General features: G+C 42.3%; 2 protein-coding genes across 6 annotated transcripts; both read right to left on the bottom strand.

The window, feature by feature from the left end:
- Window positions 1-30,293: 30,293 nt before the first annotated feature.
- On the bottom strand, window positions 30,294-36,408 carry LOC148025166 (pentatricopeptide repeat-containing protein At4g33990-like). Of its 2 annotated transcripts, none has more exons than XM_087694931.1 (2): window positions 35,830-36,408; window positions 30,294-35,463 (listed from the first exon to the last, which is right to left on the bottom strand). In XM_087694931.1, exons 1-2 carry the CDS (start codon window positions 35,997-35,999, stop codon window positions 33,933-33,935), a joined length of 1,701 nt encoding a protein of 566 aa, XP_087551057.1. In that variant the 5' UTR covers window positions 36,000-36,408; the 3' UTR covers window positions 30,294-33,932. The 2 variants fall into 2 exon arrangements, with proteins under 2 accessions (XP_087551057.1, XP_087551056.1); XM_087694930.1 differs by having other exon boundaries at window positions 30,295-35,687; window positions 35,830-36,404.
- A 2,701-nt stretch (window positions 36,409-39,109) lies between these two features.
- LOC148025165 (putative serine/threonine-protein kinase PBL23) lies at window positions 39,110-45,115 on the bottom strand. Of its 4 annotated transcripts, none has more exons than XM_087694924.1 (10): window positions 45,014-45,115; window positions 44,544-44,901; window positions 42,963-44,122; window positions 42,620-42,858; window positions 42,109-42,241; window positions 41,427-41,685; window positions 41,165-41,297; window positions 40,689-40,778; window positions 40,413-40,605; window positions 39,110-40,321 (listed from the first exon to the last, which is right to left on the bottom strand). In XM_087694924.1, exons 3-10 carry the CDS (start codon window positions 43,192-43,194, stop codon window positions 40,302-40,304), a joined length of 1,299 nt encoding a protein of 432 aa, XP_087551050.1. In that variant the 5' UTR covers window positions 43,195-44,122; window positions 44,544-44,901; window positions 45,014-45,115; the 3' UTR covers window positions 39,110-40,301. The 4 variants fall into 4 exon arrangements, with proteins under 4 accessions (XP_087551050.1, XP_087551052.1, XP_087551054.1 ...); XM_087694926.1 differs by having other exon boundaries at window positions 42,963-43,869; window positions 43,938-44,122; window positions 44,544-45,062; XM_087694928.1 differs by lacking the exon at window positions 42,963-44,122 and having other exon boundaries at window positions 44,544-45,061.
- Between the last annotated feature and the right edge of the window lie 26,974 nt (window positions 45,116-72,089).

The raw sequence follows: 72,089 nt of genomic DNA, 5'->3' as shown, positions 1-72,089 counted from the left end.
AGCACTGTTGGATCTTCATCTGGTAATCCCATATGCCATAGGATCCTCCTTAACCGTACCACTTCACATGCAATAAAATAAGCTACCTTATACTCTACTTTGGTAGAAGATAGAGCCATAGTTGGTTGCTTCTTACTAATCCAAAAGAAAACAAAACAAGTTGCCTTATACTCTACTTCGGTAGAAAATAGTGCTACAATTGGTTGCTTCTTCCTAATCCAAAAGAAAACAAAACAAGTTGCCTTATACTCTAGTTCGAAAGAAGATAGTGCCACAGTTGGTTGCTTCTTATTACTGATCCAAAAGAAAATATTTAAACCCAAAGAGAAACAATATCTAGAAACTAAGTTTTTGGAACCAATATTACCTACCCAATCATAGTCACAATTTCCCACAAGAGCACTTCCAGATTTGTATGGGATACCATAGTCAAGATTTCCCTTCAAGTATCTGTGTGCACATGTATCCTAGCTTTCCAATGATTTTCTTGTGATTTGTTTGAGAATATCCTCCAAACACTAATAATAAAACTTGTAGAGGCGAGCTCAAACGGCCAAGACCCATTGACCGCTTATTGTTTCAAGCGTTCCAAGCCGAGCACTAATGGCTACCTCTCACATAGCCGACGCACTATCCATCTCTACGAGTGTAGTGAGCTTACCTTCATGCTCGATCAAGTTGCCTCCTCTCTCGAGTACTCCAATAGCTCCACGATCCAAGTGCAAGCTTCAAGCAAGCTCCATCCTCAAGCTCCACACTCCAAGCTCCATTGCCGTAAGCAAGAGAAGAGAAGAGAAGAGAAGAGAAGAGAAGAGAAGAAGAGAGGAGAAAATGGAAAGCTTCTCCACCACGGTCCCTCACCCTCACACACTCACTCCCTCACACTCTCACACTCCCTCTCTCAAGCACAAGCTCAAGCAAGCAAGCAAGAAGAAGAAGAAGAAGAAGAAGAAGAAGAAGAAGAAGAAGAAGAAGAAGAAGAAGAAGAGAGCTACTTTTGGCCACACACAAGAATGAGCTTCTTATTCTCTTTTCAACTTTATATACAAAACCCTAAATCCCTTTTGGGCGGTCATCCCCGTATCCCCTTTTTTACATGATCGGTCGTGGTTGGTGGGGCCCTTTTCCCATTGTCCTCCTATCTTCCTAGCTTCCTTCCTACCACCCATCTACCTTTACAAATTGCATGGGTGAGAGCCCAATGCTCTTAAAATAAATCATAGTGCACCTTGCGCTCTTTTACAAAAGTGTTGACATGCGTTTTTTCTTGTGCACCTTTCTCCTTGATTAATGACTTATCTGCACTTCTTGTGTTTCTAGACTCTAATTGGCCCTTCGTCTTTCGTTTCACTTTTGCCTTGGCCTTTTCTGCTTTATATTTTTCAGATTTTCCACCTTGTTTGTCTGAGGGTTAACATTACCCTCCTCCTAGAGAAGTACCAGTCCCATGGCACTTGCAGGTGGTGAGGGGGATGGTGGTGCTAGGTGGCTAGGGGCACCTTGAGGTTGTGGACATACCGTGTTGAGGGTGTGTTGGAGGGATTTTTGGAACTAGAAGGCTCTTGATGTTGGAATAAGCCCTATTATTGAGGATTTATGGACTTGTTGAAGGGATTTATGAAATTGAAAGGCCCTGGCGTTGGGTATGATCCTTGGTGTTGGATGGATGTTGAGGGGTGGGTCCATCTTTGAAATTCAAAATGGTGCTAGATGGATCCGCGCTTGGAGGATGGCATATGGACAGATCCTTGTCTGAAATTTAAGATGGTGTTAGATAGATCCATTATTTAAGTTTCCATGGGCCTGAGTTCACCTACGCTATTCCAAATGAGCTTTTTCATTCACTTTCGGATCGGGGCTATTGCATCCGCCCCTTGCTCGGATGCACTTTGTGAAATGGCATGGGGCATGGGTTGGGTAGTGCGCTGCATGGACAATGGGGTCTCTGAAGCTGGTGGTGGAGCCTTTGCTTGTACCTGGAAAGAAAAGAAGGTGTACCACCTGGGGTGTGTCTGCCTGACCGTGGAGTGCGTGGTGCACTGATGCTTGTGGAATTGGGAGATGGGTCTACCTTGGGCAAGCCCTTGGTGGTGTCCACACTTGAGGACCCAGTTGGTGTAGACAAAGGGTGCAGTGCGTGTAGCTTAGGGTGACATGTCTAACCATAGGCGAGTGGTACCTCCCTAGGTGTGTCCTGCCCTTGTTGTGCCCTAAGCATGTGTCGTGGGGGATGGGGCTAGGTATGAAAATGCTAGGTGCAATGATTTGTGGCATGCCAAGTGTTTTTTTTAATACAGGGTACTCTCAGACTCTATCCTGATCTTCCTTAGACAACTTGCGAGGTGGTCTTAGGAATTTAGTCAAGAAGGCACGACTTTGCAGGTATTCCTTAATGTTACCCTTGCCTTGAGAGGTGTGGTTGACAGAAAAGGGTGGTTGCACCTCATAAAGTGGCTATCATTCATGTCTTCAAGTGTAAAACGAGGGAAGCATAGTTGCCCTCATCATGAGCCTAGCCATAGCACAACTATCTATTCCTAGGTTAATGTAAAAAAAGAGTGGGGGGAGATGGGCTTTCTCAGCTATTGGCTTTTTTTAAAGCAAAAACCTAATGATCCTAAGGTAATTACAAGTGGTTATGAAGGTTGGATCTAGGTAAGAAGAGAAACCCTCAAGGAAGCGGTTAATAGAAGGGTGCAAGTCCCCTATTCTAAAGGTCATGCATTCCTCGGGAGTTGCTGCATTGACATTGTAGATCTCTAGAAAGTCATACATGCCATGCACCCCCTATCATAATCCACTTTGTGTCTACAAGGGTAGGGCATGTAGGTGGGAGCACTCCATTCTTCCTGTAGCGTGCTGCAGAAGACTATCCATGCATCAAAATTGGTGTCCAAAATCCTCCTCCACCACTTTGGCTACGCCTTGTAGCCTTGGACGGTTTTGGGAACCTGATAGACCTTGTCCTGCCAGTAGTTTGTGTGCTCCCGTCTCCATTGTGTGATGATGATACTCCACTCCTCAACCCATCGGTTTTCTAGAATATTTCCCAATCAAATAATTCCATCCACTACTTCGAGGGGGTAAATCTCAGTTTAAGGTCTGTGGGTAGAGGAAGGAGAACTCAAAGGGTCGGGATTGGAGCTCTTGTTGTTGCCAGATAGTCAACTCCTGCGGCTAGTTAACGGGGTGGTGATCCTTGAGTGGGGGCATGGGCTCATCAGGAAGTTGTTGTGGCTGTGCCTGCGCTCTCTGATGGGCTTGCTCCACAAGTTCCCGTCTTCTTCTTCTTGCAGCAATAATGTGCTCGGGAACCTGGATACCCTATGGCTCTTCTGGGGGTAGATTAGGTAAGGGTGGAATGCCCTCCCTGATTTGTGTTTCTTCTTTGAATGCTTGCTTGAGGTCAGGCCCTTCCTCAATGTCTTATTCCATAGAGAGTTGGATTGGGGGTGGGTGGGGTTGCTCTTGTTCCTCGAATCCAAGTTCCCTAAGCTCATTGCTGGAGAGGCTAGCTTGTTGCAAGTAGCTACATTGCTGCTCCTTGGTTATGCCCGTACTGATTGGAAGTGTGCACTCTTGCAGGCCATATCTTAAAGCTCTGGTTGTCAATTCCAGCTTCCTCCTCATTCTCTCCATTGAGTCCTCGCCTTCAACTTGTGTGACATGAAGCACAATGCTAAAAAAGGCTTGCCTCTACATGTTGGAGCATGCTTCATCAGCCTCATCTCTAGACTCTATAAGCACCCTCTCACATTCTGATACTACTAGGCGCTCTATCAGTCCTTGTACTCTTTCAAGGTTGCGTTCCTTCCACTGCTATGCCTTTTCTTCCATGTTTTTCTTACCCCTGTCCATCTTCTGAGACAACATCATTATTACCTATTATTTGATGCAGGCTCCAGATTTCCATCATCTGGGTCTTCTCTTTATCACGGCAGTTCAACTGCTCCTCGACTATCCTCCTACCTTGCTCAGCCACAAAGTACTGTTGTAGGCTTCTACGATCTGTTTTGATAGATCTTCAGTGGTTTGCGCACAACTTTTAAGCTCTACCTGGTGTAGCTTCCTTTTGGTCATGGTCATGGCCATGGCCATTAGTGCCTCCACCTCCTTCTGGGCGTTCTTCAGGTTGTCTTGTAGGCTTCATATGGCTTTGTTGATGGCCTCGTCCCTCATTTCTGGCATGGCTTCTATTTCTCTCTCCAGTCTTCATTGCTCTTCCATTGCCATCCACAACTGGAATACCAGGGCATCCTCCTATTCTTGGCATCATTTTTTTGGTGACTGATCTCCTTCTTGCGGGCTTTCCTGTAGTTCTGCATGCATAGCTTTCACCCATGCCATTCGTTGCTAGAGCTCAACATGTTGCTAGATGAACCACTTGTGGTCCCATTGCTCCGCCACCAAGTCTTGGGCTTCATCCTCTAGTCTTTGCCTTAGGCGATCTTCATTTTCTTGAGCCTTCTTTTCTTGGGCACTGAGTTGCTCTTTCAAGCTTTGAATTCCTTTCTGATGCTTAGAGGCTTGAGTCATCTCTAGTCGTAGGGCCATGACAACCTCTCTTTCGGCTTCTAGCTCCACAGTAGTGGTCTTTTCCTCTTCCTTGGCCCTCTCTAGTTGGGCTAGGATTTCAACCACATAGGCATCATAGTCTGCCATAGTCGGCAGTGATGTGGTGGATGCTTCCAGCTTTTGCCACTTGGGTCCTACCTGGACTCGGTGTCCGCTGCAGTCAACCTTTGGGCTCGTGCCCTTGGTGCCATTTCTCATACTTTTGTGACCAAGAACAGCATCATGGACATGAACTGAGTGGCTTCAATGGAAGACACTAGCTCTTGTGTGGTGGAGGTGGTGGTGGTGGTTTGAGGTGTGAGGGTCGAAGGGGAGGGGGTACAACAGGGCCTTGCCCTTTCCCACGATGACTGGGGCGAGTTCAGCACTGCCGCTTGGTTTGCCTTCGTGCCGTGGGCTCAAGGTGGCCATTCCTCTGGAACCATAGGCCTCCTCTACAGACCTGTGCATGGCCTCTGTCATCTTCCTTTCTTTTTATCTCTTCTGCCTCTCTCTCGGCTCTTCTCTCATCTTTGGCCCTCTTGGACTCTTTTTGGGCCTTCCTCCACTCAGCCCATTCCTCCCTTGTCATCATTTCTTTTGTCTCCTTCTGCAGCTTTGATGGGGTTCCCTTCATCTGTGCCTTCGGCTTTCCTTGGCCAGACTACTTCTCCTGCTCTTCCTTATCACTTATAGTTCTTTCGCTTGACAACACCTATTCAGTGAGGTAGTCGGTCAGGGGTTTCCGCTACTCCCTCTCCACCTTCCTCTGTGTCCTTCAAGGCCTCCTAGATGATGGCTGTTAGGATCCCACGGAACCTGATGGTGGATGCTTTGAAGGAGGACTTCTTTCGAGCTGATCTTGTTGTGGAGGTTGGGGATTCTCCTCCTGCTACCATTCTACCAATGGTCAAAGCTTTCACTGAGCTTTCAATAGTTTTGTGCAGGAAGGTGTTCCAATCTATTTCATCTGGGGATCCTGCTACAATGCTCTCCAACAACGGTACCCCGATTCTATTCATAAGGGCATTGTACCTTTGTTTGGAGAAGAGAGTATGGACCATCTTTGCCTACAACTTGATCTCAGGATTTGGAATATCCGCTAAACTTATCCCATCCATTGTGCATACATCAACCTTGTTCATCCCTAGCATGCTATACACGTCCCTCTTTGGGCTTGCTCGGTTCTGCTAGTTAAGCCTAAGGTCTTCTCCACCATCTCAGGGCTCAATTCCACCTCTACTTGGTGGGCTTCTTCCCCTTTCCTTATTGTCACCATGCCACAATTCCTTTCGCCATGGAAGCTCCTCAGAAACTTTGCACATTTTTCGTAGTTGACTGCCTACCCCAAAATTTTATACGTACTTCTATAGGCTGCACTAGTCCACGAGTCATTTTATGGGGTGGTTCTTCCATGACGATGTCCTCTAGGTTCACAGCATGCTTGAATGTGAACTGGTTGTAGCCCCTCGTTTCTACCCTCAAGCCATACTTAGCTTGCTCTTCCTCCGTGAACGGAAGCTTGCTCCCTTTATCTTGCCCTGTCATTTTAAGTTCCTGTCATATATCATGGTTCACCGTTAGTATTCCTAAGACATTTTCTTGCTGGAAAATAAACAGGAATTGATCATGCTTTTATGGCAAAAAGAACATGATTTAAGCAACAAATTTTTTTTCCCCTTGAGTAGTTCTATTCATTTCCAAGATCTTATGACACTTTTTCCTGATTTCACATTTCTTCACACCTTTACCCCCCCCCCCCCCCCCCCCCCCCCCTTCCCCCTTGGGAATGAGAAGAATCATTCCTAGGATTGGATAGGGGAGAGGCAAGACAATTGAGCATTGTAGGGTGCTATTTACTTGGGCATCAGTCAAGTATAGAAATTAGGGTTGTATTCCAATTGGGCATGGCGATCGAGATTACAAGGGCTAATGCATACTTGCGTAATGTAAGTCAAGGCATTAGTTAGAATGCTATGTAAGTTGGGTTATACTCGGGTTTTTTTGATGGCGCATCACTGCTCAGCATTAGTCATTCTTTGGCAACTCTGTTTCTCCCATTGGAGACATAGGTTACCCCATTTTTGTAGGAACGAGGAGTGAGAGTCAGCGAGGTGAGTAAGTTCCTCAATCTCCATGGTTGACACATGCCTTTGGGGCTTGCGATAAGATGTTATTAATCGCCTGATGAACATGTGCTCTTTTGAGATTTCACCATTATCGATCAACTCCTTTTAGACTTTGGGGGATATTACAGTTATAAACTCGTATTCTTCCCAAGTGCAGGATAAGGAAAAAACCTCGGCTAGGGGTTCATCAAGCAAGCCGAGGTGAAGTCTTTCGTAGTTCCTAGCGCATGTGGTGAAGGTGGTATCCAAGAGCTTGATGCAAGTTACCAAGTCATCTCACGTATTTTTAGCAAGGTCCTTGGCGATTGATAGAAATGAATGTTGCTCGTAGGAAGGCCTAAAGCATGCTGGTGGTTGAGGTGGAAGGGAGCTAGACACTAATGGTTCGAGGGGGGAATGACGTGATAGTGGTGTGTCTACAGGTAGTTCTTTAGCTGGTCAGTGGGACCATTGCAGCTTTGGGGTACTGAGGGTGGCATTAGGGGCATAGATGGTGCTTTGTCCACTTCATGTGCAGCCACCACTGGTGTGTCAAGCTCTCCAACCTTAGATGATTCCGGGGTGTCACGCATCTGTGTGGTTTGATAGGTTGGTTGGGGTTTTTTTACTGTAGCCGTTGCAAGCTCTATCTTGGCCGCTCGGGTTTTCTGGGTGTTCAATGCATCAACAGGAGCATGGCTTCCTAGAGATGGGGAGGCACGTGATGGCCATGGTTGGACCGTGCTTCTAGTATGTTTCTTCTTGGGCACCCATATCCAGGTGTTGCCTTCATAGTATCCTTGAGCTTGCAACAGATCCTAGGGGATCCACTGCGGCTTGACTCTGTGCCTATGTCGATAGCATCAAGTCGGTTGTTTAGGGTTTGAATGATGGTTGTGAGTTGTGCGGGGCTGTGTTTGTTGGCTATAGGAAGGTCGTTTTTTATGCTCCGGCACCCATTTAATAGGGGACTTTGGGACTTTGGGGATGGCCTTAGTTGGCGGAGATTTTGTAGTCTGGGTGGGTTGTGGTGGCTCACAACCCTCCTCCCTAGGCTTGATCCTAGGTAGTTCTATCGACGACATGGTGGGCTTGGGTATAGCCTTGCTACCCTTGCTGAAAGCCGTCACGATTCGAATGTTGCCAATGGCCAGGTGAATACACTGCAGATCATAATCTACGATGCACTACGCCTATTTCTTAAAGGTGCATCCTAATAACGATTCTTAACCTTCACCCTTTGTGTTTGGCAATACGTAGAAGATGATAGATAGGCTCTCAGACTCGATATAGACTGCGATCTTGCATTTCCCTAAGAGTGCATATGACCTGCCCCTGAATGGGCTAAGTTTAGAGTTGGTAGGTTGTAACTATGGTTGACCAATGAGGGTCCAATGCACATGAGTCAGGACGTTACAGTCAACTCCCTCGTCAATCAAGACATCAAAAGGATGCGTGCGCTGAGCAATGGCCGTGATGCGTAGTTATGGTGGTGCTACTACCTCTTCATCCTCATCCTCTAGTTTGGTGATGGTGGCTACACTGACATTGACAAGGGCTTCTAGCATGGGGGGCTCGTGCAGTTCTAGCTTGTTGCTAGGAACATGGGGAGGGATAGTTATAGGTCGGCTACTTGAGCTCCTCGCCATCATACAAAGTGGCACTATGGGCTCCCTCCTTGAGACACTTGCGGTTTTTGCAGCTTGTTTGTACGTCTTCTCCTCATCTGAGAATGGAAGGTCGATGGTTGCTAGTACGTGCATCCAATATCTCTCTTCATCAGGACAAGGGATGTATTTGGTTAGGGGTTTGTGAAACTTCCTTATTGGTGTGTCACCCCTGAGCATGGTAGGGACAGCATCCAGGTTGATAGGGGTTACCTTCCAAGTGTCCATATCAACCTTTACTACTTCCATTTGGTTCCCTAAGAACATTAGACCATTGCCCCAGTCTTCTATGACTCGAGCATTCCTAATCCAGGGTCATCCTAGCAGAAGGTCATAGTCCACTCCCTTCATGAAAATGAAGTTCACATAAAATTGGACACCCACGACCTTCACTGGCTAATTCCATTAGCTAGAGTGACGCTGAACCTAGCAATTTCGACGGGTGGGTTTCCCCAAGCCTGGAGCACAATATGGCTCAACACACTCACTCATGCCCCGATTTCTACGATTCCTTTCTGTGTGATGTCTCCCAGGGCTAGGATAGGCAAAACTGCATGCATTTCAGTGCCTTCCCAAAAGGCATTAATGTGTAGTGACTTCAACACTGAGTGTAGTGTCAAGCTGGGCATTTGCGTGACTACATCATGATCCTGCAAGTCAATGGCAGCATGCTCCGCCAATTCTTCCACCCAATGTTTCAATTCCTACCATAGCATGGGTGCTGTCTAAGGAGGTCTCCTAAACTCAGGGTCACTGTGATGGTCACTAATGTCACGAGGAGGTTGTTGGTTGCTTGCCTCTCTCCTAGGCTTGTGCTCCTTGGCCACGAGTCTTGACTGACCAGCCAGCCCATGGAGTCTAAACTTGGCTGAGGTAGCGCCGCTTATGGCATGGGTGCGTCTCTCAACCTTGGTCATCCAGGTGAGACTGACGTGCTTACACTAAAGAGGTCCTCAATCTCATCCTCTAAGACAGGTTTAGCATCCTTAAGGTGCTCCTAGGCTTCTTTTACCCACTCCTTGACTTTGGCTATTGCCTTGAGTTGGTGTCTAGGATTGGGATACTCCCCTACCTTGGCACTCTCTTTGTCTACCATCTTTGGAGCGGTAGTTTTTGTCTTTGCATCTGTGACCTTCTTACCAGTCACTAGCATTGTCACACCCTCAGTATTAAGAGGGACCTTTGCCTCTATCTTTTTTCTCCTTCTTTGTCAGCTCTTTTTCCCTATTGAGGTTGCATCTACATTGCTAGGTCCTGGCAGTGATATGCCTGCTTGTTTCGTATGTGTTCTGGTCATGACATGCAACGGGATGGGTGTGTCCTCGCTGCCGAATGTCTCGATTCCGAACAGCCCCAAGGGGACTGAGGGCATGTTTGCCGGGTTAGGGGATGGCTTCCGTTTAGGGCAATTAGCAAAGAGGTGAGTGATGCCGCACTTGACACATTTGAGGTCGGCTTTTTCCTTATTCAATTGTTCTCTCTCTGGATAGCTGCGGTGATCGCAAGTCCAACACGAGATTGGATCTTGGGTCAGCCCTATGAATCCCCTTCCCCTACCTCTACCTAATGCCATCACTGCTACCGGTCGATAGTCCATCAGAACTAGGTTTCCCTCTTCGTCGTACGAGATGTAAGGGCTCATGTAGGCTTTGTCTTTGTTAGGCTCCTCCACATAATGGACTGGAGCATCATCAGTGGATGGGTCACATAGGGTCCTGTGCTTGTCGAGTTGGTCTCTACCTTAGGGATGACAAGCTTTGCATCATTTGGTGCTCCAAGTGCCAGCTAGGCTCCTCTTCTAAGGAAATTTGTCAGTCTGTTTCTCAGGTACGGTGAGTTGTACTGCTAGACATACGGGAATCTCCTAGGCAACCTACATTGCATGGCATTGTGGCCAAATCTACCACAATTTGCACAAGGCCTGGACCTAGGATCCTGGCACTCAGTCGAGAGGTGGTTGCTACCACAACGCACGCATTGGACATGTGTTCGTGTTGGTTTCTTCACCAATTCCTGCAATCGTGTTAACTCCATCCTTACCTTAGCTAGCTCCTGGTCTGCACTCTTTCCCTTCTCTTGCGTGCTAGGAGTTGATTTCTTGCTAGAGGAGGTGGTCCCCTCTGAGGTCCTCTTATTGGAGTTATCGCGGTTTGAATTTCGAGAGCTCCTCTCTCTCAACTGGTCATCCACCCTAATTTCTTCATCAAAGACCCTTGCCATCACGTCTCGCTGCAGGCTAGAGTTACCTGCCAATGCCTTGTACAACTCCTCACTGCGAATTCCATTCATGAACATTGTGGAGACTGCTCTTTCATTTGGTGGCTCATTCGTGGGATTCTCTTGAAGAGGCCACACACATGAGTGATGTAGTCTCTTATGTCCTCCTTGTCCTTTTGATTGACATTCATCAGTCTGGACTATGAGATTATCAAAGTATCCCGCTTCCAAGAATCTATTAATTTTTTCCCGCTCTGCCATGTCTAAGTTGGTGTACCATGTCCTACCCTTATCGCCTAAGTAAAGTTTGAAAGCTTGGGAGCGTTGTGTAAGGACCGTTGGCCTCGCAAACCTATTCGAACTGCTCAACAAAACTGTACGGGTCACTACTAGGCTGGTACTTGTCCAATTGTTTAGCTACCGCAGGGATCTTTGATTGGCTCTTCGCCCCCTTAGTAATTCCTAGGCTTGAGAGTAGCGAGGTTGCTAGTGCTGCCACACTTTGTTCAACAAGCCGAGTTGTCCATGAGACGCTTGGTCATAAGCTCGCTCAACGTGAGGTCTGCCTCTAGCACACACACACACACTCTCTCTCCGCATTTGGTCATGCCTTGCTTTTGCCGGCTAGGGCCAGCACGCGTCGAGCTTCATGTACCTCTATGTCCTACTACAACTTCTTAGTTTTCTGCTCTCTATTGTAGGCAGCTATGCCGCCCTGCAACACTTTCATAACTGTTTTTTTCTCTTCCTCGAGGCTTGCCACTACCTCCTCTATTGGCCTACCATGGATTACTGTCCTGGTTAGCATGTCGTACTCCTTGACCATGTCTTGGACTGCAGTTGGAAATTCACCAGGTCCTCTCCCTGGTCTATGTTTGCTCCTGACATCTATTGAGATGGCAAGCTCAACATGTGCGGACATTGATGATGGACCACCTGGCTAGATGGGTCTGCACATCTACACTTAGCACGTTGGTGGTCATTATGATACTCACATGGCCATTGACTTATCACTTGTTATATTTAGTTTGTTACAGCTACCTACAGCTGGCAAAGACATAGTGCCAATCGATTAGTGTAGTCGGTTATGCGCTATTTGACTTAGTAGGCCACTTTTCTCTATGTTGTATCTTATCTATACTTTTTGTACATTGTATAGTGTGTGGAAGAAGAAGAAGAAACCAGTAAGAAAATGTTTTGGCCTCCATCTCTCTTCTTGTGTTCTTGAGTGAGCTTCCTCTTGTGTATACAGTGTGTGTTTGGCGCAACAGCTCAAGCAAGTCCCCCCACCACGCGATTCTTGACATGGTATCAGAGCCGCGCCACTGAGAGAGAGTGATTTCGAAGGCTGAAGTGAAGGAGAAGAAGAAAGGTTCGAGCAAGAAAGCCATGAGTAATAAGCTCTCCCATTCTTCCACTCTCTCTCTTGGATAGTGCGTGTGGAGGCACCGAAAGCAGGGTCGAGCAAAAATCTCAGATTGCTGTGAGATTTGGTGTGCGAGCAAATCACTGTATATTCTGTAGATTTTCCCTTTAGGGCTTTCCCGTAGTTATTTTGGGCATCTGAGGCCGTTTTAGGCCCCATTTTAGAGCCGTAAGGTTGTGGACAACAGTTTTAGGGTACACTGTGATTTCGGCTGTATTGACCGAAAGTGGGTGCACAGGTTACAGATTGTGAATCTGTAATTTTTGAGGTATTAGCAAGAAGCAAACATAAGGTTTATCTACAAACAGGTTGCAAATTCCATGTACTGTTGAGCAATCAGTGAAAAAGGTTGCTTGGTGTATTACTATGCACGTGTTGTGGAAGATTGCAGAAGACTAGCTTGCTGTGTTATATCCTTGTTTGTGATAATGGTAGAGAACAGTGGAAATCCCATTATTGAGAAGTGCGACAAGAACAACTACCATACAAGTTCTGTGTGACGAACTTCCTCATTGGAAAGGGCCTTTATGAGTTTGTCTCAAGTGAAGAAAAAGAACCAAAGCTGGGTATCCCTCCAACTGCAGATGAGTTAAAAGCATGGAAAGAGTGGAATGCAAAAGACAAAAAGGTGATGTACAGGCTATCTGCAGTAATTGATAATACTATGCTAGGACATATCAGGAATGCAGAAACTTCACATGCAGCTTGGATAATTTTTGAGAGTATGTTTTCAGTAAATACGAAGGCACGAAAGTTTCAACTCAAGCAAGAGTTGAATACCTTGAAGAAAGGGAAAATGTCTATCAATGAGTACATGTTCAAGGTGAGGAGCATTGCAGATGCTTTAGCAGCGATTGATGCAATGCCGGATGATGATGATTTGGTTTCATCCACTCTGAGTGGCCTTAACAATGAGAAGGCATGGAAATCATTTGTTACTTCAGTATATGTACGGAAGCCATTTCCAGATTTTGATGAGCTGATCTCTCTCATGATTACTGAAGAGATCAATATGCAGGGTGATTCGTATGAAAGAAATGGTGAACAGGTCCAAGCATTTTACTCGAGTTTAGGAAGGTGACGTGGTAGATCCTCTTCGAGAGGTCGTGGTATGGAACGTGCTGGCGAACCAGCAAAACAGGTTCAATCAACTGAAATGCAGGTTTCTAGAGGCAAAGGAAACTTTAGAGGCAGGGGGAGCTCTAGAGGAAGAGGTGAATGGTAGAATAGAGGTTCTAGAAGTTCTGCTATTGTTTGCCATTATTGTGGCAAAACAGGCCATATTGCAGCCCATTGCTATGCAAAGAAGGATGATATTTGTAGTGGTAAATTGTAGCAAGGAAACTATGCATCGTCTTCGCGATAGAATGAAGACAAAAATGAGCGTGTGTTTATTATGCAGCATATGATGAATGCAGTTACAGGAAAGGGGACACATGATGATTTATGGTATGTCAATTCAGGTGCATCTAATCATATGACCAGTCATATTGAATGGTTTGGAGAGATGCAAGACTTATAAAATCCAGGTTATGTGCAGACGGGTGATGATTCATGCCACCCAATTTCACACATTGGAAAGGTTCCCTTGTCCTTGTATGATGGCCAGACAAAGAGTCTAACAGATATATTACATGTGCCATCAATTACAAAGAATCTAGTATCTATTGGCCAAAAGGTAGAGCAGGGATTGCAGGTCCGATTCAATGCAAAAGGTTGTTTTGTAGAAGACTTTAATGATAAGTGCAGGTTGGTCGCAAAAGGAAGTAGAGTTGGTCGAATGTTCACCTTAGATGTTGGAATTCCTGCAATGGATGCTGCTATATATGCTAAAGAAAAAGGAGTAGTTGTAGATATTGAAATATGGCATAAACGTATTGGATATGCAAATGTGCAAAGGCTGAAATTAATGCACTCTAGAGGATTGGTTACATGGTTTCCTACTTTTAGAGTTGCAGAATTGCATAAAGTCTGTGAAGCATGCCAATTTGGTGAGCAGGCAAGATAACCCTTCTCGCATGATAGAGAAGTGAGTAGAAAAATACTTGATGTAGTGCATACAGATATTTGGAGGCCTACACAGAATGTATCTCTTGGTGGCAGCAAATACTTTGTCACATTTATTGATGACCGTTCAAGGAAGTTATGGATATACTTCATGAAGGAAAAAAGTGATGTGTTTAAGCACTTCAAATATTTTAAGGCAGCTGTTGAAACAGAAACATTCTTAAAAGGAAAGTGCTTGAGATCAGATGGAGGGGGAGAGTACCTCTCTAATGAGTTCAGTGGCTTCTTGAGGACTCATGGGATAAAGAGGCAATTTACTTGCAGGTATACCCCACAACAAAATGGTGTTGCAAAAAGAAAAAACAGGCATATTGCAGAAGTTGCACGAGCATTAATGGCTGAAAAGAATATGCCCACATTTTTTTGGTCTGAGGCTATCCATACTACTATTTACATTATGAACAGAACTCCTGTAGTTGCAGTTCATGGGATGACTCCTGAAGAATGCTTTACTGGCAAGAAGCCTGATGTATCGCACTTGAAGGTATTTGGCTGTGTTGCATACGTTCATGTGCCAGATGAGCTACAGAAGAAGCTTGATCCAAAGGCAGAAAAATGTGTTTTTAGTGGATACTCTTTAGAGCAGAAAGGGTATCGCTGTTATAACCCTGTCACAGGTGAGTTCAGAGTGAGCAGGGATGTTATCTTTGATGAGATGGGAAGTTGGTATACACCTGTTGGTGATGTTTTGGATGATGATAATGATCAGGATAGCTATGTGTAGAAAGATAAACAAGAATCACGGAGTCTTAGTGGACCAGAAATATCATCTGGTACTACACCTACAGTGAGCCCTTGGTCTAGGAGACTAAGAAGTAGCCCCACATCTTCAGGTGGATCTATAAGTGCTGCAGGGAATGACAAAGGAAAGAAGAAAGTGCTGGATGGTAATGATGCATCTACTAGTCATTTGGGATTTGACGGAGATTCCAGTGGTTCAGAGAGTTTGGATGATGAGCTTGGTATTCCTTCAGTCAGGACACCAGGTGTACAAAGAGCTCATAGTAATGTAAAGGCCCCATTGAGTGATCTGGTGGTACGCAGATCTAGCAGGGTTAGATACCCTGTTAAAAGATTTGGTTTTGAAGGTTATGCAGCTCACCATTATGCTTATATGGTGAAACTAGTTGAGGATGTTGAGCCCACTTGTTTTGAGGATGTTGTTGGTCATGCTCATTGGGATGCAGCAATGGATGAGGAGATGGCTACATTAGAAGCCAATAAGACTTTGGATTTGGTACCCTTGCCTAAGGGTAAGAAAGCTATTGGCTGTAAGTGGGTTTACAAAGTCAAGCATAATACAGATGGTTCAGTTAGTAGGTATAAGGCTAGGCTGGTTGCAAAAGGCTGTGCTCAAACATATGGCATAGATTATGACGAGACATTCAGTCCAGTTGCTAGGATGGCAACTGTTAGGTGTGTGATTGCCTTGGCAGCAGAGCCAAAGGTTGAAGTTTGCAGCAAATGGATGTTAAGAATGCCTTCTTGCATGGTGAATTGCAAGAAGAAGTGAATATGGAGCAGCCAGCAGGTTACGAGGATTTAGATCATCCCACATATGTGTGCAGGTTAAAGAAGGCGCTCTATGGGCTGAAGCAAGCACCTAGAGCATGGTCTGACAAGATTGGAGAGTATCTTGTCAATATTGGATTTTGTATTTCTGATGCTGATCACTCACTTTATGTGAGAAAGGGAGATACAGGGTTGGTCATCAGTATGGTATGACAGCATGTAAGCCTCTTTCAGTACCATTGGAGCAAAATGTAAAGTTGAGTGCTGATGTTGGAGATGAGATAGAAGACCCTAATATGTTCAGGAGGATAGTAGGAGTTTGATTTACATGACTATCACAAGGCCAGACTTGAGCTATGTTGTTGGCCTTGTTAGTCAGTTTATGCAGATGCCTAGAAAGCCTCATTTGGATGCAGTTAGACGTATATTGAGGTATTTGAAGTCCACTTTACATTATGGACTTTTTCATGAGGCAGGTAAGGATGTACAGGTCTTTGGATACAAAGATGGAGATTGGGCTGGTAGCATGTCAAACAGAAGATCTACAAGTGGATTCATGTTTTCCCTTGGTAGTGCAGCAATTACATGGAGCAGCAAAAAGCAACCTACAGTTGCATTATCGAGTATAGAGGCTGAGTATAGAGGTGTTGCTATGGCAGCATGTGAGGTGGTATGGCTGCAAAAGTTATTAGGTGATTTGAATGTGTAGGGAGATGGTCCAGTTGTCATTCATTGTGACAATATGAGCAGCATACAGCTAGCTAGAAATCCAGTGTTCCATGCTAGGACAAAACACATTGAGGTGCACTACCACTTTTTGAGAGAGAAGGTACTTGTAGGAGAGATTGACTTGGTATATGTCAGCACACAGGATCAGATAGCTGACATTTTCACAAAGGCATTGGGTACAGAGAAGCTTCGAAAGTTCCGAAGCTTACTTGGAGTTGCAAAGATAGAGTTGAGCTTGAGGGGGAGTGTTGAGATGGCAAGCTCAACACGTGCGGACATTGATGATGGACCGCCTGGCTAGATGGGTCCACATGTCTACACTTAGCACGTTGGTGGTCATTATGATACTCACATGGCCACTAACTTATCACTTATTATATTTAGTTTGTTACACCTACCTACAACTAACAAAGACATAGCGCCAGTCGATTAGTGTAGTCGATTATGCACTGTTTGACTTAGTAGGCCACTTTCCTCTATGTTGTATCTTATCTATACTTTGTGTACATTGTATAGTGTGTGGAAGAAGAAGAAGAAACCAGCAAGAAAACGTTTTGGCCTCCATCTCTCTTCTTGTGTTCTTGAGTGAGCTTCCTCTTGTGTATACAGTGTGTGTTTGGTGCAACAGCTCAAGCAAGTCCCCCCACCACGCGATTCTTGACAACATCATTCTAGCTTCTTACTCCATGAGGTTGTCAATCAGTCCTAGTAGCTTTGGTAGCAATTTTCCCCCAATCTTGCTACCCTTTTGGTCCCATTGCCGTTTTCGAAGGTCCTATTGATGGGGCTTCAAAGCATTCGACTATGTTATGGAGTCTCCTCCTATTGGTGTGTTCCTTGAGTTATTAAGTTTGACTACATTCCTTGTTATTGAAAATAGTCCTCAACTTATGTACACTCAGTGCTGGGTGTTCTATTGTGCACAGTACAAAATCAAGCTCTCTGTCCTTTTCCAGTGCACTTTTGTGGAAGAAATTACTATGTGGGGTGCATCGATGAAATGATCATGCAATTCTAGCTATCCCCCCTTCGTATCTACGACCTAGTACAGCTCTGCGCGCAATCTCTGGTTGCTCCTGAGGGTAGTATGGGAACTATGCTGCTCCATCTACACTCTATCAAGGTTGGGTCATTGTCAAGAGATCAATCCCTGGGCTACAAACCTAGTCGACCATGCTCCTAAGGTCTACCTCTAAGTGGCATAATCACAGTTTCCTCTAGTTCTTGGCTTTGGCGAGTGAGGATGGGTTTCCTGAGGTGCTCGGGAATGTGTCCCAATAGGTCCTGCGCCCTGGGGGGTTGGTCCTACTCCTAGTTTTTCTGTCTTCTGCCCAACTGATTTAATTCCCAGAATCGGACATAGGCGGTTTGACTCTTAGAGTCGGACGGTCCAACTGGTCTGGTCCGACCTTGAAAGATGGTCTAACTGTTTGTGTGGTCCGATTGTAATTTTTGGTCCGATTAGGTTACATGGTCCGGTTGATAGGCGGTCCGGTTGGGGAAGGTCGTACGATTGGACGGTTGGTCTAATTAGACCAAAGGGCTTGGTACGACTGCCAAAGAGTGTCCAACTGGATGGGTGGTCCAATCAGACTCGGGGTGGTGGTCCGACTCGTGGAGTGGGATGGTTCAATGCTCCCAGTTGGCAAATAGTCCCGATTGTCCAACTCTAGGAGTTGGACCAAGACACGGTGGTCCGATTGTGAACTTGATGATGCGTTGTGATGATTTTTGACCAATTTCTCCTAGCTCTCGTCACGGCCCCCTGTCATACCTTCCAAATCACATTAATGGCACATAAAGAAGATCCTTATGTACCTGAATTGGTCAAAAATACGAGGATCAAAGTGCATGATCTCCTCTATGATCAACATGTGTCTCTCTCTCTCTCTCTCACGAGCTCTCTCTTTCACTCTCAATGTGCAGAGTTGAGCTCCTTCCCCCTATCCTTGGGGTTTTAGGGTCCTGCCTTACTCGATTCTTACCTCCCAACTCTCCCTCCTTAGTCATTAGGCTTGGAAGCCTATCTTTTTCCATGTTTCAGCCTATTATGCAACACTAGAAACCCTATTGTGTGCTCCCCCTGTTTTGCTTCTATCTTACCTAAATGCAAACAAAAATTATAAGGCAATATTCCTACTTCTTTACCTACTCATCTACATATCAGAAACCCAAAATACTTACTTTCATTGATGATTAAAATGCCTAAATCTCCTATCTACCTCAAGCTCCGGTTTGGGATGAAACCCTTACTTCGATGCTCTATTTGAAGTGCGCAAGCACTCAAGCTTGAATCCATTGGTTGTCCTGGCAATAGATCCAAAATGTAGAGGCGAGCTCAAGCTCAACCGCCAAGACCCACGAACTGCTTATTATTTTAAGTATTCCAAGCCGAGCACTAATGGCTACCTCTCACATAGCTAATGTACTATCCATCTCTATGAGTGTAGTGAGCTTACCTCCATGCCCGATCGAGTTGTCTCCTCTCCCGAGTACTCCGATAGCTCCACGATCCAAGTGTAAGATTCAAGCAAGCTCCATCCTCAAGCTCCACGCTCCAAGTTCCATTGCCGCAAGCAAGACAAGAGAAGAGAAGAGAAGAGAAGAAGAGAGGAGAAGATGGAGAGCTTCTCCACCACAGTCCCTCACCCTCACATACTCACTCCCTCACATTCTCACACTCCCTCTCTCAAGCACAAGCTCAAGCAAGCAAGGAAGAAGAAGAAGAAGAAGAAGAAGAAGAAGAAGAAGAAGAAGAAGAAGAAGAAGAAGAAGAAGAAGAGAGCTACGTTTGGCCACACACAAGAATGAGCTTCTCATTCTCTTTTCAACTTTATATACAAAACCCTAAATCCTTTTGGGTGGTCATCCCCTTATTCCCTTTTTTACATGACTGGCCTAGGCCCTTTTTCCCATTGTCCTCCTATTTTCCTAGCTTCCTTCCTACCACCCATCTACCTTTACAAATTGCACGGGTGAGAGCCCGCCGGCGCTCTTAAAATAAATCATGGTGCACCTTGCGCTCTTTTACAAAAGTGTTGACATGTGATTTTTCTTGTGCACCTTTCTCCTTGATTTAGGATTTTTTTGCACTTCTTGTGTTTCTAGATTCTTCTTGGCGTGCTTTCGTCTTCCATTTCACTTTTGCTTTGGACTTGTCTTTTGCTTTAGATTTTTTGGATTTTCCACCTTGTTTGTTTGAGGGTCAACAAAACTAATATCCAATGTGGTATTACACAAGTAGATGAGGCTATCGACTAACCACTTGTAACTTCACATTGACCTCCATAGATCTATCTCCTTACACTTGGTCATGCCAAATGCTTTTAAGATCTCCCATGCATACTTCTTTTGAGAGATGAAGATTTTGCTAGACTCTTATCAGACTTCAATCCCTAAACAATAGTATAATAAGCCCAAGTGTGTCATTTCAGACTCAAAGCTCAAAGCCTTTCAAATATGATGGATTATATTTTCATAGTCACTTGTAATAAGAAAACACAGGGGATTCACTAGTAGCAATAAGGAGACGTCACCTGCATACAAGAAATATATAAAAATACCCCTTATCTACCTACTATTTATGGGACCTTACCTTATAAAATGTACCTTCCTTCCCTTAAATAACCCCCCTCCCTTACACTCATGTGGTATCATACAGTAAACCCTAGTGGACCCCCTGGTAAGAAGGTCATCCATTTATAAGACAATCAATATAGACTTTTCACCATCCCTATAAACATGCAAGTTAACATTTGAGGCAAATCTTTTGAAATTCAAGTCTAAAAAGAATTTATCTATCCAATGACACCATGCTCTAGGGGCATGTTTTGGTCTATACAATGCCTTCTTTAGCTTAGAAACTTTGTTCTTAAAATAGGGGGATTCAAACCTTGGTGGCTGAGCCATGTATATCTCCTCCTTGAGGTCACCATTCAAGAATGGTGACTTAATAACATCCACTTGGTAAACTAGCAACTTCCTATGAGTAACCATTGGAAGTACTATGTGAATAGCGATCAATCTAGCAGTTGGAGAAAATGATTTGTGAAAAATAATACCTTCAACTTATGACAATTTCTATGTAACTAATCTAGCTTTGTACTTTTCTAAGCTTACATTAGTGCTTTATCTTTTAGACCCACTTGGTGCCAATAATCTTCCTCTTTTCTAGCCAATCCACTAGCATGCAAGTCTCATTCTTCATTATATTTTCATACTTAGCTTGTATAGCTACTCTCCATGCGGATTGGCAAGTGCTTCTTCCAAATTTGTCATCTTTTTTACTTCTTTCATAATCCCAGTCATCAAGGCTATATTAACTATGTGAGCAAAAACCTTTCTTTGCTCCTCTAATCTTAGAGGACTCCTTGGTCTATCTGTCTTCTCCTCAAATGGTAGGCATAGAATGGTGTGATCATAGAGCTAATTCACCCATCATAGCAATGGATTTTTCGATGGCATGATTACAGGTTGGTAAACTTCCTCATCATTCGAAGGTGATGCTTTCTCCTCCTTGAGGGTAGGGACATGTCTTGGGATAGGTTCATAGTGGACTACTTCTTCACCGTGGATAATGAAGTGGAATAACTTATATTCTCCTCTTCCATTATATGTGGTTGCTCCTTTAATACCACATCACAGCTTGTCATGATCTTCTTTGCCTCTTGGTGATACAATTTGTAAGCCTTTTTCTCATCATTACAATCCAAGAAGATACATTTGGTGCTTTTTCATTTTAACTTATTTATCTTATCCTTTGAAACATGTGCATAATATTCACAACTAAAAGTTGTGAAGTGTAAGACAAATGGTTTCTTACTAAAATAGGCCTCATGGGGAGTTTTGCTCTTAAGAGCCTTTGTGTAACTTCACTTGAGAATGTAGACTATAGTATTAACAACTTCTATCTAAAACTAGTTAGGCAATCCCTTTCCCTTAAGTATGCACCTTGCTATTTCCACAATGGTATGATTTTAGCATTCAACAATGCCATTCTACTAAGGTGTATGAGAAGACATCTATTGACACTTAATCCCTTTGCTTTTGTAAAAGTCTTTAAACTCCTTTGCATAGATGTGTCCAAATAGCTTTAAATAAGCTATTCTACATTTGAGAAGTAAAGAGAAAATCTCAATCATTAAAAATGATATTTTTTAGTAACCCATGAAGCTTAAAGATTTCTTTGATAAAAACCCTTATGATGTCTGAAGCCTTGTAGTTTATCTTCATGGGAATGAGGTGAGTAACCTTTATTAGCATATCCACAATCACTGTGATAGACTTGTCCTCCCTTGATTGAAGGCAACCCCACCATAAAATCCATGCCAATTAATTTCCATTTTATCTAAGGAATATCAAGGGTTTGAAGTTTGCTTAGCATTTTAACATGCTCTACTTTCACCCTTTGTAGCTTAGGTACTAAGTAACATACTTAATTACATCACCTCTAAGCTTTTCCCAATGAAAGCTTTTCTTAACTACATTGAGTGTCTTGGCATAGCAAGGATTTGATGTCCTAAAACTTGATACACGTGCGCTTCTTAGAGTATCTTCTTTCTCAATTCATGGCTAAATGGAATGTCTAATCTTTTCTTGAAGTACACAAGCTTATCCTGAATGGATAAGTCTTAGTACTTAAGTTCAAACTTAGGATCTTGATCCTTAAGTGAAATACCTTCTTAACTATTGATATTTAAGGTCCTTTGCAACTTCTTTCTTTGTCATTTGGATAATGGGGTTGCTTTGGCATTGATACTATGGCAACTAGTGATTCTACCCTTGAGGGTTCTTTTACAATGAGAGCACTGTGGAAGACCTTAAAAAGCATCCACAACTACATTCTTGCCAAATAAGTATTGTCTCCACAACTTGATAGCATGGATCATATGCAATAGTTCTAAGTCATGGGTAGTATAGTTTCTTCCATGAGTCTTCAACTTCCTTGAGGAATAAGAAGCTAGATGTCCCTCTTGCATAAGTACACAATCCAATGTGAGAGAGCTTGCATTTATCATAACCTAAAATCCTTAGTTTAGGTTAGGAAGCTTTAGAATGGGGGTTTTTACTAAACTTTACTTAGAGTCTATCAAAGTTGGATTGTTTAAATAGGGTCCATACAATGTAAGTTTATTTATTTAGCAAGTTAGTGAGCAGCACAACAATCAAGGCATAATCCTTGATAAAGACTCAGTACCATCTTATCAATCCTAAGAAACTATGTACTTCTTTGACTGTCATTGGAAAAACCATTCTTATACATCCTTGACCTTGGTAGAATCTATGATAATTCTTTATTCAAAAAATATAAATCAAAGGCACTCAATCTTTCTTTGAAGAATGCTCACTTCTTCTTTGAGCATACAACTTGTGCATTCTCATGATTTCATGAATAATGCAGAGTTGTGGCTCATGTTTCTCGTCTTTCTTAGAATAGGTCAAAATGTCATCAAAGAATATGAGAATAATGCCATTAAGATAAGGTTAGAAGACATCTTGCATTAGTTTGTTGAAGGTTGTAGGAGCATTAATTAGTCCAAAAGACATAACAATGAGATCATAGTGGCCAAACTTTATATTAAAGGGAATTGTTGGGATATCTTCTTATTTTATCCTTATATCCAAACCTCAAGTCGATCTTTGAAAATATATTTGATCCTTGAAGTCTATCAAAGTAACTCCTCAATCCTAGGGCTTTGGATACTTGTTCATGATTGTGACTTTATTTAGCCCACAATAATCAATGCGAAGTTGAAGGGTTTTGTCTTTCTTTTTCTAAAATAGGATAGGGGCTCCCCATGGCAAGTTGCTTGGTCAGGTATATCCCTAATCCAATAATTACTTGAGTTGTTCTTACAATTCAATAGACTCACGGATGGACATTCGGTATTGTCTTTTCACCACTAGAGTAGCTCATGGTACTAGCTTGATTTCATGGTCAACTTCTCTTTGAGGTGGAAGTTTGGTTAACTCGCTTAGGAAAATGTCTGCATACTCCTTCATCCAAGAAGATTCCTCTTTTGATTCCTTGTCTTGACTAATTTTATTGAGTTTAACTAAGTATATAAGCAATCCTTTTCTTAGGCCTTGCATTATTTATGAAGCTTTGGCTAATTGGATTTTTGGGTTACCAACTTTACCTTGAGTAGTCACTTTGATTTTCTTCTAGGCTTCAAAATGAGACTTGGCCTCTTCCACAATGGATGTGAACATCATTCAGGATTATTCAATCTATTCCTAAAGCAAATACTTATAGGTGCCCAAGTTCATAATGCAAAATCTTATGCTACTAGGCTCATTACTTAGATCAAATTCCACATGCCTACTTTGCTATAAAGATATAATTTCCTTTCTATTTGCTAACTCTATCAAAAACTTGGATGCTGGTAAAATCTTTATGCCTAGTTTCTATGCACACTTTGAAGAAATAAAGGAATGAGTGCTTTCACAATCTATCAAAATATGGAAGGGTTTATTTTCCTCAACAGTTTATCAGTGCTTGAATCATTTAGAAGCAAAGATTTAGTCCCTTCTTATTGAGAGGCATAAACCATCCCTTTTTCCATTTCAGATTTCATTTGGGCTCTTCTTCTCCTCCTCCTATGAGGGTCACTACATCAACTCTTCATGTTCCTCTATTGCACCTCTAATTTGGCCATGAAATTTTCCCTTATTGAGAAAGTTGGTTTAGCTTGGGGCATTGTCTTTTATAATGGCTCTGTTCATTGTAGTGGAAATACCTTTGAGTGTCATTGCTTCAATTTGATGGGACAAACATATTGATTGTACTAACCTTAGGCTATCAAATTAGTCTTTCCCTTGTGCTCTTTTTATGAAAGCACAAGATCCTTTAATGGATGATCCTTGACTCCAATATCTTTAGTTCCTACCCCAATATCTTTTGTTTCTTGATTTCTCTTGGAGGCTCAATAGTTTAGCTCTTATCAAACCGAAAGATTTGTTGGAGGCATAGCTTCTCCAATTGAGTGTCCAAGGGAGTATTTAAGCCTTGAATAAACTTGGCCACTTGTTGAGTAATATTCATGGGCAGGGTGTACTTCTAGAGGTCACAAATTGGGAGTACTATACTTTTAGGCTCAACCCTAATCAATGACATTCAAAGAACTAATTTATCTTCAAGGCACAATAGGATAGCACAAGATACCTTCCATACATAGCTTTCTTTATTAGCCTTCGAGACTCTAGTATCTCGACACTGCTACTTCCACCAGAGATATACCTCCCCTGTTAGTTTCAACTTAAGTAACATGGCTTCGTTAGGAGGACTTACCCCTATGGCTAAAAAATAATCCTCCATGGATTCAATCTAGGCTTCATCATCCTTCTCTACATCCTCACCCTTCCCATCAAGCTTGGGGGTTTTGTTTATTTGAGAATGGATTTATTCTCTTGTAACTCAATAGGATAAATGCCAACTAGAATGTCCTGGTTTTGCAATGTGCAAAGAATTAGTTCAATATACATTATTAATATTTTTAAGGTTATTACAAGAGAAATCAACATCTTTTTTTAAAGTTTTTTCCAATAGCAAAAAGGCATCACATCATGATAAGGATCCTATTATAAACATTCGTCCATGGAAATTTGATACATCAATAGTGTGGTAGAATGGAGGTTTTTCAAAACTTCTAGGAGTTTGTATTTAGAAGGAAGATTTGAATAACCTTTTTACAATAATTTTGGTGACGAGAGGCCTAGAATAACAACTATATCAACTGAAATCATTGTAGTTAATTTGTCATGAATATAAAAATATACATTAATATTCTATATTTTCAAATGAAAAAAAGGAGGAATTCTAGATTGCTAAAAAATAAATTGTTAACAACTTTTAGATTTTCCATCGATTTTATCCACTTAAGGCTAATTTTAATATAGGGAAGACAATCAAGCATTAATGACGCAATACATGCAAATTTGGATCCAATGTCTTTCGCAATACAATGGGGAAGGATCATAAAGTTGATATAAGGTATACATAAACTGATCCCTCCATCCAAAATCTAAAGAGTGCATGGCCTAAGTAAACATATCTTGGAATCCAAGGAAATGCTTCCAAGCTTCATCATTTTGATGCATTAGGTCAAATTAAATCATAAAGAATTTTTTCTCAATTGACCCTTATCTAATTTTAACAATATGCAAACATTATTTAGATTCGCATCTAAATTTCTCTCTTGCTTAGATACCAGGTGTAATGTGCATATCTAATGAATCTTGATGGCATGCATTTTTAGTAGTCCATCAAGAGGTAATCTAGTTAACTTTCATTTGAAACTCCCTTGGAATAATTGAACTCCGTAACCTAGAACTGCTTGAGCCTATCTTGCAAGAAAATTTGTGCCTCGACTCCACCCACAAGAATCAACTTGAAGTAGGGCCTAAATTATTTCTATGGTCTCCTATTAGTATTATCTAACATTAGCTTGAGGTGACTGATTTGCTATCGTCCCTTAGGGGCTAAAGTAAACCATTGTTGCACTTGGTTTAAAGAGAGTGAGAAATTAAGGGAAGTGATACATGTCGACCCCTCTATCCATAAGGTATAGTATTGACTCAAACCCCCTACAATGGCATTGGTCAAGATCTAGGACAACATAGTATGACAATCAATGTTTGGCCCTTCCTAATTTGTCATAATCTAGTGCTTTGATTTTTCTATGAAAGTCTCTTGGCTAATCAAGACCATTGCGTCATAGGAAAGATCTATCGACTATCTAACCATCCGCTTTCCTCAAGGAGTAGATTTACTTTTTTATTTATCCTAACATATTCTAGTTTGGCATACAAAGCTAGCTTCATTAATTAACCCATTAAACAATATTCCTTCATGTAAGTTTAAACAATGAATATGAATACAAGGAAAAACTGTCCTTTTACAAAATAAACATTTGTTTATATTCCTTGTTTTTTTTCTTATTACAATAATTATTCTAATCCATATCAGGACCTCCTAGCAGAGGCCAAGAAAAAGCCACCAAGTCTATTCTCATCCAGTATCGAGGCCTTCCGAGAGAGATCCATCGGGGGTTTGTAGGAATTAGGCTAGTCCTAGTATGCCCAAGGATTTACAAATAGAGATCCCCTAGCTCCTTGGTGCCTCCTAGATAAATGGCAAGTCTCTACAAAGAGATCTCTCACATCTAGTGCTAGTCCTAGCATTCTAAGTGGTAATCTAACTCCTTGGCAAAGAGCTAGAGCAAGTAACCATGGAGCAGGTCTGATTTGCATATCCAAGAATTAACATGAGTTGGATAAATTGTTCCTTAGAATCCACAAAAAATTCAAACATTTCTTTCAATGAGAAGGTAGTATGATAAGTAGACTCATGCACAAGTGTTCTTCTAAGCCCTAAGCCTTCAAGCATAGATTTGCTTGTCTTAATTCATGGTTTTGATCTTGTGTCTTAAGGGTTGCCAATGAGATGCCTTTCATTGGCCTATTTTATTCCCAATTTAAATAACAAGAATAAGATGATGCTTCTATTTCAAGCATTGAAGGGCTTTCTCCTTCAAAAGATTTAAGTATAACTAAGTTTTCTTTTTGTTTCAATTTTATGATCTCTAATTAAGATTTACTTTTCTATCTGATAATGAAGTGGAGGGAAATTCCAATAGGAGTAAACCTCTCCCATGACGATACCTAGTCCATGCTTCAAAATTTCTAAAGAATTGGATGTTTTTATTACAATGATGAAATGATTGATTAAGAAAATATGTTGTAAATCAAAGTTAACTTCCATCTTTTGAAAAAAATATTTATGCGATAAAGAAACTCAATGAAGTTAAGATAACTAGGGATGATGATTAAGTATTATTTGGATTATCTCATAAGATTAACTATAGGGAGAGATTGACCTATATGTACTTTGCCAAACAATTTTGTAGCATGACCCGTCAATCTCTCCGTATAGTTTATGAGATAATCCAAATAATACTTAATCATCATCCCTTGTTTTCTTAACTTCCTTGAGTTTTCTTATTGCATAAATATTTTTCTTAACTTCCTTGAGTTTTCTTATCACATAAATATTTTTTTTCAAAAGATGGAAGTTAACTTTGATTCACAACATATTTTCTTAACTTCCCTAGTTAATCATCGTCCCTAGTTTTCTTAACTTCCTTGAGTTTTCTTATCGCATAAATTTGTTTTTTCAAAAGATGGAAGTTAACTTTGATTCACAGCATATTTTCTTAATCAATCATTTTATCATTGCAATAAAAACATCCAATTCTTTAGAAAGTTTGAAGCATGGACTAGGTATCATCATGGGAGGGGGTTACTCCTATTGGAATTTTCCTCCTAAATGCCTATGTTTTTATTAATCTACTTGACTCTCAAGGTGTCCAAAAGGATATTGGGACTCAAGTAGTTGTGTCCTAATTCGTTTTCATTTTCTAACCAATATGTCTATGATTGTTGTATCAAAAATACTTTTCCATTATATAAGGGAGAAACCTGGACTTTAGTTGTTGGTGTGACGGGATCATTGTTTGTCTGTACTACTTCTTAGCTTTGACACTCCTTTATTTTGGGGCCATCTTTTGCACTTAAGTTATCTTAGCATGTCTCTTCTCACTCTTCTCCTTTGGGTCTTTGTAGGTCCTTCTCAGTCTCGTGTATCCTCAAGTCAAGGCTTAGTAAGGGAGAAAGAAGGATAAGCTAAAAGGAAGTATAGAATTTGGTTGGAGCAAGAAGAAAGTCTTGGCTTGTGAGAAGTGAGCTCAGTAGTATGATAAAGAGGAGATATGATGCTTCTAGATGCTGAATTGAATATTTTTTAAATGTATTCTTGGGTAGATTTAGAAATGGAGAGTAGGAGATGTGACAAGGGTAAAGGTGGTAATTATATGAAATAAGAATAGGGAATGTAGAGGGTAGTGTTGCTAGTTGGGATCGATTTGGGGTAATAGAAAACAATATGGTCTACTTAAACCTCTTCCAATGTCTAATCGACTTTGGGAGTAAAGTTTAAAGGATTTTATTATTAATTTTCAAATCATTCCAAAGCAACAATATGATCTAGACTATTGTAGACTATTAATTTAGTCAAAAAGCTCATTTCCTTTCTTGTAAGATAACTTCAACTGCTTCTTAAGTTGCTTATCTCTTTCTTACAACCATTTTCATATACCATGGTTTACTTGAAGTTATTCTAATGGTTATTCTAGTTTTAGTAATAACTTTTGGGTTACCTTGTTTTGCTAATTTACAGAAAAAAATTGACTTAAGTTTTGATTTTGAAACTAATGGTCACATTAAAGTTACTAATAGTACAATTCTTGATTTCTTTTGGGTACATATAATCATTTCACATATTGGAAATCTTTAGTTTTTCTTTTTAGTCTTCATTCTTGGTACTCCACCAACTTCACCACTTTGTCAAGGTTCATGGATCCTTTAGCTCCACTTTCACATGCCACTCTTCTCTCAATCTCTCCACAAAGTAAATCATTTTCAACATGTTTGGAAATGATTGGCTCTCACCCAGAAGTCAAGTTACATTTCTCCCAAGACCTCTTGAACTCCCTAGCAAAACTATCAACATTATGTTCCTCTCCTTGCTTACAAGTCTCAATCCTTGGCCAAATATGACGTTGCTTCTCTTTCTTTTTGAACCTAGATGATAATGTAGAACTTGTGGCCTCATTATCCAACTCTTGTGGGATTCTCTACAAGCTTAAGTATCGCTCAAACAATAATCCAATCATGGAAAAAGAAAAAGCATGAGCAAATACTAGGAATCATTATAACCAATATTGTAGATGAACTTGTCCATCACATGGATGAAGCTAAGAGTGCATTTGAAGCTTAGCATACACTGGAGACTACATTTGGAACCAAAGGTAAAAATGTTGAGCCAAGGAGTCCTCGAGCTCTAACGTGAGAGAATACTTGATGTAAAGGAGAAAATCCTTAGAAATATAACTTTAAGGGAATACCTCATCCAATGGAAGGATTATCCTAAAGAGTATGCCACTCAGATTGATGAGGAAACCCTATGCAAATAATATCCCCAGTTTGTCTCGAGATGAGGACATCCATCATTTATATATTCACCATCGTCAAAAAAAAGCTTTGTCATCTCTCTTCGATATGAGGAAAAGGTCAATGATCAGTATCACAGTAAGTTTGACTCGGAAAGCAAAGGCACATCATCCTTAAAGCATAGTGACAAGGAAGGAGAGAAGTTACGATGGAAGGCTATATAAAGCCTTACCACTAAGGCTTGTTACTACTTTTTTTTTAAATCGATCACACCACGCACACACTGTGTGTGTGTGAAGTGAGAGTGCGCGTGTGTCCATAGAGAGAGAGTGTGAGGGAGAGAGAAAGCCAAAGAGAGAACATAAGAAAATAGAGAGAGGGGTAAGATAGAGAGGGTGAGATGAAGAGTAAAAAAGGAGAGAGAGAGAGAGAGAGAAAGATCGAAGGAGAAGAGGGTCGTATCTTGAGACTCGAAGTATCAAGCCACTTCATCTCATCCTCCTTGTAAATTACCTTGCCCCTACAAATCACCGCCTATACCTTTGTTGCATCTCCTGCTCCCCATCTTTACGCCCAAAAATACATCAGAACCCTCCAATCCGTCATATCTTCTCTTTTATCTCGCTACTGAGCTCACTCATCACAATTCAAGACTTTCCTCTTGCTCAACCAAACTCTATACTCCTTTGAGCTTATCCTTTTGCTTTGTCAAGCCTTGACTTGACGATACACAAGCCTTAGAAGGGTTGATAAAGATCTACAGGAGAAGTGAGATGAGGAATATACTAGGAGAATCGATGTACGCAAGATTGCCCCAAAATGAAGGAATGTCATAGTTGGATAGAAAGTAGCATGTGCAAACAATGTTCCCGTTATGCCAACTCAAGTCCATGCTTCTCCTTGTCTTTTGAATGGTAACTTTGATACAAATATAATAGAAATATTAGTTAAATAATGTTAACATAGATCACAACTACTTGAGTGCCAAAAACCTTATGGACACCTTGAGAGTCCCTTAGATGGATAAAGCATAGGTGCTTAGAAGGGCAATTTCCATAAGAGTAACCCTCTCGCGTGATGGTAACTTTCAGCCCTCTGTGATGCTTATATCCCCCAGTAGCAAGCTCTATTTCTATTTTGAGATGCCATGCAAGGCTCCACCAAAACCTATCCCAAGGAGTGCAAAACCAAAGAAAGAAGCTGCCAAAGATGCTAAGGGAAGTTCACCACTTCCACCCAAATGGAACAAGCTTGCCTAAGAACAACTTAAAATTCCTCCATGGGCCTCAACAGAACAACATGAACTTGTTGTCCATCCAAAAACAAAGGAAGGGTTGCATGATCTGAGCACAAGCATCCAAAGTGGAAAAGAGGATATCGAAGAACCCTATAGGCCCATCATAAACCTTTTCAACAAGAGGAGCCTACATCTGTCCATTATCAACATCCTTATGCAAATCATGACACAAAAATAGGATATGGCAACCCTCTCATGAAAGCCTGCAATTTGCTGCATCACAATATTTGTCCCCAAAACTACCACTGCATATGTTCTCCTTCTAGTAAGCTAGCTGCTTCCCCCTTCATTTGCATGAACATATTTTTTCATCACATTTTCTCATCACACTACTAGCTTGAGCAAGCATATATTGAAACGTATCATTCTTCTCCTATTGAGGAGGAAAAGAGCCCTATTGAGGGACCTCGAGAATGCCCAAGCCCAAAGGATCGATCACTAGCTTGCAGCACTTGCCTACTTCTCCATCATAAAAATCTTCAGCCCGGGATTCCACATCCAAATTCACAATGTGTTTTTCCATACCATCACCAATATGTTGGTTAAGGGACTCCATATCAACACCACCAGAAGTATACATTATAAGTAGACTACAAGACCCAACTTGCAGCCCTCTGTGAAGCAGAAAATCAACTATACATGTTGCCAGTTTCAGCAAACAAGTGGGGCCCCAAAACCACTCAAAAGAGACTGCCCTGCATCACATCTTAAATCATAACTCAGACCACAATTTTAACACTGCCAGCACCCCTGAAAGGGAGTAAAACCTGTGGCTGCTGAGCCCTCTTCTGCACCCAGATCTCACTGAGTTGAAAAGATATCTATTGTCCCTATCCAGTCATGTGTGCATGTTGCACAATCACATTCAGTTGCACACATGATGATCTGTAGAAGCGAGCAGCTACGATGATGATGACCCCCCCCTCTCTCTCTCTCTCTCATATTGCACTTGAAATGTAACCACTCCTCTTCTTCAAAGATGACCTTTACCTTAAAGATGCTTACAATGATGGGGTGATGGTTAATAAAGTGGAGAGGTGAGAACAAAAGTAAAATTTTTGAACTTAAATCAGGGCTTGCCCTTTGAAACCATTGTCATTGTTGTCACAAGGTCGGCTATACACACAATATGCCATTGCTTTGAAAGTATATTATCACATGAGAATGGCTTGAGGATACTCTAAACACAGATTGAAGTAAAATGGTATAGGCTGAGTTGTTGCACATATACGTAAGGAACAGAACATAATTGGAATTAGACACATCCACTTGGCTAACCAGATGCCTGGAATCACTGATTTCAGATGCATATGGAAAAGTGAAAATGTACTATGAACTTTCTAGGATTAAAAGACCGTCCTAAACTCTAAAAATACCACAAAATGAGGCTGTATCCCTGTTACTGCAGTTTGCTGTTCTGAATAGCAGCAAACACTAAATGTGTACAATAAATATTTTCTTGTTTTTCCCCTAACAAAGTCAGGGTCACATGGGGCTGAATCATACTTCTGTAGTGGTCTATGTATGCCACATGGAAAAGTTTGCTATGTTAATCAAACCAAAAGGCATAACTAAAAACTACGATGTAGTATTTTGAATTTGAATCAAAACATATAGGTGCACTTCCTTTTGGGAAATGAAATACATTTTCAAAAGAGAGTGCAGGGTGCGATAGTAAAGGGTGTGTTATATTGAGATGGGGCTACGCTAGACTCAGGAAAGGGAAGGGACTTGAACAAGTGGATAACATGGATTAATCTTCCTCATCAGGCCTCTTGCCTTGGAGATGCTGTTAACAGGTGGCGCAAAAAGAACCTTTCACAACCTGCTGACAAAGTCTCCTGACTGAGTTAGCAGCAGCATTTGTCAAAAGGCCAAACCTGTGCATGGAAGGCCTCGTCCTTTTACATGATTTCAACTCGAATACACTTGGCCACCATTATTTTCTTGCCAGTGCTAAGTGTGCATTGGAGGATCTGGTGTTCCTTGACTTGCTTTTTGAAATCTTTGATATGAGCCAGATGAGCTTGTTGAGCCTGCCTTGTAGCTTGCTCTTGTTGGCAACAAGGAATATTGTGTGAAGACAAAATTCCGGGGTGATTACTTGTACCTACTGCGAGTCCTAGTGGGGAGCGAAGTCTTTTACCTACTACTATTTTCCTCAAGCTGCCACATTCAGGCCTCTTGATGCTTGGGCTCTTTCCTCATTGAGCTCCATTTGTTGGTTTTGAAGGTTTTGTCTATGGGCATCCTTTTCTGCTAATCATTGCACTTTTAACTCTTGTTGCAGCCTGCCATTGAAATTCGAGTGCTCTTGTTGCAAAGAGGTGGCTAAAAGCTTGTAGCTCTGAACAAACCCTAGCATGGCTTTAACAACAATCTATGACAGGTCTTTGCAACCTGCTATGAAGCCAGAACATATCTTTTCAAGTCTTTCCAAACAAAGCACTTGACAAAAGGAACATAAGTACATAATAAACTTCAAGAATCCTCAATCAGCCAACCATTGTACAAGGATATACAATAATCCTTCCACTTTGCTTTCCCCTTAAAAACCACATACCCGAGGACAGTCTAAGGAGAAAGAACGGCGGTCTAAGACCCAGCAGGTCAACCTGTAGCATTGGCGACAGTTAAACAAGAGCGATCTGACCAGCAAGGTGCCATGAGGCTATAATCCAACCAGTTGGCACAGCACACTGACCCAAGCTGTAGTCTGCCCCAGTCAGTTTTTCAGTTGACTACTGTCTGACCCAGCCTCAGCCAGAATTCAGATACTCATTTTGCAGTGATTTTTCCTTCCTGGCATAAGCCTATTCAGTATGACCATAGCCTTCCTCAAGAGCAATAGTTTGCATGCACATTAGCTCTTAGCTTTGTAGCAGCAATGAATTATACTCCCTCTTCCTGCATTTTCAGATTTGTTACAACAGCTGTGCTAAGATAAGAGATCAGCTTAGCACAGCTTGTGTCTGCTTTCACACACCATAAGCAACAACAGAAATACTTGCATACTGTGAATGCTTTGATACCATGGCATTATCGCATTTAAATGCATCCAGAATAATTTAAAAACCATGTTTTGACCAGTCTCTGCATGCTAACTCAGTGGTTAAAACCAGTGAGCAGCTTATATCTAGCACACATCAGGAAAAAGCTCACTGTTCTCCTATTTTAAATTAAAAAGGGATAAAACAGTACGTCGAAAGATGAATTTTCACTGTGAAGTCATAAATCAGTGTACCCCAAGGTGCCTGTGTAGCATAGCTTTGCAGCATCCAAGATAAACTTTGACTTCCCTGCTGAATTTAAGGTGATTGCCCCTGACCTTGCATGTGCATTTTTGTTTAATAGCTGTGCATAATTGGCATCATCTCACTGATATTCTCTGGCTCTTTACATGCTTGTCTCTTTAGTTGCAAAGCCTCAATCTCACCTGCATCATCATACTTGCCAGCATCTGAGTAGGTATTATACATACATACATATAGAGCTGGATTGTTCCCATCCAAACAAGCTGCATGTTCAAAAGCCTGTCTTCCGAGATCCACATTGCCCCACTTTCTGCAAGCACTCAATAAAGTTTGCCACACCACAGGATCGACAGGGATTGACATCTTTTTGATAATTGCCATTGCCTTATCTAATTGGCCAGCACGGCCAAGAAGATCAATCATGCAAGTGTGGTGCTCAATTGTTGGTATGATGTCAAAGTCACTCATACTCTCGAAGTACATCTTGCCCTTATCCACCAAACCTGTGTGATTGCATGCATTGAGCACAAAGTTGAATGTGATCAAATCCGGCTTAACACCTTCTTGTAACATTTTCTCAAACAGACAGAAAACATTCTCAGCCTCTCCGAACTGGGCATATCCTGTGATAAGTGCATTCCACAAGATCACATCATGTACTGGAAGTTCATCAAAAACTTCTTGTGCTTGCATAAGCCAGCCACATTTGGAATACATTTCAACCAATGCAGTTCCAATGACGAGATCACTCTTCAGAAGTCCTCTTCTGGCAATCTCGGCATGTAACTCTTCACCCTTGTCTGCAGCTCCTATGTTCCCACAAGCTTTCAAGCTGCAAGCAAAGGTAGCAGCATTTGGACAAATGCCTTCAATTTTCATCCTATCAAAACAATACAATGCTTTCTCATTCTGCCCATGTTGGACATAACGTGTAATCAATGCAGTCCACAAGACTACATCTTGGACAGGAAGCTTGTCAAACACTTCTTGTGCTTTTCCAAGGAAGCCGCACTTGGCATACATATCAACCAATGCTGTGCCCACAAGTAGATCTGTTTCCAACGAGCCTTTTCTGGCAATTTGAGCATGTATTTTCTGGCCTTTGTCTGTGTCTCCTATGCTACCACAAGCTTTCAGACTGCAAGTGAAGGTAGCTGCGTTTGGAGATATGCCTTCCACTTGCATCTGTTCAAAACACCTTAGTGCTTCTTTGCCCTGCTCATGTTGGGCATACCCTGAAATCAGTGCATTCCATGAGACTATATCTCGAATTTGAAGCCTGTCAAACACTTCTTGTGCTTTTGTAAGCCAGCCACATTTTGAATACATATCCACCAATGCTGTACCAACAAAAATGTCATGTTCCAAAGATCCCTTTCTCACAATTTCAGCATGTATTTCTTGCCCCATGGCAATAGCACCTATACTGGTGCAGGCTTTCAAGCAGCAAACATAGGTGACAACGTTTGGACAGATACCATCACGTTTCATCAGTTCAAAACGGCTCAAAGCTTCCTTGCCATGCCCATATTGGGCATATCCAGAAATCAATGCAGTCCATGAAACTACGTCCCGAGCTTGCAGCTTATCAAAAACTTCTTGTGCACTTCCAAGCGAACCACATCTGGAATACATATGGACCAAGCTGCTGCCGATGAAAACATTATTTTCAAGCAATCTTTTTCTTTCAACGTAAGCATGCAAATTCCGGCCCCTTTTTAAATCTTTTAGCTCAGCACAAGCTTTGATTAAGGCCACAACGGTGGAGCCCATGCCTTCAGGGCTCGGATTGTTAAATAACTGCAACTCCTTCTCAAGCTTAGGGTCCGAACTATGCGATCTGGATGTCTATGCAAGGGGTTTATGACAGGCAATTGTGAGCATATAGAGACAAACCCCCTGTCCTCTTCTTGCAAAAGCTAAAAAACAGTAAAACCCGTTTTGATTATTACATTATCGGAGCAGCTTTCTTGGTGCAAACACAACTTACTTGAATACTTGGATCGGCAGACAGATTCGGCTTCCATGCCTGAGTCTGACGTGCTGGTCTGTGTGTTGTGGACGGTTCTGATGAAGACAGCGCCACTGATTGCGAATGGTCCACTTGTTGTACGCGCATAGCATCGCGCTCCAACGGAAATTTGTCACTGATGCCCCCATTGACTTCCAGCATTGATCCGACGCCTGCGGCAGCCATTGTTTCTACTCCTCTCAGGCAAGGCAACGGCAAGTTTGGATTCCATCCAAAGGCTTTGAACTCGTCCAGTGGAGGTGGTGGGCCAAATAAGAAGGTTGGCAAGAGTTATTCTTGCCCATCCTCTCGAGGCCGTGCAACGAACTGTCGATGGAATCGCCAAAAAGATCAGAGGTGCCACTCCAAACACGAGTTGTCAACGTTAATGCTTCCACGTTAACATTTGGAGCTAGTGGGCTGATAAGTTTCACAACTTATGGCTCGCAATTCATGCTCTCCCCACTTTGGACAAAGGCCCAAATCCAAATCTTAAATGAGCAACAATGCAAAGGGGGCCGCATATGTTTCATAGCAAGGATGAGGAATTGGTTTAAGGGAAAGGATATATTCTTCACGGGGTGAGGTTCTTGTAACCATGAAGTGTGGGAACTCTCTTTTCCATGGACTTTAAAGATATCGAAAGCTTTGTTGGTTTTGCCTCTCTCATCAAGTGCATGTGAAAGAGGCCTCTCAAAAGCAAACAAGATTAAGTTTTGGAATCAACTTTCACTTGATTGCTTGATTGCGAATGCTTTGAGGCTTGGAAACGTATGAAGGAAAGGAGAATTAAATCACTAAGGACAACTTAAAACTCATATCCATTTTCTTGGGTGCTGCACTCTTGTAATGCTCATGCAAGCATGGTTGATGTTATTGGTCTTACTTTTTGCCTTACAGTTATAGAACAATTCGCCCACTGACTTTTGTTGGATGATATCATGCTTTAATGTAGGTATGATTTGATCCGTTGATGATTTTGTTAGTTTGAGCATATGTAAAGTTTGAAACTTTGACTAAAAATTTTGGGGATGGCAAAAATACTTGGGAAACTCAAGTGAAGTGAAAATCTAAGGCCCACTTGAAATCCTTACATGTTGCTCCTATTCTCTAACAGCACAAAAAGCAAGGGTGACTTCATAGAGAATTGAGTAGACTAGTGTTCTTTGCACATGCTAGGAATACTATGTTATTTTGCGGTAGTTTCATGGTATAAGCATTCCTTTTGGTGAACTAGTTTCCAACCAATTTGCATTGCAAGATATAACTATTATATAACATCTATATCATTGAAGGGGCATAATGAGGGAAGCAAATTTGATCTACCAAGAAATTAAAGGCATGAAGCAACCACTTGGTACAAATATGATGGATGTCCAACTAACACCAACGATGCCCCATCAATACTCATACATCATATAATACCAAGAATTCCCACCACTATGGGCATTTAGGGGATCACAAAATTTTTTAGACAAATAGTAGTGGAATAGGCCACAAGGACAATGAGATATCATACAAGGAGCATGTCACTACTGTGGAGGTTAAGTTCATTTTACAAGACCAATTACAAGTTATGAGTGAGGCATGAGGCTAAAAGAGGGATGCAAATAGCATAGAACTGTGAAGAAGAACAAGTAGAAACACCTCGCCAATAGTAACCACCAACTTCAATTACAAATGTTCTCATGGAGATCAGAGCAACAAGTGCATGCATAAAGGTCCACCCTAAAGTATCACTTATGTAGGTAGAAGATTCTATAGTGAAGCAGCCCTTTGGAGCATTCATGTCAAATGTGACTATTTTAATTGCACAGCATTGGAGGTTTTTCCTTATGAAGTGTCAACTTTAGTTGTCATTATAGCTATAGCAAAGGACAAGATGGATTTGGAAATTTAGGAGAAAGTGAAAAACTTAGCTCTAAAACCATTCAAGAAATTGCAAAATGATATATATGGAAACCAACTTGAAGAAGCTTCAATGCATGATATTATACTTGAACATCAAGATTTCTAATGTAAGGCTAAATTCAATGAAGGGAAACAAGAGCAATGTAGTTCCAGGGAGTTATTACAAGCCTTAGCCAAGTCTTCTTTATCATCATTTGAATCAAAGATCAAACCTAATTCTGTATTTCAAGCAAAATCTCATCCTAAACTCAAGAATAGTAGCAAAAAAGTGTTGGGTACTAGAGCCAATCCATGTAAACCAAAATTGGTTTCAAGCTACGTCTCAAACATAAATAGGGGATTATGAAGTCCCCGTAATTCAACCGAATATACTAGTAAAATATTTGATGTTGTATTATTAGATGGATGCTCAACAATAAGTATATTATTTCTGCGTGTACTACTAATAAATCAACTAAGTTGCTTCTATCACCTTTATAGGTGAGGATGTTAAATCAGTCGAGGCCTCAAGCATTTGACATCCCAAATAATCAGCAAATTGAGGTTGCAAGTGTACAACTTAAAGCAAGCTGTGTAATATTAAGGATGGATGAGTCACATGCTACTTGATAGACCTTGGTTCAAGTTAGTAAATTTGAAGCAAGATTTGTGTGCAAACATTGTGACCATTTCTCATGGGCTTAAGGAGATAAAGTTGTACACAACAAAAAGTTACTATTGAAATGAGTGTCAATTAGTGTTAGCTCAAACAATTAATATCATACAAGAAGTTGATAATAATAAGAAAGAATTGTTTCTACTAGCACATTCTACAATGATTCCAATCTTTAAAATTGATGTGAAAAGTGTCATCAAAAGCTATGGTGTGACTGGATGTCCTAATGTAGATAATTTACTTGAAGGTATTCAACAATAGGAGGGTCTTCAATTTCTAGAAGGAATACATGGACATGAAGGTACTTAAGCACTCAAACGAATGGAGCAGCAAGATGCCACATAAATTTAGGTACAAGCATAAGAAAACGCTCAAGAATATCCTGTTGAAATAAAACTTCGAGAACAACCTATCACTGTTTAGTGCAAAAATAACATGTGAGTATAAAAGTTTAGGAACAATCAACCAATAGAGAAGTTTTTAGAGTCGAAGGATCAACAAAAAGAGGTAGCTCAAAGGCCATTATTGATGTAGAATGACAATTTAAGTATATTATAAAAGCATTGAGTCCATGTGTCTAAAGATAATGTTCAAGAGGTAAATTTAGGAGTTGAGGGAAATCCTCAACCCATCAGAATCAATATTAATGCGAGTGATCAATTCAAAGTACGATTACTTAGGTTATGTAGGAAACTTAAACATATTTTTGCATGCGACTACATGGACATGAGAGGGTTTGATTTTATGGTCTCTCCAACATAGGGTTAGTTTGCAAAAGCATGCCAAGAAGCTTGTTATTCAAAGATGTTACATGATGAGCTTGAATCACTCAAAGCAAGTGAAAGAGGATATAGACAAAGTGCTTAGAGTGAGATTCATTACATCAATAGATCAAGTAACATGGTTATCCCCTCTTGTCATAGTATGTATGGGAAGATCCAAGTCTAGAAATCTCAATGCAACCACAATTGCAAATCCCTTTTGTATGCTTTTCACAATTTCATCGTTGGAAAATGTTGCTAGCAAAAGTTTAGCTTGTAGACGGTTTTTCAAGTTATAACCAAATCATCATGAGATCTGATGGAGGTAGAATGGGCAGCTTTTGTTAGTACTCTAGTGAACATTGGCCTCAAGAGTCAAGAGTGGACCTTCAAAGTTTCAAGGAGTAGCCCAAAATACATTTGATCCTTATCTAACTACGTTCATGAGAGTTTTCTCCTTGTCGAACTACATTCACGAGAGTTTCCCTACATTTTTTAGTATCTTTGGGTTGAAGGTTGTGTTTTGGGTTGAGTGCTTTTGACTCTGCGATGAGAAAGGCAAAGTGGTAGATATCTTCATGAATGGAACTTATATAGCGCGGCTTTTGCATAAGGAGATGAGACATCCTCTCTTATTCAGATTTCCCCGAGTCTTTGAATCGGTACTCAATACTCAGGCGTGAAGTAATCGGATGATATGTACACGCTGTTGACTCGAGCTCTATTAATGCCTTTGAGATAATTCTTTACGATTGCTGCCCTTATACAATCATGGATGTGATTCTTCCATCAAGCTGCGTGTTCACAATTCGACCTTCAGAATTTCTTGCCTCTCCCTCTTTCTCGAAGAGAGAGAATCTGGAAATCTGTTCCAACTTGGAGGAGACATCAAGAGAGCGATTTCTTGCCTTCGTTGAAAGGCACACATAAGATCTGGGATCTTTTGTCTGCCTTATCAACCCTCATCAAAGGATGAGGCTCCGTACAGCATAATTCTCTTAGAAGCTCTATCTGATAGTAAGACTGTTGATTCGCTGTACAAATTGTTCAAGTGCAATGAGGGGAAAGCTGATGAAGTTACATAAGACCCTCTTCATGCTATGTGGATATTACTGTTGCACTCTTTACATTACCCTCAGACTACCTGCAACCACCATTTCACGTTCTTGAATTGGATTGTACTGGCAGAAGGAAAAAAAAACAAAAGTGTAAACGCTAGGCCCAAATGTTCATACCACTTCTAGACTTGGCAGCATCCTTGGAAGAAGATTTGGGTGTCACTATTGTATGATGGTAGGAGCTTGGGGTCCTAGTTACAGGCAAAGCAGTGCGTTGCTTTACAAGGGGGACCAAGGATTGAACGACATCGGTCATAAAGGGGCGGTAGTCTGCTTCTGGCTGTACACACATTGCAGCTATTGCAGCTACCTGTGGGCAGTCATTCCTGTTAGCAGACTTCTATAAAAATACACACCATATAAGCCTTAAAAATACCTGCTCAGCAATTGTACCTGGATCAGCTCTTTCATGGAGTATTGCCCTGCCAGCATAGGGTCTACCATCTCATGAACCCTGTCTCTGTCAGTCAAGTTTGGCAATGCCTGACATTAAGACAAAAGCCTCGTTGACATCTTTTCAGAGTGTTCGATCCTCACATCGAGGCATGTGACATCCTTTGCTATCTATTGGGTGACACTTTACTTCTCAATCAAAGACATCTACAATCGGCAATCTCAAGACAACAAACTCATGTCCCCTCAAGTCCAAGCCATAAATTATGTACTCTCTCACTTCAATTTTCAGCCCATGTGGTTGGATGACAGGAGCCAATGCTAATTTCATAACACTTGATAGTGTCATATAACATACATACATACATTTGTGTGTGTGTGCACACACACACACACACAGATATATATATATATATATATATATATATATATATAGAGAGAGAGAGAGAGAGAGAGAGAGAGAGAGAGAGAGTTACCCAGGATACAAGCACAGCTTGCCCAGGTGGCTTTTTCATATCAACTGGAACACATCCTGTCAACATCTCGAGCAGGACTACACCAAAGCTGTAAACATCTGACTTTGTTGTCAACTGGCCAGTCAAAGCATACCTGTGGGATGGACAGATCAGATAACTTCTGTAAGGAGCAAAAGCAGTCAGATGAATATAGTAAAAGAAACAGAGAATGCTCCAATTTGAAATTAATGCCTCCCAGAAACAGCCAGGACAGGAAACTTACTCTGGAGCGACATACCCTTGTGTACCAAGGACACGAGTGGAAACATGGCCATTGATCTGGTCAGACCCAAGCTTTGCCAAGCCAAAATCTGAGACCTTGGCATTGAATTCTTGGTCCAGAAGTATGCTACTGGTCTTGAAGTCACGGTGTATTACGGGAGGATGAACAAGTTCATGAAGGTATTCAAGACCCCGGGCAGCATCCAATGCAATCCGCAACCTTGTTCGCCAGTTTAATATTGGGGGGTTACCATTTTGACCTGCAAAGAGGCCTTGAATCATCATGTAGAAACCTTGAAGATGATTATAAAAAAATGACAATGATTAATGCCCATGGGGAAGTTGCACAGCAATGCTTCATTCTTGATGTCTTAACCTTTCTGTAGTTGCATAATAAGATATGCCTTATACAATATCTTGCTGTGCAGCTTAACATTAATCATGCCAACCTAATCTCTCATCACCCAGTAAGCTTAAGATGACAGGACCGTATGCATGTAATTTTATGTACGACTTAATCCAGAATCATGATAACTCTGATAGCTATCCAGAATGTTATTTGCTTCAAGCTAGCTGCTGCCCACCCATTCATCATCAGTTCTAGTGGTTATTTCCTTTCCAAGCTCAAAAATGAAAAACAAGACTTACTGCAAGTGCCATTAAAGAGCAAGCAAGAAGCTCACCATCAGAATACAGATGATCTTGCAGAGTGCCATTTGGCATATACTCATAAACAAGCAATCTGTGGTCTCGATCTGCACAATAGCCTATTAAATCAAGCAAATAGGGTGAATGCAAGCGACTGAGCAAGTCTACCTGCAAAAAATAGAAATTGAAGTCAGAGACAGAACCAAAAATGCAAAAAAAGTCTGATGAAACCAGATAAAACTGCCAACAGCAGGCCCAGTTACTCATGCAGACAAGAAGCATTTTGACAGTACCACTTCAGTTGGCTAATGAAGAATTGGCACCTCACTCTTCAGCTACACACATGGGAGAGTGGGATACAGGTCCCAGATTAGAGATATTTTTACACCACCTCGATTTACTAGGCACCCTCACTGTTCAGACTTGACTGTCAAGGATAAACACACACAAAGTATAGAACACAAGAAAGCAAAAGACTTATACTTCATGTATGTCCAATCACGTACAAAAGTCTCCTAGAGAAACAAAATGTCAGGGCAGACAAACCTCAACTCGAAATCCATGATCTACTTGCTCGCGGCTTTTGTCAAGCTCTTTGACAGCAGCAAGTCTACCATCGGGAAGGATTCCTCTATACACAGAACCATATGCAACCTCTGTTATTAAATTCACAGGACTGAAGCTGTTCGTGGCAAATTGCAATTGCTTGTAAGTAAACACTTGAGCTTCATTAGACGACACATGCATAGCAGGGAGCATGTACTGGGTGGCACTCTTCTGAAAATCTGCATTAGACACGATAAAACTTTTATGTGAGATCTCTAGAATCTGGATAAGGAGATTCTAATCACCCAAATTTCAATATACAACACCAGTGAGCTCACATTACCTTGGCTAATACCACTCTCCCGGGTGAATCCCTTCCCTTTAACTTTTCGTGTGACATGAAGATAGTATAGGGCAACCACCAGGACAGAAGACATTGCAACAGCAGCAATCAAGGCAACTGCCACAACAGCAGCATTGCTCCCATGGCTTGCTTCAGTTGGTTGTAGGGGAAGTTCATAAGATAGGGGAGCAAAAGCTAAAGGGGCAAAGGCAGGACTGTAGCCTCGCACCATTTTCAAGCAGATAATGCAGCTAAATATGAGAATGTGTTCAATCACACCGAGAACTGCAGAGTACACACATTTGCTGCATCGAAAGCATCATGGAGGTAGACAAGCTTTGGCTAGAGAATAATGCAGTGGACGTGGGAGTTTTCTGACAGTAGTCACCATAAAGAAGAACAAAACTCATGCTAGCCTTGGTTTGCTGGGTAAACATGGATGAAGCCCTCGGAAAACTAAGCAATACGATTTTGGGGTACATATAGCTGTTGGTGAAACTAGAAAACAAGAAGGATGGGTACAGGATGTGCCAAAGGAAGTATAATTTGCTAATATGGATGATGGATTCCAGAACAATTTCACCATCTGTGCTGTGTTCATGCTATTTTTTGATACACGTTCTTGCACCCATGCGGACAGCTGCATTATATAACTTTGTACCGGGGGCACTTGCACGTTGCAGTTGGCTACTTGGTTTGCCCATCACTACTGTAGGTATCATGACAATGGAATCACACGCAAGATTGCCCTCCCTACTTGCCAGCCAGACACCAGATAAATTTTAGCACTGCCCCTCAAATTGCTGCAATGGTGGATAGGCAGGGCAACCTGGCACCCATATTGATTGAGGTCATGGACATAACTTAAACAGCCTCAAGGTCCCATTATAGTGAAATCATGCCGACCCTGCAGAATTTAAAAACTTAGCCGGGAAAAAGGAGAATGATTAATGGCAATTGAAGCTGAGAGCCCACCAATAGAGAGCAGCTGGCAATGCAAAAGCTGAGCGGAGGCATGTAGCCAGATGAAAGGCTCCTCATGTAAAGACATGTCAATTGATTAATTGGAGTGATGTTGTCTCATTCCTCTTTTGCTACACGGAGTGTGCCCACTGCTGCCTTCACATGGACTACCCATACATACTTATTCCAGGTCCAAGCTGCGACCAAAATTCAGGACATTTACACCTTTAGCGTGTCTCTAGCAAAAAATGCTTAGAAGACAAAGACAAGACGCAAATCATCGAGTTGCATTTGCTGCATGATTGACAGCCCTGGTTTCAGGTACATGGTTTTGGATGTGAGGAGCATGTGAGCACAATATTGTCCCTATAGCCTGGTAAATTTGACAATTAGCTCAAGCACACGGTGCGATCAACAATGAACGATAGCCCACTGCGCTGCGGTCTCTATCCATGGTCGAATATATATAAAATGTGCACGCGCGCGTGTGTGTGTGAGAATTCAGGCACCTAAGCACCCTCAGACACAAGCACGCACGCTCTCTCTCTCTCTCTCTCTCTCCAGTTACTAAGAGGCTGCCAACAAATGTCTTTGATGAAAAGTGGGCGTGCAACGTACCGGATAACTTTTAGGTTTGCTGTGATAAATAGCGATAAAACGGACGAACTGCTGCCTTTTCTGCGTCGTACATCCTCGCACCCCTCGGGCCCCTAGGCTTTCTCGCTCTCTCTCTCTCTCCCACCGCTTGTCCTGTCCGTCTCTCTCTTTTTTGGCTCGGATAACACCTTTGTTGTTTGTGGTGTAGGTATGGCATGAATGACTTCATGCGTTCTCGTTGCACTGGGGGGGCATGCAGACTGCATACGTGGGCCGACATCTTGCACAAATGCCAAGCGCTGGGCTAGGCTGGGTTTTGTCGCCCAGTCAAAGCTAATAAGAAGAAGGCAGTAACCCGGTGTTTCCTCCTTCATGTTGTCTGCATATCAATGCAATCACCAATGTTAACGAGCCGCAGAGCCTACACGAGAACACATGGAAAGCCAAAACGCAGTATAAGAGGTGGGCAGGAAGAGACAAAAACTCATCACCAGACTTGATAGTGCGGATGCCTGCAAAGGCCTAAAACTGACTAACATAAAGCCACGGCAAGACCCAGAGGAAAAGGGCCAGTATTGGACGGGCGACAGCTGGTGATGAGAGAGATCGATGCTGACAGCAATGATGTGGGGGTGTTGACGAAGGCGACGATGAGTGTGGCAACACTGATGTGGTAAGATTCAAGGATATCCTACTGTAAACTTTTTCAGTTACCGAAATTTTAGAAAATTATTTCAATTGAAATGATTCTTTTTCGTATATTTTGAGAGAAGTTCGGGCCAATTTCAAGGTCCAATTAATGATTATATCTATTTTGCGACGATGAGTGTGGCAACACTGATGTGGTAAGATTCAAGCCTATTAACTGTTTCAGTAAACGAAGTTTTAGAAAATTATTTCAATTGAAATTAATTATTTTTCGTATATTTTGACAGAAATTCGGGCCAATGTCAAGGGCCAATTAATTATTATATCTGTTTATTATAGGGCTATTTTCAGACACGTATACTGTATTTAGAATTAATAAATAACCATGTTACAAAGGATGACTAAACAACGAAAATATACGGGAATTTTCTTAGCACCATTGGTCCCTCCAAACATCTACCCAACCTTTGCTATTCGGGTTAACAGCAAATTTGGCATCGTGAGCACTATGGTGAACTGAAATTGTGAAATAAGTTCATCTTAAGATGAATATGGTCATGCTATTATATTTTATACTTTGTAGTTGTTAACCAATCAAAGTGTACATATATTTAAGGCTTGGGCATCCACTCCTTCATGCATTGGAGAGGAGCCGACTTGTGTGTGTACCTACTAATGTGTAAACAACTTGTTCACTTTTGGATTAGGAGTCTAACTTGCCCACTTTGCAATTGATAAACAAGGGTGCACTTTTTACATGTGCAACCAATTTTAAAATCCTATATTTATTATTTTTGACTTTTTACAAAGTGTGTACTTTTGGTGTGTAAATGTGTTGCGCCCATGTCCACACCCACTTTCAAAACGTGCGTACCTACACTTTGGAAAAGGGTTGGGTGTCCCTTAGTAACCCCCCCTCTCTCTCTCTCTCTCTCTCTCTCTCTCTCTCTCTCTCTCTCTCTCTCTCTCTCTCGTCATGTCTCTCTTTGTGCTTTGCAAATGCTCATGGTGCCTTTCTCTCTCTTCACTTGGTAGGTATGTCGATTTCAAAAGTTTCATGCCCAATATCAAACATTTACAACAATATTGACAACAATATAGTCATGAGTCATGACGGCAACACACTTATGAAAGCCCTAATGGCAATAGATCGAACACAATAGTGCATTGAATGATGGATTGTTTGATAGCAATATTTTGACTACTTAGGAGGTGCGCATGCAAGCTACCATTGTTGGCCTTGAGGGCAGGCACTTGGAGTTTTCTTTCTGCACCTCATCAGCTTTCTGGGCGCGGAAAGGGGACATGATGTGTAGGAAGTTCTTCCAGGTGCATTAGCCTTGCATCTCACGAGAGCAAATATGCAGTCTTCGAGATCAATATGGGAGGACTCGTTCTAGCCCCAGACGAGGTGATGGAGATTGCCACCAACTACTACAGGCGCCTGTTCCAGTAGGAGACAGCCTCGGCCAGAGGACAACTTTGTAGACAACAAGTTTGGGATCATATCTTGTTCCTCGTCACAGAGGAGATGGGACGCTCCCTCCTAGCCCCTTTCACATAGAAGGAACTTGAGGAGGCCTTCTATACACAGGACGGGCAGAAATGCTCGGGAGAGGATGGCCTCTCTAAGGCTTTCTTCACTACTTATCAGGAGGTGGTGAAGGATGCCCTACTTAGGGCATTCCAAGAGATTTTCACTTCAAGACAGATTCCAAGGAGTCTCTCGGCAGGCCTTATTAGTCTTCTCCCCAAAGGGGCAGACATGTTGGAGCTTTCCCAGTGGGAGACCAATTACCTTATTGTCAGTGGCCTATAAGGCACTGGCAAAGATGATTGGTAGGCGACTATGCCCCATGCTTCCAAACATTATCCATGACACATAGACAGGCTTTGTCCAGGATGGGAGCATCCTTGACAATGTATTCACCTTCTTTGAGGCGACAGAGTGGGCTTAGCACAGTGGGCAGAGACTAGCCGTACTACTCTTGGATTTCAAGAAAGCTTATTACAAGGTGGACTAGGATTTCCTAGAGGGCACCATGGTGAGGTTGGGTTTTCCCCAGGCTTGGATTCGCCGGGTCTCCACACTTTATAGATCAGCCACCACTAGCAGGGTTCTCATAAGTGGTAGGCGAGGGGAGGAGTTTTGATTGGAAAGATCCATCCAACAGGGCTGCCCCCTGGCCCCATACCTATTCCTACTCTTTGTTGCAGAGGCAATGTCCCATTTCCTCAGGTCTCAGGTGAGCAAGTTATGTGACCTCCAACTTCCCATGAGGGGGGAGACTGAGTTGCTGGACTCACAATATGCAGATGATACATCACTCTACATTGAGGATGATGAGTTGATGCTGGAGAGAGTGAGGCTAGCTCTTGAGGTGTTTTGTTCTACAGCGGGAGAAAAAATGAACTGGCGGAAGTTGGTTGGTTCCCTCACTGACCTGAACTCTAGCACATGGAGTGGGGCATCCACCTGGGATTTAGATGGGTAAGCAGAGGGTAGAGACCGTCCGTTATCTAGGGTTCCAGGTGGGACTCGACATTACTTCCTGCCAACAGTTTCTTCCAATCCTCCTCGACTCTATTCGGAGGAAGCTGACCTACTAGAGCACAGCTCACCTCTCACTAGCTGGTTGAGCCCTGGTGGTTAACCAGGCCCTCCTAGCAATGGCCTGGTACATCGCCTCGTGTTGGTGCTTCTGCTCATCCTGTGTAGTGCAACTTCGCCGCCTAAGTGCGAAACTTCCTGTGGTTTGGGTCAGACGGCTCCAAGGATTCCATGGCCAAGGTGGCATGGGAAACCATCATATGGCATCGATCAGAAGGAGGGCTCACGATCATAGACCCAAAGTATCAAACTATGGCCCTCTTGGGTAAGCTAGTCGTCCACGGCCTCACACCAGGAGGGCAAACTTGGAAGGTCTTATTGTAGGAGGGTCTTCAAGAGTGTAGACCGAGGCTCGATGGTAAGTGGAGGCCGTCCCCGAGATGGATCTTCACGGTAGCCCAGATCACCCCCCAGATCACATTTCCTATGAAGCTTGCTCCACGTGTGGTAGGGCCTCCACAAGGCCCTAATCCAGACCCCCCCCAGGCTGCCAGGAGAAGATAGACCGTCAGCTGGTGATCTAGAACCTCCAGGTCAAAGATCGGGATGGGGCACAGATTGGTGAGCACCCCCATATCCAGTGGGCTGGGTGGGACGCCCCGGCCTAGTTCATACCATCAAGACATGGTGGGAGGTGTACAAGTTGGCAAATGAGGAGGTGTTGCAGCAAGTATTAGGCTATCAGAGAGAAGTGGAGCTGAGGAGAAGGGAGATAAATGTAGCAATACCTCAGAAGTGACTTGTTCCCTCGATACGAGAGCTGATAGAGCCCGGGGAGGTATGGTCCACTAGGTTTTCACCAACATGCATCCCCCTCCAGGTGGCCGATAGAGTGGGTGGCGCTCCACCTTGGACTTTCTTCACCATGCAGGAGGGGGGGCTTTGCCTCTTGATAGGGGGCAACAGGACGAGGGGATTGATGTCCTTTCATGGAGGAGGATCCGAGTGATTGGCCTTCAAGGGAAGACATGGTAGCTAGACCCTTTTTTCTTTTGGGAGGAGTTCAGGGAGTGGCGCCTTTGGATCTGGGAGAGCATGCCACTTAATGAGTTGGAATGTGATCTAAGGGAGTGGCTATGGCACTGCCAGGATTGGCAGACGTGTAGTGATGCAGGAGGATATGGATTGGGAGCCGTCGCATAGTAGGGCCTCACAAAGCCGTTCTGACACGGACCTTTTGGCTCTGCCTATGGGATAGCTCGAGACCGAGGAGGGTATCACATTTCTTATGGCTGGTGGTGGCACATGGAGGCTTGGAAGTGGGAAGTTTTCTTGCCGAGATGTAGAAGGAGGGAGTTTGTAAGCGCTGCACACAACAGCTTCTAGAAACCCCAAAACATTGCCTTTGGTCGTGCGAGGTGGCGTAGCTAGTGTGGAGAGGAGCATGCCACATCCTTCGCCGCATGGCTCCCAGCCTTGGATGCATCTCTTGGGGAGCTTTCTGCTAGAAGGAAGTCATCTAGGGCCATCACCTTCTGTATGAGACCGGGATGCAAGACACGATATTCATTATTGAGGCAAGGTCATGCACAATGGTCGGTTTGGAGGCTCTACCCATCTGCTAGGTATTGGAGCCCACAGTAGACCGCTCTGAAGTATGGGAGATCATAGGGAGTCTTACTGGATGGCATATCTAGAAGGTGCGGTGTTAGGAGGTTTTTGGTGGAGAGAGACTTTCAGTACATGCGACCTTAGAAGAGCTTTGGACCTCCATCATCCACTCCCTCTGTGGACTATGGGATCCGGTGCAGGGCGAGTGTCGAGGGCTCATCAGGAGCTCCATTGTCATTTCATGTACACTTGGGGCGGCTAGGATTTGTTTTTTGAGATGCAAGCACGCAGTCCCAAATGTCATTACACCCCCCTCCATGACTTGGGGGTAATAGGGCGATAACTTCTTACGAGTAATGAGAAAAAACATAGTGAGCTGCTTAATGACCTTGTTGATGAAATGACTGCTAGGTCACTCACCAATTCCATTGGGCATCCATACCAAGTGAGGATATCTTTAAATAGACAAGTAACACAACTGAGTTGGTCGAACTATCCCTTGATGGTGGCAAGGTTTCAACCCACTTGGTACAGTAATCAGTAAGCAATCTCAAGATGTACCTATTCTTGCTCTTGGAAGCTACTGGCTTAATTGGCCCCATAAAGTCGAGGACTCACTTTTGGAAAGGCTCCAATGGTAGAATCAGATGTAAGGGGAGCTGATCTCAAGCTAGGGTTTGTCCCAAGTAATGGCAAGAATCACATTGCCTCTACATGTTGGTGGTTGGTCTTCCAAGTTCTAGTTTGCATGTTACTTGGTTTGGTAAATAGCCCATTTTTTGGCCCATAAAACTAGATTGCCAATCACAATTGGGGAGGCTATTCTTTCTCAACATTCATGAATTGATATTTTCCATTTGTGGTAGCTCATTTTCTTGATCGTGTGGTGGAGGAAAATCACCAAAGTAGCATTAATTTTTAAGTTGGAAGCTATAGACTTTGTCTTTAAGAAGTTCACCCATTTTTGCACATCACCATGCATTGTCAACCACCACAAGCTCGTGTGTGCTAAATCTTTTGAATGGTGACGTCGAGAGAGAAGTGTCGAATTGACACCCCTTGGTGGGATTCTTCCATGGTCATAGCTTGTTGCATAGGGAGAATAACTCGTTGTAAGACACTTGCTAGAGTCCAATGATATAGTTGACCCAAAATGCACTCAAAGTGCATGTTTCACAGTGCCAAATGCTTGCATTGATCCATAGGGAAATGAACTAGTGTAGGGTCACTTTGGCTACATGCCAAATCTAGACAGAAAGATGCATATTAGTCATGCACTCCCTCAAGAAAAGTCTAGATGGAAAGAGCATATTAGTCAAGTGCTCCCTCAAGCCAAGTCTACTCACTGTCTCTCATCCCATGATGTTTCCTACCGTCTCATCTCACTCACTCAATTTGTCACAAATGAAAATTTGGACTTGTTAAGAAAGAAGAAAATCAAAGAAAAATAGTCAATCCAAGGGAACTCACCACATGTAGTCTAGATGTCCATTGAGAACTCCCAAGCTTTGACGACTCCATGATGTATGCTACCACAAGCTCCACACTTCTCGCTGCATCATCCTTGGTATGCAAAGAGTCAGTCTCGATCACTTGTTTCTCCAAGCCGATGCAAGTCTGTCTCTTCTCTCTCTCCCTCTCTCTCCCTCCAAAGCCCTTTTAGCTCCATGCCTTTGCAACAAAATCACTACTCTTTCACCTCTCAATTCGGGAAGATCCCAAGAAGGTGAGGGGAAGCAATTGAGTTTTTCTATAGTAACCAAGAGCAAGCTCACAAACTCTCACAAGACTTCCCTTGTCTCTCTGAGATCTTCTATGCAAGAGATGGCTAGACATAGAAGAAAACAAAACTGTGAAGAAGAAAAGAGATGAGCCTGCTTTACATTAGTCGATGGAATAGTTACAATAAGGTTTTTCTCACCATATATATGTGACCTTTGATTTAAGATTTAGGTTGGGCCTAGGTTTCAAGGGTGCCCACTGTCTGTGGTCTCTTCATGCCTGCATGTAGAGTCCTGCGATCTATCTAGACATCCTAAATCAGTGCACTTATGCACCCTTAAATGCTCATTAATTTACGATTTGTACGAGAGTGAGCCCAATGTGCTCGAGAATGATTTTATAGAAAATATTTGAACCTTCTCGGTACTGATTTTAATTCCTAATTTTTCTAGAGTGCCTGACGCCTTCATGTTATTTGAACATTCTTGGTATTGATTTTAATTCATGATTTTTCTAGAGCGCTCGAAGCATTCATGTTATTTGAACATTCTTGGTATTGATTTTAATTCTTGATTTTTCTAGAGTGCCCGATGCCTCCATGTTATTTTTGTCTTTTTCCTCTCTTGACGAGCACTTTTTACTCTAGGCCTTGAGTTCTGCTAGTTGGATGCGGTCAGTGTATCTTCAGGCCATCACTTTTGGGTTGTCCTTGATCCTTGCACATATCTTACTTTTCACTTCTTTTGATACGTATTTCTTCTTTTTATATATGCTCATTGCTTGTTGCTTCTTGCTTTTGTAGCTCTTTTGCAAAAAAGGTTAACATTACCTCGCTCCTAGTAGATAAGTTCTAGTCCCTTGGCACTGATGAAGGTGCTTGGGACTTGCATGGAATGGTCTTAGAGCAATGAAGGTAAGAGGTCACGTGCTAATGAAGGAGGGGGTGGTTGTTGGTGGTTTCTCTCACTCTTCAAAGTACCTATAGGGAAAAGTTGTGTGCAGTGAGTGGGGTGTAAGTGGGTGGATGTGTGATTGGGAGATGGGTCTGTGCGAGGTGAATGGAGATTCCCTAGGCTTGTCCCACACTTGAGGACCCAATTGGTGAGAAGTTTGGGTGTAGTGAGGTGGTGTTCAGGGTAATAGGTATGCCAATTTCTTGGATTGTCCTACCCTTGAGGACCCTAAATGACAATGAGGGAAGTGGGGGTTGAAATAAGAGGGAAGGGGGTTTTGGAGGTTAGAAAGGGGCCAATGGATTGTGACCATTGGCCATTTCCCATGTGGGAATCCCTAAGAGTATTTTCTTTTCTCTTTTGTTTTTTGGCAACTATTCCCTACCTTATGGATTTCTCAAGGAAGGCATTGCTCATCATGCATGTCTTAATCGACAAGTGGATATTTACCATTGTCGAGGGAAAGAAGGGATGATTAGCTAGGGAACCAACTTTCATTTGTGTCATTCAAAAGGTTTAGGCAATAGGTAGGTAGCATGGTAGCTCAGAGTATTAGCCTCGCCATGGCATACTTGTCTATTCTCACATTTATATCAAAAAACAAGGGATGGAGTCCCCCTTCCTTAGTTGCTCTCTTTTGACTTAACAACATCATTAAGAGCTTCAGATAGTTACAAGTTGTCATAAAGGTTGGATCTGGGCAATTCTAAAATGTGTCTACAAACTTGAATGAAGGTGCCAGGTCCTGATCTTGAAACTTGAGGCAACTGGCTTTCACATTGAATATCAGGGGAAAGTGATACCTTCCATGTGTGCCGGGGTTGCGGTCAACACCATGCCTTCGTGGGGTAGGGTAAATGCATGGGATCTCCTCTTTCCTCAAGTAGTACTCGACAAAAGGCCATCCATGCCTCATCGCTCTCCTCCAAGATAGTCTCTCTCTAAGGTGGCTATGACTTGAAGCCAAGGCTTTTCAAACACCTTGTTTGCTCTCCTCCAAGATAGTCTCTCTCTAAGGTGGCTATGACTTGAAGCCAAGGCTTTTCAAACACCTTGTTCTGCTAATACCTTCCCTCCTCTCCTCGACATGATTCAAGATCTTGCAGCTTTTGATCTAGCCATCTCCTACTTAACACTGCCCTAATCTCAATCACCTGCTTCATGACATTCATTGGGACTATATGCTTGAGCTTTGCCATTTTGTTGAAAACAAAGGTCATTGGTGCGTCCCATGATTCCTTCTTTCAAGGGAATATTGGGGGTAAAGGTGCCTCCGCCTAGCCGTCTGTGTATTACTATACTGATAGTACCTGTGCCTGCACACTGCAGGTAGCGAGCGCCCATCAATGTCACTTTATTCTTTATTCTTTTAGTGAGAAATGAATAAAGGGAAGGCTAGTCACACATTGTCACTATTGGAGTTTCCACATTGTGAGTCTCTCTCTTTCTTGCTCTTGCTCTCTCGCCATAGCTCTCCTGTGCAAGCTTTGATCCTTCTCACCTTTCAATTGGTATCAGAGCATGGTTGCTTGAGCATTCGAGCTTGGTCCGTGACTCCTTCAGCATTCATTCAAATCCCTACACCATTGGTTCTCACTCTTGGCAGCCATATCTGACTCCTTCAAGCTTTGATCACTCCTCGGCTTCCCAAGCACCCACTTGGCCCATTTGGGCACCCTCAAGGCATTGCTTCAGAGGTATTGAAGCATTCCTTCAGGATTCATTCAAATCCCTACACCATTGGTTCTCATTCTTGGTAGTCATATCCAACTCCTCTTTGAGACTTCGATCACTCCGCAGCTTCCCAAGCACCTACCTTGCCCATTTGGGCACCCTCATGGCATTCCTTCAGACGTATTGAAGCATTCTTTTGAGTGTTTATTTTAGTTTGCAAGGTATAGTGGGAAGGGGCAACCATGGCTCCAACCATTGGAGCTCCCCCATTTCATATCTTGGCTCCTACCTGATTAGGCTGACAAGGCTTTGTGTAGGCCTTCTTTAGGCCCTACTTGAGCCCCCCTTCCACCCCATTAATGCGACGTGGATCAACAACATATCTAGCAACATCAACCCTAGGCCAACTTGAAGACTTGCAAAAAAGAATTTTAACTTCAACCCTCCCTTAGTACTCATTGGTAGCTTGAAAACATTTCAGTTGGCACTTCTGAACACCCCCTTGATGCTTGGCATTGGTGGTTTATCATTGGCATTAATTTGTGGACTGATTTGCCTCAATCCAAGACTATTTTCCACAGTCCATAGGCAACCACAAATAGTGTTACATCAACACTTTATATTTATGATTGGATAGCATTGATATTTGATGCCCGATTGGTCCCGAATGGTCCCCAAATGTTAGGGGAATGTATGTCTATTGATTGGACATCATTTGGAGCTGATTTAGTGGCCTTAAATACTCAATTTTACATAGTAAATCATTGTTATACACTCCAACGCTGAAGCTTATTTAGTCACTTTATGGTTTGCCTATTGGTCACGGGTGCTTCTCGAGTGTTTCATATGATTGTTGGGATGCAAATGAAGGTTGGCAAATGCTTTGTATGGTTTCAGAATGTATTTTGAGCCTTGTTTGAGCTCCGTATTGGTTGGCATTTACTTGACATTGGTCTACATTGGCGTGCTTTGTGAGAGAGGTTATACCTATGGTCTATGTATGATTCGTTGGTACATGCTTGATGCTTATGTTACCTACACATGCTAGTTACATTGTTTGGACTTGAATGCTACTGGAGCTTTGTTTGGGCTTGACTTTGGATATTTTGGAGCTTATTTGGTCTTGCTTTGGCTCGTCAAAGATTGATTTGGATTGTCTTCATGACATTGGATGCTGTCATTGGATACTTGACCGCTCATATGCTCTGCATGTCTTACTGATGTATGATCTTGGATACTCCAACACTGGTGCTCTTACCTGCTTTGTTTGAGCTTATTTGCTTGACACTTACAGCTTTTGTGCCAGTGGGAGCGTCTTTATATGCTTATCAGACATTGAGTAGTGTGGGTTATGCATATTGAGCTTTTGGATCTTTGAGATCAGGATCTCCTCGTGGATGATGTATGGTTGATATACCTTGGTCCGTGTAGATGTACTTGGGTTGATTCAGCTTTGTATTCACTGAGCAGACACCGACTTGTGTCAGGTCTTGGAAGTGGTATGTACATTTTTCCCTATTGATTGGGGGGTGTATTGACTTTATTGACGGACTTTTTTTGGCATGCTTGGGTTTTGGCTCATGTCAGTTTACCTGTTACATGCTTGTTGATGCCCGCTTGATGCTGGTTTTGCATTGACAGTCATTGGTTGACTTGGAATATTATTTTTACCCTAGTATTAGCTCTCATTGTACACTGCTGCGAATTATTATAGCAAGCATATATCTCTAGATTGTGATGTATTTTTCATGCTGAATCATCCAGTTTTGATGTACTTTTGATGGTACTTGGTGGTAGCATCATTAAATACTCATTTCTTGCCACTTTTCCTTGGTTTTGGTGGGTTTTTTGTCATTTTATGCAGTTTATAACAAGTAGTTTTGAATTGTCTGCACTATTTCAACTTGCAGTATGGCATGTTCTTCCACTAACAGTGCTATCTTCAATATCACTAAGCTTGATGGTACGAATTATGCCTATTGGAAGAGCCAAGTTTGGCAAGTATTGGTGCATAAATCATAGACAAAGCCACCAAGATTGAGTGGAAAGCAGCCTGAAACTATGACTAATGATTGGTGAATGGATGGAGCTTGATGAGTTACGCAAGTCCACCCTCATCTTGTCTCTCATTGAACATGTGCATTACAATGTGGTTGAGGAAGCACAAAGTGCTTGGCAGCTTTGGGATAAGATCAAGAACCTCTATGATATGCAAAGTCCTGCAAGTCAAGTTTATTGGCTGAAACAACTTATGGATCTCCGCATGAAAGAGAATGTGACCATGTTAGCTCATCTGAGCCAATCTCATGTTATTCTTAAGAACCTGGTTTCACATGAGGGCATTGATTTCAAAGAGGATATCACTTCGTCGTTTCTTCTTGGAACTCTTAATGAGTCTTGGGATGTATTCCACATTGCCTTATGTGCTTCTTCCACTACTCTGAAGCTATCTAATGTTGAGAGCTCTCTTTTATAACAAGAAGAGATAAACCATAAGAATTTGGATGCCTCTCCTGTGTCTCATGCTTTGACAGTTAGAGGGCGACATGATGGAAAAGCAAAGAATGACCGTGGTAATGACCATGGATGGGATTCGCAGAAATCTTGGTCCAAGTTGCGTAGTAAGTCTCGTGGGAGAAATGCAAATCTAACTTGTCATCATTATGGGAAGAAAGGCCACATAAGACCACAGTGTCATGAATTACACAATGAAAGGTGCAAAGACAATGGGAAATAAAAAGTGCAGGAAAAGTCTTATTGTAGCATAGTAACTGCTAAGTCAAGTGTTAAAATTGAAGAGATCAATGTTATGCAGCCCGAGGATAGTGATGGGGATTATATCCTTGCAGCAGCTTCATCTAGTGCTTCGTAGATGACAAAGCTTTACCCCCCGGTTTCCTTTTAAACCCTTCCCACCCAAGTCCTTTAAAGCCATTTTATCCCTTTCCGTGAAGGCCATTTTATATCCAGAATTTAAAGGCTTTTTTCATTTCATCCATCACAAGGCCAATATCTTTGCGGCATTTAAGGGTGTTCTCATTGAACCCCCCCAAAAGATAACTTCTCTTTTCTCCGAGCTTCGAGGAGGAAGCCTATAAGGCCTTCCAAAGCCCGATTCCATAAGACGGTGCATCGGTCAAGGAAGCCAAATCTCAAAGCGAATTGCACGTGCGAGGGAGATGGGCCAAGATCATAGGACTACGGCCAAGGCAAGAAGGTCGAATTCACGATGGCCCCTAAAAAGGCACAAGGTGCAACCGCAGGAGGATCATCTCCTAACATTCATGTGGACATTTCACCGAATCCACAAGTCTAGGTTTTCTTCATATTTCTTGATTTATGTCGAGGTATTACAAACATGCATGGTTAATTCATGGAATTAGGTTGCACTTATGCTTGTCAAATCCACCTAGTTTGATAAGATGCACTCTTGCGATTGAATTACATTGACTATTTTTAAAGGTAATAACTCGAATGAAGATTGGTCAATAGTATTTTTGTTAAATGAAACGAACGAAAGAAGGACATAAGACATCTATGCATTCTTAGCAAGTTGTTTTTATGCATTGCAAAGTAATGAATTTAGATCAACTAATGATCATCTTTACAAAGTCAAAAATATTGTTGTACACTTCGATTATGCATGGAAAGATAAAATCGCTTGTTGCATTAATAGACATCTCTTTCTTTGCAATGATTCATTAAAGAAGATTGCTAACAACCGTAGGAATTTGCAAGGCATGGAAATGATTCTAGGGCTGCATAAAGTAGGTTAAACTCTAGTCAATTGGCCTAAATATCATTTAATTGCGGTGTAGTTGAGGAAAGGCTGCATGGTTCGTAGTAACCAAAAACCCTAAAAGCTTAGTGGCATGAATTGTAAAGGCATGTCTTAGTAGGATCAATAGAAGTTAGGTGAATTTTAACATGTGCTTGGTCCTGACAAGAAAAGTAAGGGATTGCAAATCTAGAGGAAATGAATTGCATGCTTACATGAATTATGACGTAACACAACTAGTTTTTCCCTTCTTCGATTAAGACAAAATCTTTAGGAATAATTCATCCTTGTCGAAAGACGAGTAATCTGGATTACCCAAAATACCTAAACTACAAAGGATTCGCTCAGGAATGGTTAAATCGATGCAACATATCCCAAATGCTAATTAGGGTTTAGCACGTTGAGGACGTGACCTAGTCGCACTTATTGCCAAGTTGAAACTCTCATACCCGAAAGACCTGCCCACATTCACGGAATGTAGGGACAATAGGACATACTTGCAAGAAACGATCTAGGGTTTCTACCCTACGGATCGCTCATTAAAAATATGAAACTCGGATTGAGTTGGAACCCTAGGACCGACGATGTCGACCTAGTGCTATCAGGAACGGATTGGTTATGAAGACACCCTAAACCCTGTTTCCTATCTAATCATGATTCTGTGATTAGAAGACACCATTCGATGGGTGAAATAGTCCCATAAATTAGATGCGACACTTGTGCAACAAGGTGCAGAGTCGCATGATCTTGTGGTTTGATCATATGAGAATGGCCAATTCCTCGGAATGAGATTGGCAAATTCTTGCGCAAGTTTATCTTGCAAGAGGATGAGAACCCTGTTTCCTATCTAATCATGATTCTGTGATTAGAAGACACCATTCGATGGGTGAAATAGTCCCATAAATTAGATGCGACACTTGTGCAACAAGGTGCAGAGTCGCATGATCTTGTGGTTTGATCATATGAGAATGGCCAATTCCTCGGAATGAGATTGGCAAATTCTTGCGCAAGTTTATCTTGCAAGAGGATGAGTAGTCATCTTGATATAGTACCTTTCTTGGGAAAAGTGACCAAGATAAGGGGATTAGATATTTGCTTGGAAGTAAAGGACCAATCAATAATTTGGAGCAACATATTTTCTGTTAATAAAACTTAAGGTATTGATTAAATTGGGTTAATAGGGTACGGCCCTAACCCAAGGACATAAGGGTTAACAAAAAAACCCTTGGGGATCTTGCCAAGTTGCAATTGATCTCGGATCGAATGCTAGATGCATTCGGAGAGAAGGATTCACTCCTTAGCAGTTGGCCAAATTAATGACCACTGGAAATGATTGCGCTTGTAACAGTTTAGAGAACATTGTTTGCTTTGTTTGCTCAAGGAATTAAAAGATGAAAATATATCTAATGCTTCAGGTTGAAGTCCTGAAGGGAGAGACAGCCTCAGTTACCCCCGACTGTCTGCCTGACCCTAACTAAGGGGGTTGTTAACCGTGCCGGGAAGGTGGACCGAACCTGCAATGAGAGGTCTCTCCGTTGAGTGCTACTTGGAGCAGGAGGACGCTTGGGTGCCGGGGGGCTCTGGCTGTAAATCCCTCGCCTTTCGGGCCTTGCACAAGACGCCAACGTGACTCGGGATTGGATCCCGAGGCCCACATACTAGTCTACGGGCGGAATCTTGGATTAGTAATCCCTGTGGATTGCTGGATAGCCTTCGAGCAGTTTATGGATAAGCCGACGGGCTAGACCTTATAAATGTATTCCAAAAATTAATATGATAACATGTTGAAAAAGAACTTGTTTGATACTGTTTTTCTATGTCAAGTGCTAAGATTATGTGGAACCGGTGCCTAATGGGCTAATTAAGAAAGCTGCTTGATGCATGTCCAACTAAATGTGGTAGGTAATTAGACAACTAAAACAACCTGAGGAAAGTACGGTGGATGTGGCCATGGGTCCGTCCTACGGATGGGTGGTCCCGGTTGGTCGGGAACTTTTCTCAATCATAATGGACAGCAAGAAGATCGTTCAAAGGAAATGAATAGCAAGGGCGCTGACCTAGAGTCTAGGTTACAATAATCTCGGTTTACGCTGTTTTAGGGGAACGGAGTGGGACTATGCCTTATGGCAGAGAGGTCGAGCCTTGCATCCCTCTCGTTTCCCATTCTCCTTGAACCAAGTGCAACATGAATCCGCTTCGGCCCTGGCGTTTCTTCGTAAAGTAGTTCGCTCGGGGTTCGACGCTAGTTGAGATTTAGGAAAATTACCATTAGGAAAAACCCTGATTCAGGTCGGTCCTAAGTGGGAACGGCTAGAATACTTCCGCTACGTGGCAGACGCGGAAAGTCCTAGATCGCAAACCTTGTGACATTCCATGGGAGTGCCGGGAGGAGCTTTCTAGACCTCCTTTCCGGTGGACTGCTAAGATGTGTCCTAAAGGGGAAGATGGACACGTTACAGTTGGTATCAGAGTGAACCAACGAAGGATTTGGTTTTTTTAAATCTTACTAAGAAGAAGTAAAGCAAATGTTGCTGTTAAAGAACATTTCCTTACTTTCGATGCTGTCTTGCAGAATTATGAAGCATGAACAGGTTCTTAGTGTTTCGAGTCATGTTTATGACCGCGATGCATTCCCTGGATTATCGACAAAGGTTTGAGATGATGAACATCCTAGATTGTATTTATAATCCATCGCGTTTGTATGTGGAACGAAGATGGACGGGTGACTCAGGAATCTACTACATAGCTGCCCACCAGTTTGCATAGCTTCAAACCAACCTAAAGAGGATCAAGTGGTTGGAAGACCTGAAGATCGTGAAGCTGTTCATTTTTGTGGAAGCTCACGTAAACTCAACTTTACATATTCAAGGTCGGAGGGTTGAACTGAACTCATATGTATACGAGGAAGTGACCTGTGTAATCCCCGCCAAGAGGATCAAGGTGTTGGGGCACTATGAGAAAAATGGGTTTCAAAGGAAAGGATACCCAAATCTTCCGATGACTTACCGATTCCTGAAGATCCATGACTCGAAACCATACTATTATCCAGTTCCCATAGATAAATGTAATACAACATTATTCTCCCCAAACTAAATGTAAACAGTTGCCCTATCATCTCAAGAAATATTGCACTCCAAAAGGGCTAGACCCATATAAATGGAATAAGACTTCTTTTTATCAATGTTTGTTTTGTCTATGAGAATTGATAAAAAGTTAAGTGGCTAGATTGCTTGGTTGATAGCTGAAATGGAGATGAAATATAAATCATAATGATTAACAAGAGATAACATTAAGAAACCTCTATCTAGGCACAACCCCAGGTACAGATTCCCAGTTCATCTCCTACATCAAGTACAGCCGTGATCCAGGAGAAGAAGTTTCTTCTCAAGTAGATTAAGCTGCCTGAATTTGACAGGAAAGGTAGGACTGTCCGAGCGGATGCTGAAATTTGGATAGAGTCTATGGAGGATTACTTTGAAGTAGCCGGTACTGCACCCGCCAACTAGGCTATGCTCGCCAAGCTGAAGCTCATTGGCGAAGCCAGGCTTTGGTGGAAGCAATGGTGTAGAGATCAAGGGATCGCAGAAGGATCCGTTACCTAGGAAAAACTGAAGAAAGCTGTGCAAGGAAGATACTTACCACCTGCGTATCGCACGCAGAAAATGAATGAGTTCTACCAGCTGAAACAGTTGGGACTCACTCTTAATGCATACTACTCTAAATTCATCTCACTTCTTAAGTATGCGCCACAGATGGACATGACACAGCAGGTGTCAAAATTTTGTGCTGGTTTAAATCCACCAGTAAATACTCATCTCGAATCTATCCACCCATCAGATCTACAGGACGCACTCATTCGAGCTGCGCCTATAATTCAGGAGGTGCAGGTTAGGCCAAGAGGTAACAAAACTTGGTCTTATAATGACCCGAACAGAGGAGTATATAGGCTTCAAATGAAGAGAGTTCAAGGTCAGAATCGGGGACAAAGAAAGAAAGCAAGGACTAATAATGTCAACAACTTTGTCCCTACTCAAAGCAATGGCAAAACCTCCGTTGTTTCCATGCAATGAGCCCGGTCATTTCAAGAGGCAATGTCCCAATCTTGGAGGAGGACATCGCCAAGCACCTTTCCAAAGAACTGGCCGTGGCCAGGGAGCCACTACTCGAGGCAGAGGAAGAACCGCCTGTGTTGCCAATAGGGAGATGTGCGAAGAAGAAGACCCGACCATGGAAGTAGAGTTTGAAAGGGTGACAGTCCATGTCGCTCTTCATAAAAAAGGGCCGAATTGCCAGTTTTCGGTGATTCAAACGCCATCAGACTATCAAGGTAAAGGTTTCAAAACCTTGATTGATTGTGGAAGTACACATTCCTTTATCTCACCAGCTTGTGCAAGAAGATTAGAAATAGCCACAGTAGAAGCACCTACCTTGCTTGTGGAATTAGCAAATGGTCGTGAGGTTACTTGTACCAGGAAAACTGCTAAGGTGGAATTCTTTCTGGGAGGAAAGACGACTTCAGTCAAATTCAGAGTCATAAACTTAAGTATCCATGAGTGTCTACTCAGAATGGATTGACTTAAACCTAATGACACCCACATTCATTGTGGAAAAGGCCAAGTTTCCTTTCGAAACTCTGAAGGGGAATCGATCACAACTCAAGGTGAGGCTGGAAAGCCAAAAATTCAATTGGCCAAAGCATCTCGGATTATAAAGGGAGTCAGAAAGGGACTACTTGTCTACTTGATTAAGCTCAATAAGTTAGATCAGAAGCAAGAGTCTAGTGAAGGATCTTCATGGCTAAAGGAATACGTGGACGTATTTTCTGAAGAGTTGACAGAACTCCCGCCTCAAAGAGAAGCGGATCATGAGATCAAGCTAGTGCCAGGAGCTGCACCAATTGCAAAGAGACCTTATAGAATGTCCATCCCGGAAGCAATTGAGGTGAAGGAACAACTCAAGCAACTGCTAGATCAGGGCTACATCTATCCTAGCAGTTCACCATGGGGAGCTCCATTACTGTTCTAGAAAAAGAAAGATGGAACGCTTCGACTATATATTGATTACAGAGGGTTGAATCAATCAATTGTTAAGAACAAGTACCCTATTCCCAGAATAGATGAACTTCTTGATCGTCTTCAGGGTGCAAAGATCTTCTCCAAGATTGCTCTCAGGTCTGGTTACTATCAGATAAGGATCAAGGAAGAAGATATCCCAAAGACAGCCTTTAACACAAGATATGGACACTTTAAGTTTCTAGTTATGTCATTCGGGCTTACGAATGCGCCTGCCACCTTCAACAGGTTAATGCAGGATATCTTTAGGCCATATCTTGATGACTTCGTACTCGTCTTCTTCGACGACACTTTAGTCTATTCCAAACATGAAGAAGATCATGAACCACAACTTTGGATTGTCCTTGAGACAATGAGAGCACATAAGCTCTATGCTAAGATGAAGAAGTGTGTATTCTTCAAACGTCAGATTGAATATCTGGGATTCATCGTATCAACGGAAGGAATCTCAGTGGATCCGGCCGAAGTCAGAGATGTTCTAGAATGGCCAATACCAACAATTGTCAAAGAAATACATAGTTTTCTTGGATTGACAGGATGGTATAGGGTCTTCATAAAAAACTATGCTTTGATTGCAGCACCTCTAACGGACTTACTAAAGAAGCAAACATCCATTGCATGGTCAGCTGCCGAACAAACCATCTTTGATAGATTGAAGTAAAGTTTGGTATCTATACCTATCCTAAAACTTCCAGACCTCAATAAGGAGTTCGAGGTAGTAATTGATGCTAGCACACTTGCCTTAGGATGTGTGCTCATGCAGGAAGGTCATTCTGTAGCATACTCTTCAAGGAAACTGAAGAGCCATGAGAAGAATTATGCTACCCATGATCTAGAACTATTAGCTGTCATCCATGCTTTAAAGCTTTGGAGACACTACCTGTTGGGTAACAAGTTTACTCTAGTGACTGATCATAAAAGTCTCAAGTGGATCTTTACCCAGAACGAGCTCAATATGAGGCAGCGTTGGTGGATTGAAGTGCTGGAGGAGTATGATTTTGAAATCAAGTACCGACCGGGAAATGAGAATGTAGTTGCCGATGCACTCAGTCGCAAGGCATTCCTTAATTCTCTAATCTTGCAAAATCCATCAACAGCTAGATCCCTAGCCATAAAGGTGTCCATGCCAAATAACCCTACACTTGAGCTAGCTAGAGAGGAAGCATGCCATGACCCAGCCTATCAATAGATGCTAAGGGAGATCCCTAGCAGGGACCAGGACCAAAAGCTACAGGCTAAATATCATGAATTCTCTATCAATAGTGGACTTGTCTACTATAGAACGAGGTTGTGCATACCGGCAAGCCAGTCACTTAAGCAGAAGATATTGTGGGAAGCTCATGATTCCCCTTTCTCAAGACATCCTGACTATGCTAAGACTCTCAATGCAGTTAGGAAGAGCTACCATTGGGAGAAGTTTAAAGGTGACGTTCTCAAATATGTCACTGAGTGTTTGTCTTGTCAACGTATCAAAGCCAAACATGTCAAAATGCGAGGGAAGTTACAACCACTTGACATTCCCCAAATGAAATGGGAATTCATCAGTATGGACTTTGTTGTTGGCCTACCCCAAGTTCAGGGAGGATATAACTCCATCATGGTTGTGGTTGACATGCTTACTAAGGTTGCACACCTTATTCCAGTAAAGAAAAACTATAAAGCCTCAGACATTGCAAGGTTATTTATCAAGGAGATATTCAAGCTACATGGGCTACCCAGAAGAATCATTAGTGATCGTGATTCTCTCTTCACGTCACACTTCTGGAGAGCTATCTTTGAAGCCATTGGGACTCAACTCTGTTTTAGTACAGCTTACCATCCCCAAACTGATGGCCAAACGGAGCGAGTCAATCAAGTTATCAAGGATATGCTTAGGGCACACTGCTGCCGTGAGCCAAGAAGGTGGATTCAATACTTGCCTTTGGTTGAATTTGCCTACAATGCTTCTTACCAACAAAGCATTCAGATGACACCTTTTCAAGCATTGTATGGTCATGACTATCAAAGTCCCCTAAACTTCTCAGATCCAACCTTGAGGATTGAAGCTTCAAGGCAGATGTTGGAAGAAATGGATGACCAAGTAAAGTCAATAAGACAGGACATCCAAGCCGCCAAGGATAGACAGAAGGCATACACGGATTTGAAGCGTCAAGATAGAACCTTCGAGGAAGGAGATATGGTCTTCATTCACCTACGACCAAAGAAGAGTTCCCTATCCTTAGGGGATTGCAAGAAGCTAAGTCCAAGGTATTGTGGACCATACAAGATCCTCAAGTGCCTAGGAACTAATGCTTATAGACTGCAACTCCCTGAGAACCTAAAGGTTCATAATGTATTCCATATCAGCCTATTGAAGAAGTATGTACCTAATCCTAGCCATGTACTTGATGACCAACAAGTTGTAATGCCTAGACAAGGAGTCCTTGAGCTATGGCCTGATAGGATCTTAGATGTTAGGGAGAGACAACTAAGATCCACAACCCTAAGAGAATGCCTCGTCCAATGGAAAGATTATCCTGAGAAGAATGCCACTTGGCTGGATGAAAGCACTATCAACCATCAATATCCTCAGTTTATCTCGAGACGAGGACATCTCAATTCCTCCAAGGGGGAGAGAATGTAATATTTCTGTTGGAAAATATTACTAGCTGCGTGAGTCTCATGCAATGACAATTCCGGCATTGAAGATACGGACGGTGCGATCTTTATGTTGTACACAACATGACCCTCCACTGGCAAAAATCGAGACTAAGGTTTAAAAAAACCCGCATATCTACATGTGAACCTCCTCTTGGAGGAGGTCAAGAGGATAATTGATAGATTTATGGCAAATTTTTTTATTAACCCTTCTTTCTCCCTAGCCGAAGGCTGTGCTGGAGGAGAGGGAGCAAGGCGCGGGTGCATCAGCACCATAGCTGGACGACGTGGGGGGGATCGGGCCATTCATCAGGCCATGTGGGGGGGGGGGGCAGGGGGGGGGGGGGGAGGAAGTGGTAAGGCTGAAGGAGAGAGTCGTGAGGCTGATTGTGTCAGACCATGAGAGAAGGAGAAGAGCTATGAGTTGCGCCGTGAGGAGTTGCCGCAAGAGCCGCCATTGCCAGTCAAAACGCCGCCTCCCTCTTTGACTATAGAGCACCTCGACTGCTGCATCTGCCGCCGCTGGAAAGCTATGAGCTGTGCCGCCACTTCCCTCTTCCACGGCACACGTCTACAGAAGCTTCAAGAAGCTTCTTGGAAGCTTCTAAGGGGGGCTTTCTAAGCCCCCTTTTCCATTGCCCCTTCTCAAGCGGTCTTTACACCCCCCGGGATTTAAGCACCCTTTTCCCCCTTGCATCCCCCAAAATGCATTTACCCGATTGTAAACCCTTTTTGTGGATTCACCTTAGCCCGGTTTTTAAAGCCCTTTCCATAGCATTTCCACAACACCTTTTTACCCCCCGGGTTTCCTTTTAAACCCTTTCCACCCAAGTCCTTTAAAGCCATTTTATCCCTTCTCGTGAAGGCCATTTTATATCCAGAATTTAAAGGCCTTTTTCATTTCATCCGTCACAAGGCCAATATCCTTGCCGAGTTTAAGGGTGTTCCCATTGAACCCCCCTAAAGATAACTTCTCTTTCCTCCGAGCTTCGAGGAGGTGTCATGAAGGAAAATACAACATTAATATTTGCACCTTGGATTAATTCCAGCCTTTGTAAATTTAGCCCTAGCCTATGTGTACATGTGTGAACAGCCCTTAAGTTTGGAAGAGGGTTAGAATAAAAGGGACTAGAGGCCAAAGGCAAGACATCTTTTGATCATTCAATAATCTTGGCTTTACATTTTCTTGGAGTTAGCTTCTTCTTAGCTTTGAAGCACTCAGCCATGGCCGTCATGTATTCTTGAATCCCCAATCATTAATACATGATGAGGATGTCTTGGTGCAATAGATTTGTTAATTCTTTGTTGTAGCTTAGTTAATTTTTCATTTTCAGTTAGATTTCATTCCATGGTTGATTGCTTTCATTACATTGGTATCAGAGCTGTAGCTTAGATCCTTGCAGAAGTCATTTTCAAGTACTAGATTCAGTTTCCTAGGCTAGAGAGAGCAAACCATAGTTAGAAATTTGAGTGACAGGACTTGACAGGACATGAAGGCTTCAAACCGGAGTTACATGTGAAGGTATGCTACAAACAGGGATGAAGATGGTGATTCTTGGCATTACTATTGGAAGAAATGGAGGGCTCCAGCCAAAATAGCAGGACGTGATCAAGATTTGAGCCAAAAATTTGGGTAAGTGGACAAACTAATGGTTACAGGATTTAGAGGAAGGAAAAGTTAGAGTTACTTTTCATGAAACAAAGGATTTCTTCTCTTTTCCTTCAAGCTGTCCACAAGAATCCATGGCCAAGACAACATCAAATCTCCTCCTTCTCACTTCTATCATGAGAATGTATTGGATGACCTTCTTCCCTGCTTCAAGAGCTTCAAGGGGAGTAGCTAACATAGCTACTTAGCTTCATCGTGGATTTCTGGTACGTGAGTATGTACTCACGCTGTTTGCGCCGCCTGCACATACTCCCTTACTGCGTGGAAAAATTTCAGAGAAATGATGTTTCTTAAGCATTGCTAATGATCTTCAAACCCTGGGCAAGAGATCTCTCACAAGTTTCTTCAAGGTTCTTACTATTTTGGAGTTTTCCCTCTTCTTCAAAACCCTAGCTATGGCAGTTTGGAACAGCATCAAAGATTCCTGAAATTTTTAAAGCAAATCATGGGGTTTTTGTGGGCAAAGCATCTCTGAAGCTTCCTCAACCATTTCCCCTCAAGAATCCATCAACATTGGACCGACATTGAAGGAGATTGAAGCCAATGTAGGTCTAGGTGTTCAATGGACAGCATGAAGCTTTCATGCCATTGAATTTTGGCATTCCCTCTCAAATTTCGGGATCTCTTGGACACATTGAAGCCCTCTCTATTACCTATTGCAACCTACTTCAAGTAGAGAAGGTAATCGGTCTTCATCAACCCTCATTTGGAGCATTCATGGAGTCATGGAGCTTTCATGGGATTAATGAAGCTGAAGCTTATCAAGGAAGGGATTATTCTTGAAGATTGAAGATCTCTTGGACTGATTTTAGAAGGATTATCAAGCTAACTCACCTATGTCAAGCATTATGGATTGAAGGTCATTCCATCAACAATGCTCTTCTCCAATCAATTAAATGAGGTACTCTAATCACTCTTAATTTCTCTTTACATCCAATTGCTGATCTCATTTCCAATTGTTGAAGAGAAATAAGAGGATTAATGAAGCTTTCATTCATAGTTTAATGCATTACATGAAGCCTATAGGTTATGTCAGTCATTGTCTTTGCTAAACCTTTTCAATTTACTGAAATGACCATCTCTAAATGTCTCAAACTCTTCCATAATGAATGAGCATTACCCATCTACTTTTCATTCACTGAAATCAGTAATTTCTTGAGCTTCATTACTCAATCTTTATTGCCTAACCCTGACATGAAATTGATTGCCTATTTTGCCTCTTGATCATAAGAAAATCATTACCCAATTGGTAAGTGAGAAAAGCTTTGTAAGCAGTGAGTCACTGCTGAGGTAAATACCTCTCCATTTCTCATTTACATTTCAGCCTTTTCAATTCCAATCTTGCATACCATGAAAGGGCAAATGAAAGGCAATTGTATTTCTTTCCTATTCCATGCATATCATACTGATTTTTAGAGCTAGAATTCACTTGCCATGTACTTGCCCACGAGGAAAAGTGGATGCCGGGCGAGTCGGTAGGACAAAAGAGAGGTGACCCTCCCCTACCGATGAGGACCCTGAAGGGGAGCGCAACCCGGCCCGAGAGGAAACTTTGCAAACCCCTCGGGTCTCGGATCCCACGTATTTTCAAGTTTAGGTGCAGGTACAAATCTCAAAGGCACTTGAAATCAGCCTACAGCATGAGTTATGGGCAGTGAGTTCTTGAGATTTTGGCAAATGTATGGTATGGCAAATGTATGAAGACATATGGCTACAATAAAATGTATGCATTCTATGGTAAAGACACTATGGTTCAGCATTAAAGTTTGGAACAGAGTATGTATACATACCCTCATTAAAGATTGCAGTCTACATTGAGTTAGACAGCCATTTTACTGGTTACAGAGGTCATTTTCAGTATGGGCAGACGTATGAGACTCTCCTACAGGGTTATGAAGTTGGTACATGCTTGGTATTGATGGTACAAGCCATTAATTGACTAGAACAGGGTATTCACTGCCTGCAGGAATTTTTAGACAGCAACAGAAAATCCCTTACAGAAATTTCTGTACTCATCCATTTTTTGCACTTGATAGATCGTTGGATAGAGGGCTCTTCAAGCTTTGAACAGAGCCAAAGACCTCATAATTTGGAGCTCTAGAAGTGAAGATAATCAAGTTTTTCTACTGCAGGAAATTCAGGACAGAAATCAACCCATGGCTAGGAATAAGAAGAGAGACCCTGTTTTGGATACTATCAATGAAGAATTGAAGGAATATCAACAGGAAAGGGATGAACATCAACAGGAAAGGGGTGAACATGACACTTCTCAAGATGCTATTTACCGAATGCATTATGAGAACGATGAGGTCGATGCAAGTTCCACCCACTCCCCTACCAATCAACCCATAGAGACGTCTCATATCTCAATGAATTCAAACAGTTTTCAACAATTGTCAAATGACATAAAGGATATGAAATCAGGTTTCGAGGGTATGAGGTTGGGTATTGACAAGCTTGTAGCACTTCTTGGTGAGAAAATGTTGCCTACAGCTGGTCTTAATATCCCACATCCTCATAGGGCTGAAGAACCACCTAAACCACCTACTCCTAAGGTGGTAGGTCAATTTGAAGTTGGAGAGTCATCTAAAGCTAAGGAATTTGTTCATCCCACTTCACTTCAGCCACAATTCCATCAACAAAAGGGTCACTTTCAGCCACATGGGCAGGATCTTCAAGAAAGAGTGCAAACAAACTCAAAGCATGATGAAGACATCCATGGGTGCAACTCTTTCTACAAGCAATTTTACCCTCAAGCAAATGTTGGTGGCTATGAGCAAGGGCATGTTAATTCAGCCCCAAACTCGTATGCGTAGCCACATGGACATGTGAATTCAGCCCCAAATGCTTTTGGACAGCCACAACATAATTTCTCTACTCAAGTGCAGCCCAATAGGCCAAGTCCCATGTTAAATCATGGTTGGAATCAGCAAAATAATGGGCAGCAACCACCTTTCAACTCACCGATGCATGGACAACCTCCCAATGTGAGCAACACATACTTTCAGCCTCAAGGACATTGTTTCCAGCCACAAAGTCATGGTATGCATTATGGACAGCAAACTCCTTATGCACAAGGACATGGAAATAATGAATATCCTAGGCAAGGACTTTTTGGCAATTCTTTTAGGCCACAACACCATAGTGGGCAGCAGCACCCTAATGGGCAACCTCCTCAATACGAGAGAGAGTACAAGGAGAAAATAATTATCTCAAACTTTAAGGGAGAAAACCCTTCACCCACGGAGTTGGAGGAGTGGTTTGACAAGTTAGAGATGTATTTTTCCCTTTACCCAAGGCCCGAGAATGCCAAAGTAAAATTTGCAGCCCTTCATCTAGAAGGCTATGCTCACACTTGGTGGAGATATATGGCGAGGATGGGACATGACTTCTTGTCTTGGGATGCATTGAAAAATGCTATGATTGAAGTCTTTGTTTCCCCTATTGAAAAAGAGTGGTTAGAGAAAAAGTGGTATGCACTTGAGCAACGTGGTCTCTCGGTTAGAGAGTACTCAAATCAGTTTTTGAACCTCTCGATGTATGTTCATGGGGTCTCCGATAGTGCCAAGTTGAATAAATACATATTTGGTTTGGAACCTATTCTTTCTTCTGAAGTTGGAGCCATGAATCCTACATCCCTACAAGCTGCCATTCAATTGGCTGAACGTTATGGGCAGAAATACAAGGGTTTTCAGCCAAAAACAGGGCATTCTTTTCAGCCTACGCAGTTCCCAAGGATATCAAGCCATTATGGGCATGCTAAAACTGATTTTTAGCATATTGGGAAGCCATCAAATACTTTCAGCAATACCTACAGCAAGATACCCACTTTTCCTACAGTTTTTGGGTCAAAACAAAGCAGTAATTTCAGACCTAATGCTGAAAATAGATTTGATGGAAAGAGGACTGATATAAGTGCTAAAACTTCAGCCCCTACTCAAGGCAAATATGTATCGAATGACAAGCTCAAAGATATGTATGCTAAAGGTCTATGCTACAAATGTGAAGAGAAATAGTCACTCGATCATAAGTCCAAATGCAAGGCCAAAAATATGAAGATTAGCATGATCATTGAGGATGATTCCGATGTTGAATCTATTGAAGGAATCTTGGCTCAGCTTGATGTCACAACAACTCAAGAAGAGGCGCATGAAAATGAAGAGAATGTCCATGATGAGTTCTATGATCCGATGGATGGGTTTCCTTTCGACCCGGGCGGTCATTATTTGGATGATTCATGGACTGATTTACATCCATCGCTATGTGCCATATCAAGCGATGCATGGAGTGGTTCAAGAGGGGATAATACCCTACGCCTTAAAGGTCAAATCAAGGGAAGGACCGCTCATATACTCATAGATACGGGAAGTACACATAGCTTCATTAATGCTAAGTCACTCAATGGGCTGAAATTGAATACGCATGAAATGCCTACATCACTCAAAATCCAAGTGGCAAATGGAAATTTTGAGAAGAGCAATCAATGCTGTCCAAATGTACCTATCACCTTTTCCCCATTGTGCACTACATCAGTGAGCCTAATTGCATTAGAAATGGGTCCCATTGATATAATACTTGGCTGCAACTGGCTGAAATCTTTGGGCAGATTTACCATGGATCTCAACAACATGGAAATGGAGTTTAAATGGTGTGGACAACAAGTAACACTACATGGAGCTGAAAAGAAAAGAATGGAGATGATCAGCCCCAAGAAGGTTAAGAAAGAGATAAATGCAAAGGCATGTATGTTCACCATTCTTCTTTCCAAGATTGAAGAGGATCAGCCCTCTTCTCCTACCAACAATATGGACCCATGTCTTTGTAAATTGCTGAAAGAATATGATGATATTTTTCAGCCACCTACCTCTCTTCCTCCCAAAAGAGAAGTGGATCATCCCATTGACTTGCTGCCCAATACAAAGCCCATCAACAAACCACCATATCGCCTCTCCAAAGTGGAAAGAGAAGAGGTAGAACGCCAAGTCAAAGAGCTTTTGGAAATGGGTCTCATTAAGGCAAGCCAATCGCCTTTTGCTTCTCCAGTCCTTCTTGTGAAGAAGAAAGATGGCTCTTTTCGAATGTGCATTGATTACCGCAATCTCAACAAGGTCACTATTAAGAATAGGTATCCAATACCTAGAATAGATGATCTCTTAGATGAATTGAAGGATGCCAGGGTGTTCTCCAAAATTGACTTGAGATCGGGATATCATCAAATACGCATGAAGGAAGGGGATGAATTCAAAACAGCC

Source organism: Lygodium microphyllum, chromosome 15, assembly GCF_053477565.2.
Source record: "Lygodium microphyllum isolate KBCC chromosome 15, Lygodium_microphyllum_v1.1.10, whole genome shotgun sequence".
Classification (NCBI taxonomy): Eukaryota; Viridiplantae; Streptophyta; class Polypodiopsida; order Schizaeales; family Lygodiaceae; genus Lygodium; species Lygodium microphyllum.
Note: the sequence above shows the minus strand (reverse complement) of the source record. Positions and strands in the feature narration are given on the sequence as shown.

Excerpts from the sequence above, each read along its gene's own strand:
- LOC148025166 (XM_087694930.1), bottom strand. The coding sequence starts at position 36,036 with ATGGCTGCCGCAGGCGTCGGATCAATGCTGGAAGTCAATGGGGGCATC. Across the intron at positions 35,688-35,829 it reads CTGCCGATCCAAGTATTCAA|ACATCCAGATCGCATAGTTC; the intron begins GTAAGTTGTGTT and ends CCCCTTGCATAG.
- LOC148025165 (XM_087694924.1), bottom strand. The coding sequence starts at position 43,194 with ATGGTGCGAGGCTACAGTCCTGCCTTTGCCCCTTTAGCTTTTGCTCCC. Across the intron at positions 41,686-42,108 it reads AGATCATCTGTATTCTGATG|GTCAAAATGGTAACCCCCCA; the intron begins GTGAGCTTCTTG and ends GCCTCTTTGCAG. Across the intron at positions 41,298-41,426 it reads CAAGGGTATGTCGCTCCAGA|GTATGCTTTGACTGGCCAGT; the intron begins GTAAGTTTCCTG and ends TCCATCCCACAG.